This window comes from Hordeum vulgare, chromosome 3H, assembly GCF_904849725.1.
Source record: "Hordeum vulgare subsp. vulgare chromosome 3H, MorexV3_pseudomolecules_assembly, whole genome shotgun sequence".
Taxonomy (NCBI): domain Eukaryota; kingdom Viridiplantae; phylum Streptophyta; class Magnoliopsida; order Poales; family Poaceae; genus Hordeum; species Hordeum vulgare.
Window position 1 is genome coordinate 72,663,431 of NC_058520.1, and position 71,800 is coordinate 72,735,230.

At 44.2% G+C, this 71,800-nt stretch overlaps 4 protein-coding genes across 6 annotated transcripts; all 4 read right to left on the minus strand.

The window, feature by feature from the left end:
• Positions 1–25,306: 25,306 nt before the first annotated feature.
• LOC123443016 (prefoldin subunit 6) lies at positions 25,307–29,333 on the minus strand. Its single transcript, XM_045119231.1, has 6 exons — positions 29,119–29,333; positions 28,419–28,611; positions 28,247–28,317; positions 28,033–28,157; positions 27,891–27,951; positions 25,307–25,630 (listed from the first exon to the last, which is right to left on the minus strand). Exons 2-6 carry the CDS (start codon positions 28,510–28,512, stop codon positions 25,577–25,579), a joined length of 405 nt encoding a protein of 134 aa, XP_044975166.1. The 5' UTR covers positions 28,513–28,611; positions 29,119–29,333; the 3' UTR covers positions 25,307–25,576.
• A 19,368-nt stretch (positions 29,334–48,701) lies between these two features.
• Positions 48,702–51,306, minus strand: LOC123443018 (UDP-glycosyltransferase 73D1-like). Its single transcript, XM_045119233.1, has 2 exons — positions 50,806–51,306; positions 48,702–50,456 (listed from the first exon to the last, which is right to left on the minus strand). Exons 1-2 carry the CDS (start codon positions 51,297–51,299, stop codon positions 49,460–49,462), a joined length of 1,491 nt encoding a protein of 496 aa, XP_044975168.1. The 5' UTR covers positions 51,300–51,306; the 3' UTR covers positions 48,702–49,459.
• Positions 51,307–53,605: 2,299 nt separating this feature from the next.
• LOC123443017 (UDP-glycosyltransferase 73C10-like) lies at positions 53,606–56,289 on the minus strand. The gene is made up of 2 exons (XM_045119232.1): positions 55,148–56,289; positions 53,606–54,822 (listed from the first exon to the last, which is right to left on the minus strand). Exons 1-2 carry the CDS (start codon positions 55,639–55,641, stop codon positions 53,826–53,828), a joined length of 1,491 nt encoding a protein of 496 aa, XP_044975167.1. The 5' UTR covers positions 55,642–56,289; the 3' UTR covers positions 53,606–53,825.
• A 1,081-nt stretch (positions 56,290–57,370) lies between these two features.
• On the minus strand, positions 57,371–70,042 carry LOC123443019 (chloride channel protein CLC-c-like). Of its 3 annotated transcripts, none has more exons than XM_045119236.1 (8): positions 69,787–70,042; positions 62,207–62,488; positions 61,532–61,732; positions 61,073–61,250; positions 59,934–60,196; positions 59,299–59,568; positions 58,062–59,193; positions 57,371–57,887 (listed from the first exon to the last, which is right to left on the minus strand). In XM_045119236.1, exons 2-8 carry the CDS (start codon positions 62,464–62,466, stop codon positions 57,774–57,776), a joined length of 2,418 nt encoding a protein of 805 aa, XP_044975171.1. In that variant the 5' UTR covers positions 62,467–62,488; positions 69,787–70,042; the 3' UTR covers positions 57,371–57,773. The 3 variants fall into 3 exon arrangements, with proteins under 3 accessions (XP_044975171.1, XP_044975169.1, XP_044975170.1); XM_045119234.1 differs by lacking the exon at positions 69,787–70,042 and adding an exon at positions 63,603–63,814; XM_045119235.1 differs by lacking the exon at positions 69,787–70,042 and adding an exon at positions 63,544–63,775.
• Positions 70,043–71,800: the final 1,758 nt, after the last annotated feature.

Below are 71,800 nucleotides of genomic sequence, written 5' to 3' on the forward strand. Positions count from 1 at the left end.
ATCACACCCGATCATCGCGTGGTGTCTCGAAACAACAAACTGCCGCAACGGTGCACAGTCGGGAAGAACACAATTTTATCTTGAAATTTTAGTGAGGGATCACCTTATAATGCTACCGTCGTTCTAAGCAAGATAAGGTGCATAAAAGGATTAACATCACATGCAATTCATAAGTGACATGATATGGCCATAATCTTGCGCTTCTTGATCTCCATCTCCAAAGCACCGTCATGATCTTCATCGTCACCGGCGCCATACCATGATCTCCGTCATCATGATATCCATCAACGTGCCGCCATCGAGGTTGTCGTGCTATCTATGCAATATAGTAAACGCATCTGCAAGCACAAATGTTAGTTTAAAGACAACCCTATGGCTGCTGTCGGTTGTCGTAGCATCGACGTGCAAGTCGATATTCAACTATTACAACATGATCATCTCATACATCCAATATATCACATCATGTCTTTGGCCATATCACATCACATATATACCCTGCAAAAACAAGTTAGACGTCCTCTAATTTGTTGTTGCATGTTTTATGTGGCTGCTATGGGTATCTAGTATGATCGCATCTTACTTACGCAAAGCCACAACGGTGATGTGCAAATTGTTATTTAATCTTTCTCCAAGGACCGCCTCGGTCAAATCCGATTCAACTAAAGTTGACAAAACACACACCCTCCAGTCATCTTTATGCAACAAGTTGCATGTTAGTCGATGAAACCGGTCTCTCGTAAGCGTACGAGTAAGGTTGGTCCGGGCCGCTTCAATCCAACAATACCGCCGAATTGAGAAAAGACTAAGGAGGGCAGCAAATCAAACATCAACACCCACAAAAACTTTTCTGTTCTACTCGAGATTACATCTACACATGAACCTGGCTCTGATACCACTGTTGGGGAACGTTGCATGGGAAACAAAAAAAATTCTACGCACATGAAGACCTATCATGGTGATGTTCATCTATGAGAGGGATATCGGATCCACATACCCTTGTAGATCGCTAAGCGGGAAGCGTTAAGAAATGTGGTTGATGTAGTGGAACAGCTTCGTGATTCAAATCACCATCGTCCCACGATCCGTCCCGATCTAGCACCGAACGGACGGCACCTCCGCGTTCAGCACACGTACAGCTCGATGACGATCTCCGCCTTCTTGATCCAGCAAGACAGACGGGGAAGTAGATGAGTTCTCCAGAAGCGTGATGACGCGCCGGTTATGGTGATGATCTATTCCTGCAAGGCTCCGCCCGAGCTTCACAAAAAACCGATCTAGAGGAAGAACTACGAAGTAGAGGTTTAGGGTTGCACGTGGCAAAGTTGTGTCTCAAAAAGCCCTAAACCTCAAGTATATATAGGAGGATCCAAGGGGTGGGGCTTGCCCCTAGGGCGCTGGCCGAGAGGGAGGAGGGATCCTCCTCCAAGTCGGTTTGGAGGGAGGAGTCCCTTCCTTCCTTCCCACCTCCCCTTTTTTTCTCCTTTCATTTTCTCTCTTGGCCAAAATTGCCCTATTGGGCTGGCCTCGCCAGCCCACCAAGGGATGGTGCGCCACCCATGGGCCTATTAGCTTCTCTCCCGGGTGGGTGGCCCCTCCCGGTAAAAACCGGGAACCCATTCGTCACTCCCCGTACACTGCCGACAATGCCTGAAATATTTCTGGAAGCCAAATGAAACAATCCTATATATCAATCTTCGTTTCCAAACCACTCCGGAAACCCTTGTGATGTCCGTGATTTCATCCGGGACTCTGAATAAAACTTCGGTCACCAGCACCTATAACTCAACTATACCAAAACGTCACCGAACCTTAAGTGTGCAGACCCTGCGGGTTCGAGAACTATGCAGACATGACCTGAGACACTCCCTGGTCAATATCCAATAGCGGGACCTAGATGTCCATATTGGATCCTACATATTCTACGAAGATCTTATCGGTTGAACCTCTGTGCCAAGGATTCATATAATCCCGTATACCATTCCCTTTGTCCTTTGCTATGTTACTTGCCCGAGATTTGATCGTCGGTATCCCTATACCTATTTCGATATCATTATCGGCAAGTCTCTTTACTCGTTCCGTAATACAAGATCCCATGACTAACACTTTAGTCACATTGCTTGCAAGGCTTATGTGTGATGTTGTATTACCGAGTGGGCCCCGAGATACCCCTCCGTCACACGGAGTGAAAAATCTCAGTCTTGATCCATGCTAACTGAATGGACACCTTCGGAGATACTTGTAGAGCACCTTTATAGTCACCCAGTAACGTTGCGACGTTTGATACACACAAGGTATTCCTCCGGTGTCAGTGAGTTACATGATCTCATGGTCATAGGAATGAATACTTGACACGCAGAAAAACAAGAGCAACAAAATGACACGATCACATGCTACGTTTATAGTTTGGGCCTTGTCCATCACATCATTCTCCCAATGATGTGAACCAGTCATCAAGTGACAACACTTGTATATGGTCAGAAAACCTTAACCATCCTTGATCAACTGGCTAGTCAACTAGAGGATTACTAGGGACATAGTTTTGTCTATATATCCACACATGCATTTAAGTTTTCATTTAATACATTTATAGCATGGATAATAAACGATTATCTTGAAACGGGAAATATAATAATAACTATTTCATCATTGCCTCTAGGGCATATTTTCAACAATTTGCTCCCAACTAGTGCTTGATTGAATCAAGGTTTTACAGTGCGAGTTATGGGCTTCACTGAGGGAGCAAATATCATTTTTGTTAACTCGGAAGTTGCTGGCGTCTTTACAATTGAGCTGCAATCAGAGAAGGTGAGGAAGGCGTGTGATGATTCTGGCTTCGATCGTTTGGTTCCACTTGTCTCCTTATACACTCCTATGCCCCGAAGCTACGGCCATAATCTGCTGGTGTCGAAGCCTAGTGAGTAGGCAGGTGGCGAGGAGGGGGAGAAAACAATAGATCAGACACAACAACAGTTCGGCAAGGGGTCCAATGCTATCAATGAGGACTTTGTCAACACCTTCGAATGCATCAGCCACAACCACAATATCAGGTGAGAGTTCCATTCCCAAACGCTTCCCTTATTCCTTGCTATGCTGAAACATTTGTATGGATGTGATTGTGGAATAAAACTTTCCCTTATTTCAGTAGTGCTCTTTATGATTAGCACAATGTTCCCTTCATCGCTTTGGGCTTTGGGTCGTTTTGTTGGGAAGATGAGTTAAAAGCAGTTTTAGATGTCCTGGGACCATGTGGCTGCCAAGCGGTTTATTTTTTGATTGGCGAGGAGCCTAGCTGTGTTTGAGGGGTTCAGCGAGTCAAATTAACCTTAGTACTTATTTCCTTTGGCAGAGAGTTAGGACATGTCATCTTTTGTCATGCTATGTGTATTACGATGAACATTAAACTAAAGCAAATTTATTGGAAGGATAGCTTGTTATCTTATTCAAGAAGAGTTATATACCCCTGGTGCTGGCCAGTCTGTTGTTATAAACAGCAGAGAACAGAACATTGTCAGATCTCATGTCATCAAAATGGTTGATGGAATAATAGTTGTTGTGTTGTTCTACCTCAGATTGCAGTAACTTTCATGCCCTTGTGTTATCTGTAACTTCACAATTATAGACTGAAAATTTACATCTTTGTTTTCCCTTAGGGCTCCAGGCTACGGGGGAAGTTGCTCCGGCTTGTGCTAGCATGTTTGACAAATATGGATGTGCATACAAAGCTCAAGAGGTGAATGATTCTTTGGATTATGTCCACAAGAGTGCACCAAATGAAGAATTAATGAAGGGCACAACCAGGGAAGATGATGTCGGGGACTCAAAGACCTCTGGTAGCAGTGTTGAAGATGCTGCTCCATCTTTGGAGAAAGGTAATTCTCAAGAAGATATTGTATATCGTTGTTCCTTTATTTGGACCATTTACTCAATGTTGTTTTGCTAAAAAAATCTTATATAATAATAATATATAAGTTCAAGATATTATATACTCATATGGCTGGTGATAGCAGAAAATGCTTTCATTTCTCAAAATAAAAAAAACATGTGCCATGGGTTGACCATATCTTGAACTTGTGTTTGCTGCCATATGTGAGCCATTTTCTTTTTAAATTTAATATGTATAATTTTATCCTTCTTACATATAAGAATAGCAATGCGAGTGTGAAAAAAATATGGATTTATCCATATCATAATGTCAGGTCTCTGTCGAACATTATCCAAAAGCGATTAGCAACATATTATTCACGGTCTGAAATGTGATTCAGCTACATATAAAGTTCTGAAAATTGCCATGATATGCGTGAGATGCATGCGACATTATATGTTTCTGCTGCATGTGTTACTGATGTCATGTACTCCCTCTGCTCCTAAATACTCCCTCTGTCCAGAAATACTTGTCAGAAAAATGGATGTATCTAGAACTAAAATATTTCTAGATACATCCATTCCCCCAACAAGTATTTTTGGACGGAGGGAGTATTAAGTCTTTTTAGAGGTTCCACTAGGGGATTACATATGGATGTATATAGACATACTTTAGAGTGTAGATTCACTTATTTTGCTTTGTGTGTAGTCTCCTAGTGAAATCTTTAAAAATACTTATATTTAGGAACGAAGGGAGTATTACTCAAGTCATTCAGCATTACATGCCTTCTGAAGGAGTTTAGCTTTCCATATACTCCCTCCATTCCAGAATAAGTGTCGCACATTTATAACTAAATTAGTACAAATTTTATATTAAGTCAGCGGCACTTATTTTAGAATGGAGGGAGTATATCTGATGCTTTAGTACTAACCTGCCAATTTGTTGTTATGTGCTGCTAATGCTATGCTGATGGTTAGGCCGGACGTTTCATCAGTCAAGTCATTCAGCGCTTTCAGTAAGATATCTTTCATCTCTGCAGCTGGGAAGTATGGTCATTTTTCATGGTATTGTAGTTTAGGGTCCAGACGACATGTAGGCACCAGAAGTGGCACCTGAACAAACTAGTAAGCGAATGTTGCTGAAGACTTGCTACAAAGTGTCAGGATTAGTTCCCTAGCTAGGAGTTTAAAGACTATTTGAAGCTCCTAGGTGTAACTGATAGTATCTTCTTTGGAGTGGTGCAGATTCAGACTCTGTTTGTTAACATGATTCAGACTATGTTGGTTGACATGTTTCGTCATTGTTTCTACTCTTGCTGGAGGTTATGTGTCTTAATCATGTGTGTAAAAGTTTCATGGAACATCCCAAACTAGATAAATCTAAAACAAGTAATTCGGGATGGAGGGAATAGTACTGAAATGAATTTTCATTTACATGCTCTCTGGAGTGGTCCTGAAGACACTTACCCCTGATGTTGCTGATACAATGAGCTTGAGAGGGTTCAGCTATTATCTTATCTGGCGCACCAAATGTGGGTGTCTAAAAAGGGGAGGGGTGCGACGATGGCCGAGGGAAACAGGAAACACTTCAGTCCCTTATATGGCGCGTCAAATGTCGGTGTCTAAAAACGAAACATTAGGATGTTGTGCAAACAACCCTTTGATAGTTTGGTCAGGGTTGAAATCGCTAAGTTCTCGTGGTCATCGTCGGCGTTGTGGGTCAAGATGAATAAAAAGAAGTAGAGCACACGAGGAGTACCCAGGTTCAAGCCACCATTGTTATGTAACATCCTACTCAAGCTTACGGATGATATTTATGTGGTTGTGTTCTTCTTACAAGGTGTATTTGATCCACCTATTTATACTAATCCTAAAGACACTGACCCCTGATGAGGCCAACTCCAGTGCGCGACCCCATCATGTCCGTCCTAGTCCGTTTGGGGTTATACGGACGAATAGTGTGGCCGCAAACGAACAAATGTCCGGTTTTCCAAACATGTGTCGTGTTTGGGGTGAAAAGGATAGCGCGCGGATGGACGAGAAGCATGCCCTTGTCCTCCCTGTGGCCCGTGTGTCGGGGACACTAGCACTTCATTCACCTCTAACGCCTCCACCCGCCCTCCCCGCTGTTGGGTAACGTAGCATAAATTTGAAATTTTCCAACGCCATATTCAGATCTTCCTATGGAGAGACCAGCAAAGAGAGAGGGGTGAGTGCATCTTCATACCTTTGAAGATCGCTAAGCGGAAGCGTTGCAAGAACACGGTTGATGGAGTCGTACTCGCGGTGATTCAGATCGCGGTGTGATTCCGATCTAGTGCCGAACCACCGCACCTCCGCGTTCAACACACGTGCAGCCCGGTGACGTCTCCCGCACCTTGATCCAACGAGGAGGAGGGAGAGGTTGGGGAAGATCTCCGGCAGCACGACGGCGTGGTGACGATGGAGAGACGAGGTCTCCCGGCAGGGCTTCGCCAAGCACCGTGGGAGAGGAGGAAGGAGGGGAGCAGGGCTGCGCCGAGGGAGAGGGAAAATTGTGTGCAAAACAGCCCCAAAACCCTCTCTATATATAGGAAGAGCGGAGGGGGTGAGCCACCCCTAGGGTTCCCACCCTAGGTGGTGCGGCAGCCCAGATTTGAGAGGGGGCGGCGGCCAGGGCAGGGAGAGGGGGGCGCACCCCTAGGTGGGCCTTAGGCCCACCTGCGCCTAGGGTTTCCCGTGCCTCCCTCTTTGGTGTGCATGGGCTGGGTGTCGGGGGCACACCAGCCCACCTAGGGGCTGGTTCCCTCCCGCACTTGGCCCACGTAGCCCTCCGGAGCTTGTGGCCCCTCCCGGTGGGCCTCCGGAACCCTTCCGGTGGTCCCGACACTTTGGCGGTGGTGCCCGAAACATTTCCGACGTCCAAACCCATCCATCCTATATATCAATCTTTACCTCCCGACCATTCCAGAGCTCCTCGTGATGTTCGGGATCTCATCCAGGACACCGAACATCCTTCGGTAACCTCGTATAACAATTCCCTATAACCCTAGCGTCATCGAAGCTTAAGTGTGTAGACCCTACGGGTTCGGGAGGCATGCAGACATGACCGAGACACTCTCCGGCCAATAACCATCAGCGGGATCTAGATACCCATGGTGGCTCCCACATGTTCGACGATGATCTCATCGTATGAACCACGATGTCAAGGATTCAATCAATCCCGTATACAATTCCCTTTGTCTGTCGGTATAGAACTTGCCCGAGATTCGATCGTCGGTATGCCTATACCTTGTTCAATCTCGTTACCGGTAAGTCTCTTTACTCGTTCCGTAGCATGTCATCCTGTGACTAACTCCTTAGTCACATTGAGCTCATGATGATGTTCTACTGAGTGGGCCCAGAGATACCTCTCCGTCACACGGAGTGACAAATCCCGATATCGATTCGTACCAACCCAACAGACACTCTCGGAGGTACCCGTAGTGCACCTTTATAGTCACCCAGTTACGTTATGACGTTTGATACACCCAAAGCACTCCTACGGTATCCGGGAGTTGCACAATCTCACGGTCGAAGGAAAAGACACTTGACATTAGAAAAGCTTTAGCATACAAACAATACGATCTAGTGCTATGCTTAGGATTGGGTCTTGTCCATCACATCATTCTCCCAATGATGTGATCCCATTATCAATGACATCTAATGCCCATGATCAGGAAACCATGATCATCTATTGATTAACGAGCTAGCCAACTAGAGGCTTGCTAGGGACACATTGTGATCTATTTATTCACACATGTATTACCGTTTCCTGTTAATACAATTATAGCATGAAGAATAGACGATTATCATGAACAAGGAAATATGATAATAACCATTTTATTATTGCCTCTAGGGCATATTCCCAACAGTCTCCCACTTGCACTAGAGTCAATAATCTAGTTACATTTTGATGTATCGAACACCCATAGCATTATGGTGTTGATCATGTTTTGCTCGAGGAAGAGGTTTAGTCAACGGGTCTGCAACATTCAGATCCGTGTGTACTTTACAAATATCTATTACTCCACTCTGGACATGGTCCTGGATGGAGTTGTAGCGGCGTTTGATGTGCTTGGTTTTTCGGTGAAACCTGGGCTCCTTGGCTATGGCAATGGCCCCAGTGTCATCACAGAAGATTGTCATTGGACCCGACGCGCTTGGAACCACTCCAAGGTTGGTGATGAGCTCCTTCATCCAAATTCCTTCATGAGCCGCTTCTGAAGCAGCTATGTACTCCACTTCACATGTAGATGTTGCCACGACTTCTTGCTTGCTGCTACACTAGCTCACTGCCCCACTATTCAAAACATACACATATCCGGTCTGTGACTTAGAGTCATCCGGATCTGTGTCGAAGCTAGGATCGACGTAACCATTTACGACGAGCTATTCGTCACCTCCATAAATGAGAAACATCTCCTTAGTCCTCTTCAGGTACTTAAGGATATTCTTGACCGTTGTCCAGTGTTCCATACCGGGATCACTTTGGTACCTCCCTACCAAACTTATGGCAAGGTTTATATCAGGTCTGGTACACACTGCTACTGCAACAAAAGACCTTCCAACGGTGCCAGAAACAAGCGTGCTGACGGGAGACTATTCTTGTCTTGATACTCCTCAGCAACGGCACCAGGAATCCTTCTGCTACGGCTACGCCTTTAGGGACTTCCTTGGCAAATATGCAAAGGATTCCCCCATGGCCTTGGAGCCCTGCTTTGGTGTTCCCTCAAAGCGGAAAGGGTGATGTAGCACAGCGGCGGTAAGTATTTCCCTCAGTTCTGAGAACCAAGGTATCGATCTAGTGAAGGATAATCACAAGTACCTGCACAAACACAAAGAGCTTGCACCCAACGCTATGAAGTGGTTGTCAATCCCTTATAGATTGTTTGCCAAGTGAGAAATGAAAGCAAAAAAGAAACAAAGCAAAGTAAAAGCAAAAGTGGAAACGATAGGTGTGAATAGACCCGGGGGTCGTAGTGTTCACTAGTGGCTTCTCTCATGAAAGCAAGTAGACGGTGGGTGAACGAATTACTGTCGAGCAATTGATAGAACCGCGCAAAGTCGTGACGTTATCTATGGCAACGATTATATCTATAGGCATCACATCCAAAACAAGTAGACCGATACTTTCTGCATCTACTACTATTACTCCACACGTCGACCGCTATCCAGCATGCATCTAGTGTATTAAGTTCATGAGAACAGAGTAACGCCTTAAGCAAGATGACATGATGTAAATGGACAATCTCATATCTACGATAAAAGCCCATCTTGTTACCCTTGATGGCAACAACACGATGTGTGCCTTGCTGCCCCTTCTGTCACTGGAAAAGGTCACCACACGGTATGAACCCAAAACCAAGCACTTCTCCCATTGCAAGAATCATAGATCTAGTTGGCCAAACAAAACCCAAGACTCGGAGAGACTTACAAGGATATCAAATCATGTATAAAAGAAATCAGCAAAGACTCAAATATATATCATAGATAATGTGATCACAAATCCACAATTCATCGGATCTCGACAAACACACCGCCAAAGAGGATTACATCGGATAGATCTCCATGAAGATCATGGAGAACTTTGTATTGAAGATCCAAGAGAGAGAAGAAGCCATCTAGCTATTAACTACGGACCCGTAGGTCCGAAGTGAACTACTCACGAGTCATTGGAGGGGCAATGATGTTGATGAAGAAGCCCTCCAACTCCAAAGTCTCCTCCGGTAGGGCACCGGGAATGGTCTCCAGATGAGATCTCGCGGAAACGGAAGCTTGCGGCGGCGGAAAAGTGTTTTCGTGGATGCCCTGATTTTTTCTGGATTTTTAGGGAATTTATAGGCCAAAGACCTAGGGCAGGGGAGTGCCAGGGGGGCCACAAGCTTGGTTGCCGCGGCCTCCCCCCTGGCCGCGGCAATAGGGCTTGTGGGCCCCCTGTGGGCCCACTGCCTTGGCCCTCAAGCCACCCGATCTTCTTCCGTTCTGAAAAAAATTATTTCGGGGATTTTATTCCGTTTGGACTCCGTTCCAAAATCAGATGTGAAAAGAGTCAAAAACACAGAAAAAACAGGAACTGGCGCTTGGCACTGAATTAATAAGTTAGTCCCAAAAAAGATATAAAACGTAAACAAAACATCCAAAGTTGACAAGATAACAGCGTCAAACCATAAAAAATTATAGATACGTTTGAGACGTATCAAGCATCCCCAAGCTTAACTCCTGCTCGTCCTCGAGTAGGGAAGTGATAAAGAATGAATTTTTGATGCTTTCATGCTACCTAGTATAGATGTCCTTTGTAACTCCTCTTATGTGGCGTGAATGTTCAGATCCATTAGATTCAAAACAATAGTTTGCTATTGACGTGGAGACAATAATAATTCAAGCTAACTAGCAAGGTAATCATGAACTTTCAAAATAACAAGGCCAAAAGAAAGTTATCCCTACAAAATCATATAGTCTGGCTATGCTCTATCATCATTGCACAACGAACTTAAATCATGCACAACCCCGGTATTGGCCAAGTAATTGTTTTCACACCTTTACTTTCTCAAACTTTTTCGACTCTCACGCAATACATGAGCGTGAGCCATGGTTTTAGCACTATAAGTGGTGTGGAGTGTGGTCGAGGTTGCAAGGCAAACAAGGAAAAGATGATCACATTGACTAGGCATATCAATGAGCTATGGAGATGTTCATCAATAGATATCAACGTGAATGAGTAGGGATTGCCATACAAATAATGCACTAGAGCTAAGAGTATGTGAAAGCTCTTAAAGAAAACTAGTGGGGGTGCATCCAACTTGCTTGCTCACGAAGACCTAAGGCAATTTTGAGGAAGCCTATCATTGGAATATACAAGCCAAGTTATATAATGAAAATTTCCCACTAGCTATATGGTGGTGACAAAATGAGAGACTCTCAATCATGAAGATCATGGTGCTTAATATGCACGAGTGTGGAAAGGTGGTAGCATTGTCCCTTCTCTCTTTTTCTCTCTTTTTTTGGTGGGCTCTTTGGCCTCTTTTTTTATTATTATTATTATTTTGGTGGGCATCTTTTTGTATATGGGCTTCGCTGGCCTCTTTTATTTCCTCACATGGGACAATGCTCCATCAATGATGATCATCACACTTACAACTCAAAACTTAGAGCAACGATGACTCTATATGGAATGCCTTCGGTAGTGTACCGTGACAATGATCTAGCATGGCATAGACATCAATGGAAACATCATGTTAGCTATCTTACGATCATGCAATGGCAATGTAGAAGTGGTGGCACATGTCATGGTGGTAGTCGTATGGCAATATATCCGGAATAGCTTTGAAAAAGACATAGTAGTTAGGTATGGTGGCTGTTTTGAGGGAGGCTATATGGGTTGTTTTGTGCACCGGCGAAAGTTGCACGGCACTAAAGAAGATAGTGATGGTGGAAGGTGAAAGTGCATCTAAACCATGGACTCAACATTAGTCATGAGGAAATCATATACTTGTTGCAAAAGTTTTAGTAGTAATTGAAACAAAGAATTCAACGCGTACTCCTAGGGGAAGGGTTGGTAGGTATAAACCATCGCGCGATCCCGACCGCCACACAAAGGATGACAATCAATAGACTAATCATGCTCAGACTTCATCACATAGCGGTTCACCATACGTGCATGCTACGGGAATCACTAACTTCCACACAAGTATTTATAGATCCACAACACCTTACTAATATAACTTCAATATTACCACAACCACAACTCAAAACTAATTGAGATGAATCAAACTTCTCTAACTATTCAATGCACATGAAGGTGGAAGTTTTCATATCCCTTTGGATAACTACCCCTTTTGAGACTACTTTCATAGCATAGATCAACTACCAAGCCATGCACCGCCGTGCTCTAAAAGATATAAGTGAAGCACATAGAGCAAAATCAACTAGCTCAAAAGATATAAGTGAAGCACATGTGAGTTGAATTGTCTACCAAAGGATATAAGTGAAGCTCGACAAAATCACGGTGAGTGCATGTCTCTCTATCTAGGTGTGCAGCAAGGATGATTGTGACACAACAAAAATAAAAGACTCCTATGATACAAGACGCTCCAAGCAAAACACATAACATGTGGTGAATAAAAATATAGCCCCAAGTAACGTTACCGATGGATTGAAGACGAAAGAGGGGATGCTTTCCCGGGGCATCCCCAAGCTTAGGCTTTTATGGCATCCTTGAATCATCTTGGGTTGCCTTGGGCATCCCCAAGCTTGAGCTCTTGCCACTCTTTATCTTTTTGTCCATAAGAACTTCACCCAAAACTTGAAAACTTCACAACACGAAACTTAAACAGAAACTCGTGATAACATTAGTATAAGAAAGCAAACCACCACTTCCTTAGGTACTGTATCAAACTTAAATTTTACTTATGTTGATATTGGGTTACTGTATTTTCAATCTTCTATGGCTAATACCCCCCGATACTATCCATAGTTTCATCAAAATAAGCAACCAACACAACAAAAACAGAATATGTTAACAGCATACCAGTCTGTAGAAATCTGTATACTTCGTATACTTCTGGTACTTCAAAAATTCTGAACAATTACTATGGTCTGAAGAATTTGCGTAGCAATCAGTAGAAAAAAGAATCAACTCAAAATCTCTAACAGAAAAAAAATGAAAGTTCTTTTCGTGAGCAGAAAGTTTCTGTCTTTTCCAGCATGACCAAACGATCATCCCCAAGACTAATCATAACGGTTTTGCTTGGCACAAACGCAAAAAGAAACACAAAAAAACAATCATAACAGAATTATGAAAGTGTGGAAAACACAAAACAGAAAGAAAATGGATAGATTCGTTGGGTTGCCTCCCAACAAGCGCTATTGTTTAACGCCCTTAGCTAGGCAAAAGGTGACGGAATCACGTATAGTCATCTTTGGTGCTCAAACCATAAGTAGCCCTCATCATAGATTCATAAGGCAATCTTATTTTATTTCTAGGGAAGTGCTCCATGCTCTTCTTTAGAGGAAATTGAAATCTAATATTCCCTTCCTTCATATCGATGATAGCACCAATAGTCCTTAGGAAAGGTCTACCAAGAATAATGGGACATGAAGGATTGCAATCTATGTCAAGTACAATGAAATCCACGGGTACATAGTTCTTATTTGCAACAATAAGAACATCATCGATCCTTCCCATGGGTTTCTTGACAGTAGAATCCGCAAGATGCAAATTAAGAGAACACTCTTCAATCTCATGAAAACCAAGAATATCACATAAAGACTTTGGAATCGCGGAAACACTAGCGCCCAAATCACACAAAGCATTGCACTCATAGTTTTTTATCTTTATTTTGATAGTAGGTTCCCACTCATCATGAAGTTTTCTAGGTATAGAGACCTCTAGTTTGATCTTCTCTTCAAGAGATTTCATCATAGCATCTACGATATGCGCGGTAAAGGCTTTGCTTTGGCTATAAGCATGTGGAGAGTTTGCAATGGATTGCATCAAAGAAATGAATTCAAACAAGGAGCAACTATCATAATTGAATTCCTTGAAATCCAAAGTGGGAGTTTCATTACTACCCAAAATTTTGATTTCTTCTACTCCACTCTCCACACCTTTATCAACAAGATAGGTGGACTCTAAATCATTGGGGCGTTTTTCAACCAAAGTGGATTCATATCCAGCCCCTTCATCGATAGGTTTGACACGCGGAAACAAAGATTCAAGAGGAGTCACACCAAGCACTTTAAGATCTTCGTGATTTGCATCACTAGAACGTACCCTTTTAAACCATTCATGCCTAGCGCGAATTTGGGCGGTTCTTTCTTTGCTCTCATTCATGGAGACACGCATAGCTTTCAAAGTTTCATCCAAGTTGACCTTGGGAGGAGCACATCTAACTTCCAAAGCATCAATATCACAAGACATCCTATCAACGCTCTTAGCCAAATCGTCAATTTTGAGTAGTTTTTCCTCTATGGACGCATTGAAAATCTTTCGAGAGTTGATGAACTCTTTGATATTAGTCTCTAAATCAGAGGGTAATTTGTTGTGATTTCCATAAGTGTTGTTGTAGGAATTGCCATAATTGTTAGAGGAGTTACTAGGAAAAGGCCTAGGAACATAGTTTCCTCTAAAAGCATTGTTGTTGCCAAAATTGTTCCTACCAACAAAATTAACGTCCAAACTAGCGTTGCTACTCTCAATCAAGGAAGATAGTGGCATCTCATTAGGATCTAAAGGAGCGTTTCTACTAGCAACCAAATTCATCAACTCGTCCATCTTAGCACTAAGCGAGTTAATTTCTTCTATAGCGTGTACCTTTTTGCTAGCACGTGACCTTTCAGTGTGCCACTGAGAGTAGTTGGTCATGATATTGTCTAGGAGTTTTGTAGCGTCTCCTAACGTGATTTCCATGAACGTTTACCTGAGGCGGAGTCCAAGATATTGCGAGAAGCGAAATTTAAACCAGCATAAAAGATTTGTATAATCATCCACAAACTCAAGCCATGAGCGGGACAATTTCTAATCATTAACTTCATCCTCTCCCAAGATTGTGCAACGTGTTCATGATCAAGTTGCTTGAAATTCATGATATCGTTACGTAAGGAGATAATCTTAGCCGGCGGAAAATACTTGGATATGTAAGCATATTTGCACTTATCCCAAGAATTGATACTATTTTTAGGCAAAAAAGAAAGCCAATTTTTTGCGCAATCTCGCCATGAGAAAGGAAAAAAGCTTCAACTTAATCACGTCATTATCCACATCTCTTTTCTTTTGCATATCGCAAAGCTCAATGAAGGTATTGAGATGGGATGCGACATCTTCACTAGGAAGGCCAGAGAATTGCTCTTTCATAACAAGATTCAGCAAAGCTGCATTGATTTCATACGAATCCGCACTAGTGGCGGGAGCAATCAGAGTACTAATAAAATCATTATTATTGGTACTCGAAAAGTCGCAAAGTTTGGTGTTTTCAGCCATGATGACTTCAGCAAACAAACAAGCACACAAGCAAGCAAGAAAATCGGCAAAGGAAAACGGCAAAAAGGCAAAAGTCAAAATAAAACGGCAAAGGAGAAAGGCAAATGAAAACGGCAAATGTGAAATGGGCGAGAGGAAAACGAGAGGCAACTGGCAAAAAAAGTAAATGCAAGAGATGAGTTTGTGAGACCTACTTGGATAGATCTCTCCTTCCACGGCAACGGCGCCAGAAATACTTCTGCTACTGCAACAAAAGACCTTCCAACGGCGCCAGAAACAAGCGTGCTCATGGGAGACTATTCTTGTCTTGATACTCCTCAGCAACGGCACCAGGAATCCTTCTGCTACGGCTATGCCTTTAGGGACTTCCTTGGCAAATATGCAAAGGATTCCCCCGTGGCCTTGGAGCCTTGCATTGGTGTTCCCTTGAAGCGGAAAGGGTGATGTAGCATAGCGACAGTAAGTATTTCCCTCAGTTTTGAGAACCAAGGTATCGATCCAGTGAAGGATTATCACAAGTACCTGCACAAACACAAAGAGCTTGCACCCAACGCTATGAAGGGGTTGTAAATCCCTTATAGATTGTTTGCCAAGTGAGAACTGAAAGCAAAAAGAAACAAAGCAAAGTAAAAGCGAAAGTGGAAACGATAGGTGTGAATAGACCCGGGGGGCCGTAGTGTTCACTAGTGGCTTCTCTCATGAAAGCAAGTAGACGGTGGGTGAACGAATTACTGTCGAGCAATTGATAGAACCACGCAAAGTCGTGACGTTATCTATGGCAATGATTATATCTATAGGTGTCACGTCCAAAACAAGTAGACCGATATTTCTGCATCTACTACTATTACTCCACACGTCGACCGCTATCCAGCATGCATCTAGAGTATTAAGTTCATGAGAACAGAGTAACGCCTTAAGCAAGATGACATGATGTAGATGGACAATCTCATATCTACGATAAAAGCCAATCTTGTTACCCTTGATGGCAACAACACGATGTGTGCCTTGCTGCCCCTTCTGTCACTGGGAAAGGTCACCACACGGTATGAACCCAAAACCAAGCACTTCTCCCATTGCAAGAATCATAGATCTAGTTGGCCAAACAAAACCCAAGACTCAGAGAGACTTACAAGGATATCAAATCATGCATAAAAGAAATCAGCAAAGACTCAAATATATATCATAGATAATCTGATCACAAATCCACAATTCATCGGATCTCGACAAACACACCTCCAAAGAGGATTACATCGGATAGATCTCCATGAAGATCATGGAGAACTTTGTATTGAAGATCCAAGAGAGAGAAGAAACCATCTAGCTATTAACTACGGACCGTAGGTCTGAAGTGAACTACTCATGAGTCATTGGAGGGGCGATGATGTTGATGAAGAAGCCCTCCAACTCCAAAGTCCCCTCCGGCAGAGCACCGGGAAGGGTCTCCAGATGAGATCTCGCGGAAACGGAAGCTTGTGGCGGTGGAAAAGTGTTTTCGTGGATGCCCTGATTTTTTCTCGATCTTTAGGGAATTTATAGGCCAAAGACCTAGGGCACGGGAGTGCCATGGGGGCCACAAGCTTGGTTGTCGTGGCCTCCCCCCTGGCCGCGGCAACAGGGCTTGTGGGGCCCCTGTGGCCCCACTGCATTGGCCCTCAAGCCTCCCGATCTTCTTCCATTCTGGAAAAATTTATTTCGGGGATTTTATTCCGTTTGGACTCCGTTCCAAAATCAGATCTGAAAAGAGTCAAAAACACAGAAACAACAGGAACTGGCGCTTGGCACTGAATTAATAAGTTAGTCCCAAAAAAGATATAAAAGGTAAACAAAACATCCAAAGTTGACAAGATAACAATGTGAAACCATCAAAAATTATAGATACGTTTGAGACGTATCACACAGCATGGCATACATTAGAGAGCCTACGGCTGAAGCGTAGGGGACAGTACTCATCTTCTCTCTATCTGATGCCGTGGTCGGTGACTGAGTCTTACTCAATCTCATACCTTGCAAAACTGGCAAGAACCCCTTCTTTGAGTTTTCCAAATTAAACTTCTTCAATATCTTGTCAAGGTATGTACTTTGCAAAAGACCTATGAGGCGTCTCGATCTATCTCTATAGATCTTGATGCCTAATATGTATGCAGCTTCTCCAAGGTCCTTCATCGAAAAACTCTTGTTCAAATAGGCCTTTATGTTCTCCAACATCTCTATATTATTCCCCATCAATAATATGTCATCCACATACAGTATGAGGAAAGCTACAGAGCTTCCACTCACTTTCTTGTACAGACAGGCTTCTCCATAAACCTGTACGAACCCAAACGCTTTAATCGCCTCATTAAAGCGAATGTTCCAACTCCGAGATGCTTGCACCAGCCCATAGATGGAGCGCTGGAGCTTGCACGCTTTCTTAGCTCCCTTAGGGTTGACAAAATCTTCTGGTTGCATCATATACAACTCTTCCTTAAGATTCCCGTTAAGGAACGTTGTTTTGACGTCCATTTGCCAAATTTCATAATCATGAAAAGCGGCAATTTCTAACATGATTCGAACTGACTTCAGCTTCGCTACGGGAGAGAAAGTCTCTTCGTAGTCAACTCCTTGAATTTTTCGAAAACCCTTTGCGACAAGTCGAGCTTTATAAACGGTCACATTACCGTTTGCATCAGTCTTCTTCTTGAAGATCCATTTATTTTCTATGGCTCGCCGATCATCGGGCAAGTCCACCAAAGTCCATACTTTGTTCTCATACATGGATCCTATCTCGGATTTCATAGCCTCAAGCCATTTGTTGGAATCCGGGCCTGACATTGCTTCTTCATAGTTCGAAGGTTCACCGTTGTCTAACAACATGATTCCCATCACAAGGTTTCCGTACCACTCTGGTGCGGAGCGTACCTTTGTGGACCTTCGCGGTTCAGTGGCAACTTGATCCAAAGTTTCATGATCATCATCATTAACTTCCTCTTCAGTTGGTGTAGGCGCCACATGAACAATTTCTCGCGCCGCGCTACTCTCCGGTTCAAGAGGGGGTGTAATTACCTCATCAAGTTCTACTTTCCTCCCACTTACTTCTTTCGAGAGAAACTCTTTCTCTAGAAAGGATCCTTTCTTGGCAACAAAGGTTTTACCTTCGAATCTAAGATAGAAGGTATACCCAATAGTTTCCTTAGGGTATCCTATGAATACGCATTTCTCCGCTTTGGGTTTGAGCTTCTCTGGTTAAAGTTTCTTCACATAAGCATCACAGCCCCAAACTTTAAGAAACGACAGCTTAGGTTTCTTGCCAAACCATAGTTCATACGGTGTTGTCTCAACGGATTTAGACGGTGCCCTATTTAAAGTGAATGCTGCAGTTTCTAATGCGTATCCCCAAAATGATAGCGGTAAGTCGGTAAGAGACATCATAGATCATACCATATCTAATAAAGTGTGATTACGACGTTCAGACACTCTGTTGCGTTGCGGTGTGCCAGGCGGCGTCAGTTGTGAAACGATTCCACACTTCCTTAGGTGTGTGCCAAACTCGTGACTCAAATATTCTCCTCCACGATCATATCGTAGACACTTAATTTTCCTGTCATGTTGATTCTCAACCTCACTCTGAAATTCCTTGAACTTTTCAAACGTCTCAGGTTTGTGCTTCATCAAGTAGATATACCCATACCTACTCAAATCATCGATGAGAGTGAGAACATAACAGTAGCCACCGCGAGCTTCAACGTTCATTGGACCACACACATCAGTATGTATTATTTCCAATAAGTCGATCGCTCTCTCCATTATTCCTAAGAATGGAGTCTTAGTCATCTTGCCCATGAGGCACGGTTCGCATGTGTCAAATGATTCAAAGTCAAGAGACTCTAATAGTCCATCAGTATGGAGCTTCTTCATGCGCTTAACACCGATATGACCAAGGCGGCAGTGCCACAAGTATGTGGGACTATCATTATCAACTTTACATCTTTTGGTACTCACACTATGAATATGTGTAACATCACGATCGAGATTCATCAAGAATAAACCATTCACCAGCGGAGCATGACCATAAAACATATCACTCATATAAATAGAACAACCATTATTCTCTGACTTAAATGAGTAGCCGTCTCGCATTAAGCAAGACCCTAATACAATATTCATGCTCAAAGCTGGTACTAAATAACAATTTTAAGGTTTAAAACTAATCCTGACGGTAGATGTAGAGGCAGCGTGCCGACGGCGATCACATCGACCTTGGAGCCATTCCCGTCGCGCATCGTCACCTCGTCCTTGGCCAGTCTCCGCTTATTCCGCAGTTCCTGCTTTGAGTTGCAAATGTGAGCTACAGCACCGGTATCAAATACCCAGGAACTACTACGAGCGCTCGTAAGGTACACATCAATAACATGTATATCACATATACCTTTAACGTTGTCAGCCTTCTTGTCCGCTAAGTACTTGGGGCAGTTCCGCTTCCAGTGACCTTTTCCCTTGCAATAGAAGCACTCAGTCTCAGGCTTGGGTCCATTCTTTTTCTTCTTCCCGGCATCTTGCTTACCGGGTGCGGCAACGGCTTTGCCGTCTTTCTTGAAGTTCTTCTTACCCTTGTCTTTCTTGAAACTGGTGGTCTTATTGACCATCAACACTTGATGCTCTTTCTTGATTTCTACTTCTGCAGACTTGAGCATCGAGTACAACTCGGGAATGGTCTTTTCCATCCCTTGCATGTTGTAGTTCAGCACAAAACCTTTGTAGCTTGGTGGGAGAGACTGGAGGATTCTGTCAATTATAGCGTCATCCGAAAGTTCGACTCCAAGTGAAGTCAGACGACCGTGTAACCCAGACATTTTGAGTATGTGCTCACTGACAAAACTGTTCTCGTGCATCTTACAGCTAAAGAACTTGTCGGAGACTTCATATCTCATGGCACGGGCATGAGCTTGAAAAACTAGTTTCAGCTCTTGGAACATCTCATATGCATCGTGTTGCTCAAAACGCCTTTGGAGCCCCGTTTCCAAATTGTATAACATGCCACACCTAATCAGAGAGTAGTCATCACTCCGCGTTTGCCAGACGTTCAGAATGTCCTCGGCTGCTGCAGGAGCAGGAGGGTCACCTAGCGGCGCATCAAGGACATAAGCCTTTTTAGCTGCTTCAAGTATGAGCTTCAAGTTGCGGACCAAGTACGCATAGTTGCTACCATCATCTTTCAGCTTGTTTTTCTCTAGGAATGCGTTGAAATTGAGGTTGACGTTGGCCGTCTACAATATTTATAAAGACAACTTTTAGACTAAGTTCATGACAATTAAGTTCATTTAATCAAATTAAGTATGAACTCCCACTTAAATCGACATCCCTCTAGTCATCTAAGTGATACATGATCCATGTTGACTAACCCGTGTCCGATCGTCACGTGAGACGGACTAGTCGTCATGGTGAGCAACTTCATGCTGATCATATTCAACCATACAACTCATGTTCGACCTTTAGGTCTCTTGTATTCGAGGTCATGTATGTACATGCTAAGCTCGTCGAGTCAACCTAAGTGTTTCGCGTGTGTAAATCTGGCTTACACCCGTTGTATGCGAACATTAGAATCTATCACACCCGATCATCACGTGGTGCTTCGAGACAACGATCCTTCGCAACGGTGCACACTTAGGGGAATACGTTCTCGAAATTTTTAAGAGGGATCATCTTATTATGCTACCGTCGTTCTAACCAATAAGATGAAAAACATGATAAACATCACATGCAATCATATAGTGACATGATATGGCCATTATCATCTTTGCTCTTTCAATCTCCATCTTCAGGCATCGCATGATCATCATTGTCACCGGTGTGACACCATGATCTCCATCGTTGTGTCTCCGTGAAGTCGTCATGCCAACTACTACTACCACTACTACTATAGCTAACTGTTAGCAATGAAGTAAAAGTAGTAAACACATGGTGTTGCATCTCATACAATAAATTAAGACAACTCCTATGGCTCCTGCCGGTTGTCATACTCATCGACATGCAAGTCATGAATCCTATTACAATAGCATGATCATCTCATACATCACACATGCAACATCACAACTTTGTCCATATCACATCACATGTCAAACCCTGCAAAAACAAGTTAGACGTCCTCTAATTGTTGTTGCAAGTTTTACGTGGCTGATTTGGGTTTCTAGCAAGAACGCCTTCTTACCTACGTGACAGCCACAACGATGATATGCCAAAGCTATTTACCCTTCATAAGGACCCTTTTCATCAAATCCAATCCGACTAGAGTGGGAGAGACAGACACCCGCTAGCCACTTTTATGCACGGTGTGCATGTCTGTCGGTGGAACCTGTCTCACGTAAGTGTACGTGTAAGGTCGGTCCGGGCCGCTTCATCCCACAATACCGCCGGAAAAGAATAAGACTAATAGCGGCAAGCAATTGACAAATCATCGCCCACAACCTTTTGTGTTCTACTCGTGCATAGAATCTACGCATAGAAAACCTGGCTCGGATGCCACTGTTGGGTAACGTAGCATAAATTCAAAATTTTCCTACGCCATATTCAGATCTTCCTATGGAGAGACCAGCAATGAGAGAGGGGTGAGTGCATCTTCATACCTTTGAAGATCGCTAAGCGGAAGCGTTGCAAGAACGCGGTTGATGGAGTCGTACTCGCGGCGATTCAGATCGCGGTGTTATTCCGATCTAGTGCTGAACCACGACACCTCCGCGTTCAACACACGTGCAGCCCGGTGACGTCTCCCGCACCTTGATCCAACGAGGAGGAGGGAGAGGTTGGGGAAGATCTATGGCAGCACGATGGCGTGGTGTCGATGGAGAGACGAGGTCTCCCAGCAGGGCTTCGCCAAGCACCGTGGGAGAGGAGGAAGGAGGGGAGCAGGGCTGCGCCGAGGGAGAGGGAAAACTGTGTGCAAAACAGCCCCAAAACCCTCTCTATATATAGGAGGAGGGGAGGGGTGCGCCACCCCTAGGGTTCCCCCCCTAGGTGGTGTGGCAGCCCAGATTTGAGAGGGGGCGGCGGCCAGGGTAGGGAGAGGGGGGCGCACCCCTAGGTGGGCCTTAGGCCCACCAGCGCCTAGGGTTTCCCTTGCCTCCCTCTTTGGTGCGCATGGGCTGGGTGTCGGGGGCACACCAGCCCACCAAGGGGCTGGTTCCCTCCCGCACTTGGCCCACGTAGCCCTCCGGAGCTTGTGGCCCCTCCCGGTGGGCCTCTGGAACCCTTCCGGTGGTCCCAACACTTTGCCGGTGGTGCCCGAAACATTTCCGGCGTCCAAACCCATCCATCCTATATATCAATCTTTACCTCCGGACCATTGCGGAGCTCCTCGTGATGTTCGGGATCTCATCCAGGACTCCGAACATGTTGGCTCCCACATGTTCCACGATGATCTCATCGGATGAACCACGATGTCAAGGATTCAATCAATCCCATATACAATTCCCTTTGTCTGTCGGTATAGAACTTGCCCGAGATTCGATCGTCGGTATGCCTATACCTTGTTCAATCTCGTTACCGGTAAGTCTCTTTACTCGTTCCGTAGCACGTCATCCTGTGACTAACTCCTTAGTCACATTGAGCTCATGATGATGTTCTACCGAGTGGACCCAGAGATACCTCTCCGTCACACGGAGTGAAAAATCCCGATCTCGATTCGTACCAACCTAACAGACACTCTCGGAGGTACTCGTAGTGCACCTTTATAGTCACCCAATTACGTTGTGACGTTTGATACGCCCAAAGCACTCCTACGGTATCCGGGAGTTGCACAATCTCACGGTCGAAGGAAAAGACACTTGACATTAGAAAAGCTTTAGCATACAAACAATACGATCCAGTGCTATGCTTAGGATTGGATCTTGTCCATCACATCATTCTCCCAATGATGTGATCCCGTTATCAATGACATCTAATGCCCATGATCAGGAAACCATGACCATCTATTGATTAACGAGCTAGCCAACTAGAGGCTTGCTAGGGACACGTTGTGATCTATTTATTCACACATGTATTATTGTTTCCTGTTAATACAATTATAGCATGAACAATAGACGATTATCATGAACAAGGAAATATGATAATAACCATTTTATTATTGCCTCTAGGGCATATTTCCAACACCCGCCCCCACCGTGTCGTTGGCGCTGCCACTATTTTTCCGGCCGCCTCCTCACTACTCACCCCCCGACCGTCCATACCAAACCACGTCTCGCCATGGCCGCCATCATGCCCGCGCTTTCGTAGGAGTTTTGGATGTCGCGGTCGTATCCGGTGCCAGAGGGGATACGACCGCCGACGACGCGTGTCGACCACGACAGCTTCCGTCGGGTGCTCCAAAGCGACTTGTAGCCGGCCGCCAAACGCCCCTGCTGCATGAAGATGATCTTCCCGGCCTCTTTGCCACCACGACCGTAAGGTGTTTGACACTTTGCCCATAAAGGTATGGACAGTGAAGATGTTTTTTTCTTCAACCACTTCATGTGTTCATCGGATGATTCGTCCTCGGATGACGAAGATCTTGTGGTGGCTGCACTGGTCGTTCACGACCACATTGAAAGGCAGTGGCCTCCGTACAGGGGTCAGTCCCGGGTCGTGCTCCCAACTTGAACCGCAACAGAGAGAGAGGCCACGCCATGCTCTATGCCGATTACTTTGAGAATACCGCGCTCCTCAAACCAGAGAAATTTTGCCGCCGTTTCGTATGGCAAGGCATGTATTCAATCGTATCCGAGAGGGAGTGGTTCGTCATGACCCATTCTTCGAGTGCAAAACGGATGTCCTTGGCAAGCTTGGATTCTTCTCTTATCAGAAATGCACTGCGGCCATCTGCATGCTTGGCAGCATAGATTGTATGCACTGGGAGTGGAAGAACAGTTCATTTGCTTGGCAGGGCCAGTACAAGGGGCATGTGAAAGCGTGTGTTGTCATATTAGAAGCGGTGGCTTCGCAAGATCTTTGGATATGGCATCTTTCTTCTACATGACAGGTTCTCATAATGATATCAACGTGCTACATCTTTCTCCAGTCTTCGCAAGGCTTGCAGAAGGCCACTCCCCACCTATCAACTTTGAGGTCAATGGCCACCATTACAACAAGGGATACTACCTAGCTGATGGTATATATTCTCGATGGTCAACTTTTGTGAAGACAATCTCAAAACGCGAAGGTGAGAAGAGACAGAGATTTGCTCAAATGCAAGAGAGTGCTAGAAAGGATGTAGAGCGTGCTTTTGGTATGCTTCAATCCCGATGGGGTATCGTTCGAAACCCTGCACTGACATTGAATAAAGGGAAGCTTTGGGAGGTGATGACTACTTGTGTGATCATGCACAACATGATCGTCAAGGACGAGCGTGATAACAGCATCTTCGATCAAGGATTTGATTTTCAGGGTAAAAATATTGAGCCCCTGCACCAAGAACCGGCCACGTTGAATAGTTTATCCAATTTCATCATGAAGTGCGTGATTGGCACACTCATTTGGAGCTGTTAAATGACTTGGTTGAGCACATGTGGAATCATATTGGCAACCAATAGATATATTGGTTCATTATATTTATTCAAGACAATTTTGATTTGGTTGTAAAATTATTTTATTCGAGATAATTTTCGATTAGGTTGTAAAACTATTTTTATTTAAGACAATTTGAACGTGCAAACATTGATAAATATGAATATATAGGTATATTGACCGTGACGAACAGGATACGACCAAAGGATGCATCCACATGTTGGACACACGGTCACCCCAAAAAAAGACCCAAACACGCTCCCATTGCCCGTACCAAACAGACATCCGTTTAGAGTTGTGCTCTGAAGTTGGCCTAATGGACTCAGTCGATGCATGCACTCCCGTATCACCTCCTCCTCTGGGTTATCGGTTGATACCAAATTTCACAGGTTATGTGCGGGGGCGACTTGGAAGTGCAAACCACACGGTCAGTCGTAGAGTAGCCGATCAACTACATTTAGGTGGATAACAGGATTTTGATGTTCAATATTTGGTGTATATACGAGTCAAGTCGACCGATCAACTCCTCAAATTTTCTCGCAAAATAGCCAAATTTGCATCTCTTCTCATAGATAGAGATGTCTGTATCACATTCATACCTTGATCCACCCTCAAGTGCTCCCATGGTTGCCCAAAACTGCTCCCAAGAAACCACACGAAAGCACTTTATTGGGCCAGTCATGAGACCAAAACCCTTAAAGCAAGACGATGTTCCATCTCGCAATAGTCACCTTGCAGTAGGCGAGCCCTATTTAGCGCAGAATAGGAGCACTCCCTCCAAGACATTAGACAAAATTATCTCAAAAATATAAGATAACCGGCAAAATTCACATACTCAAATATCAATGTCTCCCACACAAAATTAAAAAAACTTTCCAACATCATTGCCAAAAATGAATCTATTAATCAACATAAGCAAAGATAGAAGAAATAAAATGGTGCATGAGAAAATTGATTCAATTCCTTCTCAAAACAAAAGTCAATTCAAGTATATCACACTGGAAACCAGCAAGAGGTACATCTTCAACCGAGCATCCATTCCCAAACAAAATCTCTCACTACACACACCTTGAACATCTCTCAATCTCTGAACACTAGAGATCTCTTTCACCTTTTTAGGGGATAGATAACACAAGGCAACTAACTTCTCCTTGTACAGACCCAACATATGGGAGGACAAAGGACCTAATGCAGGGATCCCTTCATTTACGCCTGCGCCTTCGCTTGTACGGCCTGCATCTTCTGTTGCAGCCTGATTATCTGCTTAGCAAAAATACATTAACAAAAAGAAGCTGGACAATTCTTCCAAGCATCACAGAGTTAACTGAATACAGTCATACGTTATTGCGGGTAGCTAATTTCATGGTACAGCAGTGAATGATCGTGATGAGGATGACCATCATGGAGGTAGAACTTAAGGGCCTCTTTTATTCAAAGCAATCTATTATATTGTCCCTATTTCAAAGCTTATTTGATTTATAGGATTAGAACCCATAAAATCTTGGGACTACTTTGCATGCAATTCCAAAGGAATATTTCTGTTGGATTCAACCTCATAGAGATTTTCTTTTGTTTCTATGACTACTATGGGGCACACCTAATCTTTCGAAGAAATAAAATTACTCCTATTCCGTATTCATCTATTTCCAGTAACCAACAGGCATATATACTTCAACATGTTATGCCATTTAATTCTAGATTTTTCATATTCCTGCGTTCTTGGATTCATGTGAACCGAATAGGGCCGAAGTGGTTTGTTTGGATACTGATAATTAGATGTGAGATTTTGGAAAACAAGTTTTCAGAGGATTTTTAGGAAAAGAAGTTTTGGTTAATTTTTCTGTTAAGGCAAGTATATGCTATTTGGATGGGGGAAATAGGAAAACGCGATTTGCATTTTCCAGATCTATCGCCTCCACACAACTTTTCTCCACTACCGCTCACATGAATAGGAAGCAGCTGTTCCATCCTACACAGCACCTCTTGGTCAGAACACCTCCGACATGTTTGTGTGGTCCTCCTCATACTGCATCAACAGCACCTCTTCATCAAGTGCTCTAAGTGCTCTTCCGGCGAGACCACTGTCGCATATCTCGGGCACATGATTTCATTCAAGGGTGTGGCTATAGATCAACAAAAGGTGCAGGCTGTAGCTGATTGGCCGGCACCCAAGTCTGTATGGGCAGTGTGTGGCTTCTTAGGATTAGCTGGCTACTAGTGTAAATTCAACCGTGACACTGGCACCATCGCTGCAAGCCCCACCACTCCACCAGGCTCCTCCAGAAGGAGGCATTTGCATGGACGACTGAGGCCACCACAACCTTTGCTTCCTTGCAGACCGCTCTCACCACAGGGCCCGTGCTGCACCCCCCTGATTTCGCCCTCAACTTTTGGTGGAATGTGATGCATCTGGCAGCAGGTTCGGGGTTATTTTGCATCAAGGTAAAGGGCCGCTGGCCACATGCCAAACTAGCAGCCTATGAGAGGGAGCTCATGGGCCTTGACATGTGTGGCACCGGCAACCATACCCATGGGGCGGACGTTTGTGGTACATATAGATCATTACAGTTTGAAATTTTTGCTTGAGCAGCGTTTGTGTACGATACCACAGCATCACTGGGGCAGCAAGCTGCTTGGGTTTGATTTCCAAGTTGAATTCAAGCCCGGGAACCAGAACCTTGTTGTTTTATGTATAAATCTGATTATTTTTCCCCTGGAATAGCGCACTGGATTAGCCTGCTACCAAACCATTCTATACCAAGAGTCAAACCGGAACTGCCGCCGGAATGGTACTGACATGGTGCGGATAACAGTCAGGCAAGCTTGACATTTGACGGAGTACAAAATTGATGTCACCTTAAGTAGTGCAGAGATTTGGTCATGTGATGGCTACTGCCAAATAATCCTAGCTAGCCGGATTAAGTTTAGAAATAGATAATGAAATAAGGAAACAAGGTAGCATGAGGTCACAGTATATATATACAAGTACTACCATGTTTTGTCACACCATTTGGTTCTCTGTCATGCACTAAATCCTCTCATAAATCTTAATAATGGTGGAATTATTTTAACCCTGTCTACTTCCTCCATAATTTCCTCTCCACTCAGGGCCATATGTAGTTTCCCTCTTTATTACCTCACATCATTATCATATTTCTCGAACAATGTCATTGTCATTTTTCAATTTCCATCAGTGTCACTGTACCCAGCTCAACTTAAAAAATTTCAAACTAATGCACTATACACTATACAGACAAAGTTTAGAAAATGCCACACATGTTAGCATTGTGCAGCTCTACAAATTCAATGACACCATAACTATGTTGTTCAAAAAAGTCAGAGAGATGACAGAACATATGGTTTACCAAGACAATTACAGTTGCTCCCGCACTCCAAACAAGTCCTAACGGTTTTCACATACCAAAAATTAATCTAGGCAAGTTCCACATATCATCTTCTAATGGTTTTCCTTATGTGGTCAAGTAGCCCAAACAAAATTGATAAGAAAACAGTAACATACTGATTCCTTCTTGCTATTCTGTTTCTCCTCCAAGTCCTTAAGTGCCCGATCCATCCTCTTTCTGCAAAGAAAGTAATTCCCCACCTTCATCACAGCATCAAAACAATTCAAAACCGATACAGATCAGTTCATAGCCACTCACAGCTCAGCCGAGATGTACTCGATGCGCTTCTTGATGTTGGCCTTCGCTTCCGCGACGTCCTGCTTGACCAACACTGGCCCGATCAGCTTGTACACGTTCGCCCCTTCATTCAGCAGCTCCAGCTCCTACGCACAAAGCCAAACTAGATCAAACCAGGTACTCACACAAATCACCAATCGGAACGGAGTTGAACCAAGGAAGCGCGGGTTCGTGCCTTGAGGACGAGTTCGTTCTCGCCGACCTGGATGGTGAACTGCTTGCGGACCTCGTGGTTCTTGGAGATGTCTGCGAGGGGAGCAGAAGAGATAGAGTTAGGGTTGCGAGGTGGGAGGGACGGGTTCCTCTCCCCTTTTCTCAGGATTTGCCGGCCAGGAAAGCGCACGTGCCTTTCTGGATCTTGCTGAGGACGTTGGCCTGGGACTCGAGGTCGCGCTGCATCTCACGTACTGCAGCCGGTGCCAGTGCCAACGACGACGACATGGTCTGCCGCTGCTTCCTCCACCACCGCCGGCTTCGCGCGTGGGAGTGTAAATGTAGATGTGGCGCTGTCTTCCTTGTTTCCGGGTTTGCGCTTTCTGCCTGAAACAGCATGGAGAGCGACAAAATAAAATTAGATCTCTGCATGTGACTCCTTTGAGCATAGCTAGCTCATGGATAAGAACATATTTCATTTGTATTCTCGACAAACTACACTGCAGTTTAGGAAAATGTTTGGCCCAAAAGATTGGGCGTATGAGATGGATACAGAAGGAGTAAATCTACATCACCAAAACTACAACAAAGCAACGGGCAGCACATTCCGGACAGCAAGATCAAATAATTCTCTGGCGCATCTCAAAATAAATAATACGTAAATAAACAAAAGGGATCTAGCGCCCAGTTCTACGCTCCAAATGAGAATCCTACAAGCTCCGAGATCCCAAGCATACAACCAGCGTATCGACACAAACGTCGACGGACGGAAGAACCCCCAAAGACACTGGCAACAGCAGGCTCCATACGGGGCGCGCGGAGTCCCTAGAAGAGCCTCGATTTTTCGCAGCACAGACGAAAGAAAAACAAAGATCAATTGAGACTAGGGTTTACCCAGAAAGACAAAGGTCGCTCGGGGCGGATCTCCAACGTGGGAGAGCAAGCGGAGCGGCAGTCCCGGCCGGTGGTTCAGGAGGAGATCGCGGTCTGTAGGGGTAGGGGATGGAGAAGCTCTAGCCGAGGATGGCGGCAGTGGCGGCGGCCGGCGGCTGAAGTAATCGGGAGCGGCGGTGAGAGGGCCTGTTTGGTTGGGTCACCTGGGCTCCATGCGGGAAAAATAGGTGACAGGTCTGGGCCTGAAAATCGAATGAAATTAGGCTGACCAGGCTGCCTGGGCTTATATGGTGTTTGTTGCTATCTGGGCCTGGACTAATACTGAGTACTGTGCTAATTTCTTACTCCTTCCCTTTCAGAATATAATGCATATGGTAACAAAAGACATGGAAAGGAGAGCTATCCAACACACATCATCACCTCACTTTTAGCTAGTCTCTGTTTATTCCGTAGCTTTTATTTTGAGTTACTAACACTTAGCAACTGAACCGGTATCTAATACCCCGGTGATACTAGGAGTACTGGTAAAGTACACATCAATATCATGTATATCCAATATACTTTTGTCGACTACGGCAGCCTTCTCATCTACCAAGTAACTAGGGTAGTTCCATTCCACTGATCGTTCCACTCATAATAGAAACACTTAGTCTCGGGTTTGGGTTTAACCATGGGTTTCTTCACTAGAGCGGCAACTGGTTTGCCTTTCATGAAGTATCCCTTCTTACCCTTGCCCTTCTCGAAACTAGTGATTTTACTAACCATCAACACTTGATGCTCCTACTTGATTTCTACCTTCGCGGTGTCAAACATCACGAATAACTCAAGGATCATCATCTCTATCCCTGATACGTTATAGTTCATCACGAAGCTCCAGTAGCTTGGTGGCAGTGACTTTGAAGAACCATCACTATCTCATCCGGAGGATTAACTCCCACTCGATTCAAGTGATTGTAGCACTCAGATAATCTGAGTACATGCTCAACGATTGAGATTTTCTCCCTTACTTTGTAGACAAAGAATCTTGTCGGAGGTCTCATACCTCTCAACAAGGGCACGAGCCTGAAATCCCAATTTCATCTCTTGGAACATCTCGTATGTCCCGCGACGTTCGAAACATCTTCAGCGCCTCAACTCTAAGCCGTTTAGCATTACACACTAAACTATCACGTAGTCATCAAAAACATGTATGTGAGATGTTCGCAACATCCACAGACGACGCTCGAGGTTCAGCACACCGTGCAGTGCATTAAGGACATAAGCCTTCTGCGCAGCAATGAGGACAATCCTTAGTTTATGGACCCAGTCCGCATAATTGCTACTATCTGTTAGAGCATATATCTCCATATGTGGTTTTGGTAATTGATGACAATTCCTATGGACTAATGGTTGCCTTAAGTTATATTTATAGGATTTGTCCATAGGCACTTCTTGAAGTTCATCTGTTGGGTTCAAGGAGTTTATATGATGATCAAGATGGTATTCAAGGTATTATCCAAAGAATGGTCATAGAGACACTAGGTTGATCAAGATCTCAGACAAAGAGTAAATCAAGATGATCAACACACAAAGCGTATAAGATGTACCGAGAGGGATCAAGTGATCCCATGGTATGGTAAGCATTGTCCACTACATGTTTGTGTACTAACCCATGGTCTTTGTGAGACTCCTATGTGGGGGTTAGGTGTGCTTCCATGGGCTTGCGTCAAAAGGAAGATCTCATACAACTCATGAAGGATGACATCAAGTGGTGATCGTCATCAAGATTGTGGTGTGCAAGTTCAAGTGGATCAGCACGAATATATCATTGAAACTATTGTTAATGATCATGTGTTGATAAGGACAAGCTCATGTGCTAACAAGGACAAGATCAAGATAAGCATTCCTCAGCACTACATGCTTGATTCTTGTGGATGTTCACATGGTGGACAAATGAAGATGAATACATAAGCTAGGCTTTCCACATTGTGTATGGGAGAGCTCCTTGAAGACTTCATCATGTCTTGCTTTCAACTTGAGCCAAGAAGGAACAACAACATCAAGCTCAAGTGAAAGGGCTAACTCAAAGGTATCAGTTCCTTTGACGTTAGTGGTGCGGAGTGATGATCAGCGAATAAAAGTATACACTCAAGTATGGATCGTCGGTACCCCTTTTATAATTCTTGAGTCTTTAGGGATCCCGCACTATTAAGAGGGGATCACAGGTTTTGTGATGAACTTGCTCAAACTAGATATCCACTGTTCTGCTCTTACCACATCTCCACTGCTCTGTTGTTATCAGAAAACACGACGAGTGCCTCGGACATCCGGCCTCCTCCGGACGTCCGAGGCCCGGACGTTCGACCAGCTTCGGAAATCCAGAACTATGCACTAGAGAAACTTGAGCCATATAACTCGGACTTCCGGCTCCCTCCAGACGTCCGACCAGCTTCGGAAATCCGGAGCTTTGCACCACAGAAACTTGAGCCATATAACTCGGACTTCCGGCTCCCTCCGGACGTCCGAGGGCCGGACGTCCGTCCCCTTTCGGAAATCCGGAATCTTGCACCAGAGAAGTTTGAGTCGAATAACTCGGACTTCCGGCCTTCTCCGGACGTCCGTCCATGTTCAACTCCACAGTGGTTCCAGATATATTTACAGCCCTCGGACGTCCGACCCCTGTCGGACGTCCGACCCCTTGTGGATGCCCGGACATCCGTGAACTGTCGTATGTCCGACCCCTGTGTGACTTAAAGTGTCCCCAACGGCTGTTTTTCTCTCCCCACTATAAATACCCCCCCTCCCACTTCGTGAGAGGGTGCCCCAACACAGCCTTATCCTCATAAGAACTCATTTCTACCTCACACACATTTGCTCACACCAAATCTTAGATCCCAAGAGCATTTGTGAGCCCCCTTGAGAGTTGTTCCAATCAAAAGGTAGATCGTCTCCCTCTCCTTCTCTCAACCCAAGCTATTTGAGATTTGAGCAAGTCTTGAGCATTCCCCGTGATCTTGTTACTCTTGGATGTTGGAGACTCCTAGGCGGTAGGATTTCTTCGGAGAGGAATCAATCCGTTTGATTACCCCCCCGGAAAAGTTTGTGAGGGTTTGGAAGCCACCTCAAAGGCTTACCACTAGTGGTTGAGAAACGCCTTCGTGGTGTTATCTCAAAGGGAGAATAGGGTGAGCCTTCGTGGCGTTGGTGTGCCTTCGTGGTAACATCCACCTCTCTAACGGTGACTAGCTTTCCTCCAAGGAAGTGAACATCGGGATACATCTTCGTCTCAGTGACCTTGGTTATCCTTAACCCTAACTCCTTACTTGTGGTTTACTTGTGTTACTTGAGCATACATACATTGCATATTGTTTGTGCTCATTATATTGTGTTGGCTATTTCTTGTACAAGATTAATCATTCAAGCATACCTTCTATATCCACACGTTCACACTTGCAGCTTTTGATATATCGTGTGCTAGTGTGATCTAGTATCTTGTGTCGTTCACCTACTTGTCGTGTGATATAGCTCAAGTAAGTTTGTGTAACTTACTTGTGCTTGTTAGTAACTATATTGTGTCCATCTTGGTAGATCGTGTTGTTGATACACGTTGCAGTGCCTAGTGCATTTCGGATTTGTGCTTGACAAGTATCTTCTTAGTTTATTTCCGCATTAGGTTTAAGCCAAATCCGAAGAAGTTTTTAAATAGCCTATTCACCCCCCCCCCCCCCCACTCTAGGCTTCATCGAGGTCTTTTCAATTGGTATCAGAGCTAGGTCTCTCTTTAATTAGGTTTCACAACCTAGAGAGTATCAATGTCGACTATTGGATTAGTGCACAATGGCACCTTTGACTTTGATGGCACAAATTATACCCTATGGAGAATCCATATGCTTCATCACTTTCGGGCCATGGGCCCAAATACTTTATGAATTGTTCTTGTAGGGATTGCCGACAAAAAGGATGATGCATCTTCATCTACTACTGAAATGTATCTTGATTGTGAGGCTTTTCTTGCCATTCATCGAACCATAAGTCCTGAAGCGTTTAAGTCTATCTCGTCTTGCAAGTCAGCTCATGAAGTTTGGACTAAACTTGAAGATATATATATGGTGGGTCCAATCTTGATGAAGACGATATTATGATGAAGGAGTTGGTGCATGAGCTCTTCACTCTTTTCGGTCATAAAGAGTCCACCACTACTTCCATACCCGATTGCTTGCACACCTCAGCATCTGCAATCTCACAAGGTAATGACATGGTGAGTGAAGAAATATATGTTGATGAAAATGTCATAGCCTCTATGGACATGAGCATATCTAGCACCACACATAGTGTAAATTATTGTGATGATAGGTCATGCATTTCACCTAAAGATCCCTCGACAAATGTCTGTGGTGATATGTCTACTCTCCCGTGTCCTCTTGATCAAAATATCTTGTTTCTACCTAGTTGTTCTATGACTAATCATTTAGGGGAAATCAAGAAATATGAAGTACTTTTGACTAATGAAGAATCTGATTCACCAAAAGAATCATCATCAACTCCTCCAGTTCACATGTGCCTCATGGCAAGAGGTAATATTGAGGTATCATCTTCCCTGTGCAATAACGATGATATTTGCGATGAGGATGATGATGATGACTTGACTGAAAATATCTATGTGATCAGTAAAATTCTTCATAAAGCTAAAAATAACGCTCTTCAAAGGTTCCAAGATGTTCTTGCTTACTTTGAAAATTGTAATGATTCACTTAATCATGAACAAGCTAAAAGTAAACAACTTGAACATGAATTTGAGAAGAGTCATCAAGCATGTAGAGACTTAAGATCTTCAAAAGGAGAGATTGAAGTTGCTCATGATAAACTTAAAAGGGATTTTGAGGTCCTTCTCCTTGAATGCAAGAATGTCAAGGGAGAGCTCGTCAAAACCTCTAAGATATATGAGGAACTTCAATCTACTCATGAGAAGTCTCTAATCGCTACTTACTCCTCTCATATTGTTGATGATACTTGTACATCTAACCCTATCTCTTTTGAAGTATCAACATTGAAGGAGAATGTTGAGCTACGTGCTCAACTTGATTTACTAACTAGCAATTATGGGAAGTTGGAAGAAAACCATGTAATTCTCACAAGCTCTCATGCCGTTCTTCTAACATCCCATAATGTGCAAAAGTTAGCTCATGAGGCTATCATCACCAAAGTAACATCAAGTGAGCCTCATGTGGACAATGGCACTACTTCTAGTCAAAGTACTATATTTCCATGTGCTAGTCCTCGTAATTTGTCTACTCATAATGTTGCTACCTCGTGTGATGAATTACTTTCCTTGCCTTGTTGCTCTAACATTGAAGCTTACACTTCCTCTAGTACTTGCATTGATACTAACCGTGCATAGGAAATCGAAGGGCTCAAGGCCCAAGTCACTTCTTTGAAGAAAGACTTGGAACAGTGTCATGAAGGGATGTCCACACTCAACAACGTCCTGTGTGAGCAAACCTCTCTGAATGAAAAAAATGATGTTGGAGTAAACTCAAACAAGAACAAGAGGGACCTAGAACAAGTCAATAATTCGGCCAAAATCATTTGCTTCAAGTGCAAAGTTAAAGGGCACCATGTTAGATCTTGCCCTCTGAAGACGAAGTCTCAAAGTCACAAGCAACAAGGGAAGCGGCCACAAACTCAATCACATATTCAGCTACAAGTTGAAGGAAGGCCTCTTCCCAATAAGACCCAAGCCAACACTCCCCGAGGTGAGAAATCAACTGGGAAGAAAGCAAAGGGTAGATGTTGCTACTTATGTCGTGAGAAGGGTCACGTCGCTTCGTCTTGCACAAGAGGTAACTTATCCAACCCAATCACTATTGATGATATCTATTCCCTTGGTAAGGATAAGGTTGGCAATGTGTTTGCCAAGTTTGTTGGTACTCAAAATGGTGTCAAGAAAAGAACCATTTGGGTTGCCAAGCCTATTGTGATTAACCTCTTAGGACCCAACGTAGTTGGGGACCAACAAGCTCAAACTTGATCAATAGGTGACTATGGAGGACATTAGAGACTTGGATACATAATGAAGAATTAAGGGGTCCTCATCATTCATATTATCTCAAGCCAAGTCATTTGGATTATTGAGTTTCTATCTTATATCCAATGTGCCTCCTTACGGTAACTTATACTTAAATTGTTTACATTGTTAGGTGCTTGCCCCTTTGCATGTTGTGGTTTTTTACCTTGCATGCGTTTGTATATGTTGTGCTTCTAACTTGCTTATCTTGAGTAATCGAGTATGTGTATGTTGGTTTGCATATCATGTACATGTGAGTCTTGTATTGAGCCTTTTTGCATCTTTTTTGTATTTTTGTTGGCTCTTGTGAGAGATTAATGGATTATCCCATTGTGGGGGAGTGATGTGCTTTGCACACCTCACAATCCTATAAATGTGTATACATGGGGAATACCACTTAGTTTTGATATTTCAAGATTATCTAGTTTCTATGTGGTATGTCTTACTCATGAGAAATTCAAATTCTATATGGTCCATTAAGTATCTCTTGTTGGTTTTAATTTGCCACTTGTTAATATTGTTGGTCTATCACATTATGGGGGAGTAATATGCTATGTGCATATTACAAAACTAGAAAATGTGTACATTTGAGGTGTTGCCACTTAGTATTGATATTGTAAAATTATCTTGTTCCTAGGTGGCATGTTAGCTCTACAAGTGTCATTTGCTTGCGTTTTATGGGTAAAGATGATCTTGGATATATTTGCGATCTACCAATGAGTATCACTTCCAAAATACTTCTTGTCCTTGACAATTGGTATTCCCATCATGTGATAGGAATTGCTAATCGTCTTTACATTGGATTTTGTGTTTCCTTTGTCTTCCTTGCCTCTTATGGATCTATTGTAACATGTCTAGTGTTTTTATAGATATAGAGAAAGTGATGATCCCATCGTGTGCATTTTGTATTTAAATGCAAATTCTATATAATGCACGTCCCTTGGGGGAGCTATCCTATTTTCTTTAGAACACTCTCTTTATTCACCCATCATAAAATCTTTTGATCCCCATCAAGTCTGTGTTGATGGGAGGCAAGTCTTGCTTTTTATGATGCTTTGTGCCATCATGAAAATTTGTCGAGGGCTTGGTTTGTTGGAACCTAGCTCTCTTTTGGAAATTAGATACCTCGTGTTTGTTTTCCTTCAATTGGTTTCTTGTTTCCTTTTATTTGGCATGTGTCAATGGATATCTCATTCCTTGAGGTATCTTTTAATTGATATCCTTCAAGTGATAGTTCCTTTTTTTGTTTAAGATCTTATTATCACTTGATACCTTGTCTTTTGGTGACTTATCAACTTTGTGTTGAGTTGATTCTTGAGAGTCTTGAGCATGCATATCTACTATATACAACTTCTTTTGCTTGCTTTCCTTCTTTGACCCAATATATAGGGGAAACTCCACCTTGTCATAAATTGGCTAAAGTGTGCAGGAAATTCAAATTCATATCTATATGCACATATGTATGTGGAGTTTGTCCTATGTATTGCTGGTTTTCTAACTCTTTGGTCCCAATGAGTTTGGGCACCATTTTGTTTGTTTTTGCTGTTCCAGGAACAACTGGAGATGCATTGGATGCTCGGCTCACCTATAAGGAAGGTGTTGAGACCATGTGATTATTGGAGCCAATTTAGGATGATCAAAGAACAACTATCTACTACATCAATCCAATGTTGTCTCGGTAACAAGTATCCACTTCATGCATTCTTTTCTTGCAAAGGCCCCAACCTGTCTTTTCTTTTCCAGGTTGCATCATGGAATGAATCTCTTGATTCGTTCTTGTAGTACTTGTTTGCTTTCTCAAAGCATCCGAACAATGATGTCTTACTACTAGTTGGGATGTCTTTGATGTTCGTATGTTGGAAGTTCATATTGTACAATAAGAAAATATTAGGCCATGTGCTATGCTTCCAAGCAAAAGATCTCATTGATATATTTATGACTTCCTTTTGGATATCTAGTTTGTTCCTTCTTGTAACCATTTCGTGTGTACATCCTTCCTTGTGGATATATATCATCATGATTGTCTTCTACTTAGAATCTTTTACACATGAGAGAAGTTACATCTCTAATTGATATCCTCTTTTCTTTCACGTCCATCGTTGCATTTCCATTTTCAGTTTTTGGTGGCTTCGTGAAAGGATTTGTTTTGAGTGCGTATCTTATTTCCCTACATCTTGATGCACTCTTTGGTTGTGAAGATTATTTTTCCTCATGCTTGTCTTGATGAGGGTTTTGCCATTTCAATTAGTATCCCTCCTCTTGACAAGGTTCTTACTTCCTAGCTTCACAATGGGTTGTCACAAGCGTTGGTTCTTATTTTGTTTATTAGTAAGCTTGTGAACCCATTTTCTAGTATGTGTGTGTGGGAATTATATGCCTTGCACTTTGTATCTCATTTCATGAAGACTATGTTGATGAGTAATTCTCATCCTTATCTTAGTCTTCTCAAGTGCTTTGCCATGACTCACACACATTACTTTGGTTGAGCCTATTCTTAAGTTGCTTCTTTTACATGTTGCTCAACCATTTGTTTTGTGCAATTGATATGCTTATTGTCTCATCTATATTCTCGCACTCGTTGTGTGTTTTTATTCATTTTGGGGGAGCAACGATCCTATTTTGTGCACCTGTATTAAATACAAAAATCTCATATTAGTGCACAAATCATGGGGAGCTTCTCTAGTTTTTGATAAAACACTCTGTTGCCTTTATCATAATATCTTTTATTCATGTGGTTCGAAGGACCATATGATTGTTTGTTCCATCTGGAATCTTTTGATTGCTTGCCTCTGTTTTTGTATGTCTTTGTGGCATACGATCCTTTTTATTTGCAATCTTTGGGTCCTCAAATATAGTTTGTTTTCCTCCAACTACTTATCATTGCAGAGAAATACACGCTTTTTGGAGGACCACCTACTATATTGGCTTTCTAAACTTTTCGTCCATTTTGGCAATCGATGCCAATGGGGGAGAAGTTTAGAGAGTTTACTTTGGATATGTTTAGAGGGTTTTGCTTTTATTGTGTAAGCATTTACATCTTGCACGCATGCATTATTACCTTGTATGTGTGCGCTTGGTTATGCTTATTTCCTTATATAAACTCTCTTGAAGTGGTTGTCTTCAGTTATCAAAATGGGGGGGATTGTTAGAGCATATATCGCCATATGTGGTTTTGGTAATTGATGACAATTCCTATGGAATAATGGTTGCCTTAAGTTATATTTATAGGATTTGTCCATAGGCACTTCTTGAAGTTCATCTGTTGGGTTCGAGGAGTTTATATGATGACCAAGATGGTATTCAAGGTATTATCCAAAGAATGGTCATAGAGACACTAGGTTGATCAAGATCTCAGACAAAGAGTAAATCAAGATGATCAACACACAAAGCGTATAAGATGTACCGAGAGGGATCAAGTGATCCCATGGTATGGTAAGCATTGTCCGCTACGTGTTTGTGTACTAACCCATGGTCTTTGTGAGACTCCTATGTGGGGGTTAAGTGTGCTTCCATGGGCTTGCGTCAAAAGGAAGATCTCATACAACTCATGAAGGATGACATCAAGTGGTGATTGTCATCAAGATTGTGGTGTGCAAGTTCAAGTGGATCAGCACGAATATATCATTGAAACTATTGTTAATGATCATGTGTTGATAAGGACAAGCTCATGTGCTAACAAGGACAAGATCAAGATAAGCATTCCTGAGCACTACATGCTTGATTCTTGTGGATGTTCACATGGTGGACAAATGAAGATGAATACATAAGCTAGGCTTTCCACATTGTGTATGGGAGAGCTGCTTGAAGACTTCATCATGTCTTGCTCTCAACTTGAGCAAAGAAGGAACAACAACATCAAGCTCAAGTGAAAGGGCTAACTCAAAGGTATCAGTTCCTTTGACGTTAGTGGTGCGGAGTGATGATCAGCGAATAAAAGTATACACTCAAGTATGGATCATCGGTACCCTTTTTACAATTCTTGAGTCTTTAGGGATCCTGCACTATTAAGAGGGGATCACAGGTTTTGCGATGAACTTGCTCAAACTACATCTCCACTGTTCTGCTCAGACCACATATTCTCTACTTTGTTCCTATCTCAAAACAGGTATATTTCCTCGGACTTCCGGCTCCCTCCGGACGTCCGAGGGCTGGACGACCGGCAGGCTTCGGAAATCCGGAGCCCTCCACCAGAAGTATTTGAGTCATATAACTCGGAATTCCGGCTCCCTCCGGACATCCGAGGGCCGGACGTCCGACCAGCTTCGGAAATCTGGAGCCCTGCACCAGAAGAACATGAGCTCTATAACTCGGATTTACGGCTCCCTCCGGACGTCCGAGGGCCGGACGTCCGTCCCCTTTCGGAAATCCGGAACCTCACACCAGAAGAAGTTGAGTCGAATAACTCGGATCTCCGGCCTTCTCCGGACATCCGGTCGCTGTTCAATTCATAGTGTTTCCAGTCATAGCTACAGCCCTCGGACGGCCGACCCCTTGCGAACGCCCGGACTTCCGAGAACTGCCGGATGTCCGGACCCTGTGTGACTTAAAGTGTCCCCAACGGCTGTTTTTCTCTCCCCACTATAAATACCCCCCTCCCACTTCGTGAGAGCTTGCCCCAACACAGCCTTATCCTCATATGAACATATTTCTACCTCACACACATTTGCTCACACCAAATCTTAGATCCCAAGAGCATTTGTGAGCCCCTTTGAGAGTTGTTCCAATCAAAAGATAGATCGTCTCCCTCTCCTCCTCTCAACCCAAGCTATTTGAGATTTGAGCAAGTTTTGAGCATTCCCCGTGATCTTGTTACTCTTGGAGGTTGGAGACTCCTAGGCGGTAGGAGTTCTTCGGAGAGGAATCAATCCGTGTGATTAGCCCCCGGAAAAGTTTGTGAGGGTTTGGAAGCCACCTCAAAGGCTTACTACTAGTGGTTGAGAAACGCCTTCGTGGTGTTATCTCAAAGGGAGAATAGGGTGAGCCTTCGTGGCGTTGGTGTGCCTTCGTGGTAACATCCACCTCTCTAATGGTGACTAGCTTCCCTCCAAGGAAGTGAACATCGGGATACATCTTCGTCTCAGTGACCTTGGTTATCCTTAACCCTAACTCCTTACTTGTGGTTTACTTGTGTTACTTGAGCATACATACATTGCATATTGTTTGTGCTCATTATATTGTGTTGGCTATTTCTTGTACAAGATTAATCATTCAAGCATACCTTCTATATCCACACGTTCACACTTGCAGCTTTTGATATATCGTGTGCTAGTGTGATCTAGTATATTGTGTCGTTCACCTACTTGTCGTGTGATATAGCTCAAGTAAGTTTGTGTAACTTACTTGTGCTTGTTAGTAACTATATTGTGTCCATCTTGGTAGATCGTGTTGTTGATACACGTTGCAGTGCCTAGTGCATTTAGGATTTGTGCATGACAAGCATCCTCTTAGTTTATTTCTGCATTAGGTTTAAGCCAAATCCGAAGAAGTTTTTAAATAGCCTATTCACCCCCCCCTCTAGGCGTCATCGAGGCCTTTTCACTATCAACTTTCAACTAAATTTTCTCTAGGAAGATATCTAAAACAGTAGAGCTACATCGAGGCTACAACATAATTTGCAAAGACCTTTTAACTATGTTCATGATAATGAGTTCAATTAATCATATTACTTAAGAACTTCCAGTCAAATTGACATCCCTCTAGTCATTCGAGTGTCTCATGATCCAAATTCACTAACTCAAGTCCAATCATCACATGAGTTGAGTTTAGCTTCAATGGTGACCATCTCCATGTTGATCATATCAACTATATGATTCATGCTCGACCTTTTGGTCTCTTGTGTTTCGAGGCCATGTCTGTACATGATAGGCTCGTCAAGTTTAACCCGAGTGTTCCGCATGTGCAATTGTTTTGCATCCGTTGTATGTGAACGTTGAGTCTATCACAACGGATCATCACGTGGTGTCTCGAAACGACGGACTGTCGCAACGGTGCATAGTCGGGGAGAACACAATTTTGTCTTGAAATTTTAGTGAGGGATCACCTTATAATGCTATCGTCGTCCTAAGAAAAATAAGGTGCATAAAAGGATTAACATCACATGCAAATCAAAAATGACATGATATGGCCATGAACTTGTGCTTCTTGATCTCCATCACCAAAGCACCGACATGATCTCCATCGTCAGCGGAGCCACACCATGATCTCCATCATCGTGCTGCCATCAAGGTTGTCGCGCTATCTATGTTGTTACTACTAAAGCTACTGCCTAGTGATATAGCAAGAGCATCTGCGAGCACAAAATAAATTTAAAGACAACCCTATGGCTCCTGCCGGTTGCCGTAGCATCGACGTGCAAGTCGATATTTAACTATTACAACATAATCATCTCATACATCCAATATATAATATCATGTCATTGGCCATATCACATCACAAGCATACCCTGCAAAAACAAGTTAGACGTCCTCTAATTTGTTGTTGCATGTTTTACGTGGCTGCTATGGGTATCTAGTATGATCGCATCGTACTTACGCAAAGCCACAACGATGATATGCAAATTGCTATTTAACCTTCTCCAAGGACCGCCTCGATCAAATCCAATTCAACTAAAATTGAAGAAACAGACACCCGTCAGTCATCTTTATGCAACAAGTTGCATGTCAGTCGATGAAACCGGTCTCCCGTAAGCGTACGAGTAAAGTTGGTTCGGGCCTTTTCAATCCAACAACACTGCAAACTCTTTTGTGTTCTACTCGAGATATCATCTACGCATGAACCTAGCTCATGATGCCACTGTTTTGGAACGTTGCATGGGAAACAAAATTTTCCTACGCACACGAATACCTATCCATGGTGATGATCATCTACGAGAGTGGAGAGTGAGTCTACATACCCTTGTAGATTGCTAAGCGGAAGCGTATATAACGCGGTTGATGTAGTGGAACATCTTCGTGATTCAAATCGCACCACGTCCCGCAATCTCATCACAATCCGTCCTGCGATCCCATCACGATCCATCCCGATCAAGTGTCGAACGGACGGCACCTCCGCGTTCAGCACACGTACATCTCGATGACGATCTCCGCTTTCTTGATCCAGCAAGAGGGGCAAATAGGTAGATGAGTTCTCCGCAGCGCGACAACGTGATGATGATGGTGGTGGATCTAGTCCAACAGGGCTTTGCCTAAGCACCGCTAAAAACTAGATTAGAGGAGAAACGAATCTAGAGAGAGGACATCATGTGGCTGATTATTGTGTCTCAAAACCCTCAAAACCTCTAGTATATATATAAGAGGAGAGGAGAGGAGGCAGCCTTAGCCCCCTACTCCAAGGAGAAGGGGTCGGCCGAACCAAGGAAGACTCCATCTTCCCTTGTGGGAAGGTGGACTACTTTGGGAGGACTCATCCCTCCCTTCCTTTTAAAGGTCTTTTAACTTTTATCTCTTCTGCTAGCTGCATGTGCCTTTGAGAGAGACTTTTCCCAACCCACCAGGGGATGGTCCACCTCTTCTCACAGCCCACAAGACTCTTGGATCGTCACACCCCTCCCGGTGGTCCCCCGACACCCTCCCGACACTCCCGGTACACTATCGATGAGCCCGAAACTTTTTCCGTGACCAATACAGGATTCCTATATATCAATCTTTACTCCAGACCATTTCGGAGCTCCTCGTGACGTCCAGGATCTCATCCGGGACTCCAAACAACCTTCGGTCACCAACACCTATAACTCAACTATACCGAAACGTCATCGAACCTTAAGTGTGCAGACCTTGCGGGTTTGAGAACTATGTAGGCATGACTGAGACACTCTCCGGTCAATATCCAATAGCGGGACCTGGACGTCCATATTGGATCCTACATATTCTACGAATATCTCTATCAGTTGAACCTCCATGTCAAGGATTCAGATAATCTCGTATGTTGTTCCCTTTGTCCTTCGGTATGTTATTTGCCCGAGATTCGATCGTCGGTATCTCCATACCTAGTTCAATCTCGTTACCGGCAAGTCTCTTTACTCGTTCCATAATACAAGATCCCGTGCCTAACTCCTTAGAAACATTGCTTGCACGGGTTGTTGTGATGTTGTATTACCGAGTGGGCCCCGAGATACCTCTCCGTCATACGGAGTGACAAATCCCAGTCTTGATCCATGCCAACCCAACAGACACCTTCAGAGACACCTGTAGAGCACATTTATAGTCATCCAATTACGTTGCAACATTTGATACACATAAGGTATTCCTCCAGTGTCCGGGAGTTGCATGATCTCATGGTAATAGGAACAGATACATTGACATGTAGAAAATAGTAGCAATAAACTGGCACGATCATATGCTATGTTTATAGTTTGGGTCTTTTCCATCACATCATTCTCCTAATGATGTGATCCCATTATCAAGTGACAACACTTGTCTATGGCCAGGAAACCTTGACCATCTTTGATCAACGAGCTACTCAACTAGAGGCTCACTAGGGACATTGTTTTGTCTATGTATCCACACATGTATATGAGTTTCCAATCAATACATTTATAGCATGGATAATAAAAGATTATCATGAACAAGGAAATATAATACTAACCAATTTATTATTGCCTCTAGGGAATATTTCCAACCCTACCCACCAGTTCGGATCCATGGTTTCCTGGGATGATCTACTCAGGAACTGGGATGGTCTACCCACCAGTTCTGAAGATGACTATGTGACAAGAAAGGTTAGTGATCTCCTTTGAACCAGCTACTATTAACTGCAAGCTAGGGTTTCCGTGGAAAAGGGGAAAAGGTTATAGTTTATCAGATCTGATATTGTTTTACTTTGTTAGCCACCTGCTACCATTTTCTGGGAGGAATGGAGTGGTCTCGTAACAGATCTTGATGCAAGATGTGACCATGGATCAGTTTGTGAGAAATTTGTGGCATTTGAAGATGTTGATAGTTGCACGAGGTTCTTGGCTTGCTCAGAGAAGTTAACTTAAAAGCTTAGAAATTCCAGTTAATTTATTTTTCTCTAAAATTAAGTTAACAGTTGGGATTCATAACTTGTCAATTTAATTGAATTTTAGTTAAAGTTCACATTTTTATTGAATTTTGTGAATTTAATTGAATACTGTGAAATGATAAGATGTTCCTAAGTGCAACTATGTGGAATGGGTTGACCCTGAGTGGCCTGATGCTTTGAAGATGACCCTAGCTAACATATGGAGCATGCATGCTGAGGAGACCAGGCAGATGCTCACATAAAATGTTTTGAATGCTGAAAAGAACTCAAAGATTCTGAGGGAGAGAGAAAAGATTGAAGATAATCTCAGACTGTATATAGGCTTGATTTTGCTAAGGTTGGGGCTGAGAAGGAGCATGCAATTGGCTAATTAGGCAACACACAACTTTCTATGATGGATCTCAAGGAAGAGCTTGAGAAGAAGAAAATGGCTGACAAGTCAAGTACAAACATCCATCACGTATTTAGGGCAAAGGCAGAAAAAGAGAGGAACCAAGCCATGCAACAAAGGGACCAAGCCATGCAAGAGAGGGACAATTTTAGTAGAAGAGAGAGAGATCATCTAAAGCAAGAGAAAAGGAGGCTTGAGTACATGATTGGTGTTTTGTTCAAACACAAATAGGAGACAAAGGACAAGATTAGGAAGCTTAAGGGGATCCTTGATGAAATAGATTAATGTTATATCTTTATATTGTAGTGATATTCTGTTGTAATGATATTGGCAAATTGAGCTGAGCTATATTGGTGACTTTTTTATGAGTGTTGCTGCTTTTCAAGATTTGCCACTTCCAGATAATGATTTGAAGCCATCTACATTGCTCCATTTTAAGTCAAAAACACACAAAGAATATTGACAACTACAATTATGTGACAATATGTAGGCATGAAGCTACATGCTTCATATTACTTCATAGATATCCATTACAACCACAACAAAATCCACCATTACACTACAACTTAGATTAACTTTGGACAAGTTCACTTAAGAACTACTACAACTTCATAGACCAACAGCTTTCTTGTCTACTAACTTATAAACTACAACAACTAAGATACCTACCCAGCTAAATTAACCAGTTCTTCATAATTAGGATGAAACAAAGCACACAAAGCACCATGACACTAGCCAGCACCAACTTCATCACCATTAGGATTTCTCTACCTAGTCCAAGCAACATAGCATCTTGGTGCTTGGTGGCAAAGTTCTTCTCACTAGGGCTGCCAAAATTGACTTTGCATGCATTGCCTCTTCCAGCAATGCCCCTTCTTCCTGCATTTGCTTCATTCCTCTTCATCTCAAGCTTTTTCCTTCTATCCTGAGCTGCACCAAATGTATCAACACCATTATTACCAACAAAAACCCTAGTTTCAATGAGATCCTGCACATATTCTAGCTCTCAGCGCGAGAAATCACAGGTCACCTACATTTTCAGACCAAATAAACCATATTCGCAAATCATGCATTATGAGATGAAACAGCAAATAAAGCATTAGCAAATCATATAAGAAAATCAAGCATTATCAGATTGGTGTCAAAATTCCTTAACTCTCAAAATTCAGTTTAACTGTGAAAATTCAGTTTAACCGTCAAAATTTAGTTATCTGTCAAAATTCAGTTACCTGTCAAAATTTAGTAAACATGTTGAGTTAAATAATTCAGATCAAGCATTAACAAACAAAATCATTAGTACAAATGCAACAATGATCAGATCAAGCAGGGGTAGTGAAAACAGGAAGCTCAGAGTGTGTTTCTTGCACTTGTAGAACACCCAGCCATCATGGTAATTAGTGGTTGAGCGGTAGAAGGTCACGGGGTCGCCACAGTCGGGGCAACCGACCAATGGGACAACGACGGCGCGGCTACGCAGTCCACAGCGGACAGAGCTTGAAGATGACATGACGACGACGACCCTTGCGCGACGGCAGTGGAGGACGGGGGGTGGATGTGACGGCGGGAAGCACGACGACAGTGGATGCGATGACGGTCGGTAGCGACGCCGGCGGCGTTGGTTAGGGTTGAGCGAGAGGGAGAGGAGAAGCAACGGGGAGAGGAGAAACGACTGAGGTGAGGTCCGACCAGGTGGTGTGGCTGCGGTCCGACCAGGTGGGGTGTGGAGCGTAACTGCGTGTCAATTTGCGAAGTCCTTGGCTTACCAACGTATAGCAGCCAAGCGACGACTCTGAGGTGAGTTGTGAGTCAAATCACACGTGACGAGGCCAGTCAAACACCAACTAAGCAAATACGTATACAAATCATATATTGGATCGTAAGTGAATCCATAACAACTATAAAGACCGCATTTCAGGTATTTACAACTACAATGACTAAAGTGGTCATCAAGACAAATACGAGAACATTTGATGAATTATTCTTGGGGAAATCTAATCCGCAGCGTGTGCACGGACGTCGTCCCGTGCAGCGGCTCACATGACACTATATTCCTTCCAACTTCTGGACATACCGCACACATATATGGGTAGCTGATGCAGTTTGCTACAGTAGTAGATAGTGACAACGGTTACTCTAGTGAGCAGCCTTTTCTCAGTATAGCTGACTTCAGCTCACTATCATGCATGCACATTTACACATGGTGACCGGATTTCTACAGAAAGGACCAGTGGGTAGATGTTGCCAGGAGGGGTGCAGGTACCAGGGCCAACTGTCGTCATGCTTTCCACTAGCACTACTCATCATTTCAGTCTACTACAGCCTACAACACATAATCACGTGATCTATTGTGCGTAATCAAGGTATTTTCAAACAACATGCCTATAGATATAATTTAAGTGGCGAGCTTTGTAAACTAACGCGAGAACTAGTTTTATAACGACTTACAAGCTTATATAAGACAACCGAGTATAATTAAACTGATAAACATAACAAAACAACACGTAGGGTTTAGAGTACTCGACAAGATTTTTATGAGACAACACTGACAACTGGATAGAATTCAAATTGATAAATCCATCAAAACACCGCAACAACTAGTTTTTTACAACAACTCACAAGCATTATGAGACAATATGACAACTAGGTAGAATTAAAATAACAAGTACAACAAATCATTTCTGGCAAGTGGACTTTATAAAGCATTGACAAGCTTTATGAGACAATATGACAACTAGTTAGTATTAAAATGACAATTACAACAAAGGGGCGACAAGTGGATTTTATAAGCAATGAAAAGCTGTATGAGACAACATGGCAACTGTGTAGCATTAAAATGACAAGCACATCAAAAACATTATGGCAATTGGATTTATAAGCATTGACAAACTTTATAAGACTACATGGCAACTAGGTAGCATTAAAAATGACAAGCACATTTTTTGTGGCAAATGGATTTAAAAGAACCAACATTGAAATATGGCAATTAAGTCATTTCTCTCTGACAAGTGATTAATAATATGAAAAGTGGGTTAAACAATGTGGCAAGTACGAAAGAGAAAAAAGTTGTCGAAACATGTCGATATAGGATCTAGTTTTAAAGAACTCGTCGCGAGAAAATCAACGATGAAAACGGATCATCGATGGAATTAACGATTTTATATATAAAACTTTTTAAATTTCAAACATTAAAAATAATCTTGATGACATGTTGCATGCATGAATGCTGAAGTGAGGAAGAATTAACAATACATATTACAAGTACATGCATGTGCATGCACTCTGCCGCCTTTTTTTTTTGCAAGTGTGTATGCGTGCAATAGTGGATAAAGTAGCCGCCGCATGGGAGTTTTTGGGTGCGGCGCTACCTAGTTGAGTCCATTATTTTTTTGACAAAACCGGCCGTCTTACTCTGCTGTGAATGCTCTATCAGTTCTTCCGCCTTCCAAACGGAAAACGGGGGACGAATGAGAGCGAAGCCTCCCTGCCGTCCCGTGACCAAGAAAGCTGCCGGCCGACCTGCCGCAGCGCAGCCTCCAGCGACCGATTTCACTCCTGCTCCACCGCGCCGGCATTGTCCGCACTCCGCGACAGATATTCCCCTCTCTCCTTCCTTGGCCATTCTCCTGTGGCTGCTGCCGCTGTAGCCGTGAACCAAACGCGAGCCGCCGCTTCGACCCTCGTTACCTCGTGCGCCCGTGGCCTGTTCGACAGAATTCCCCACCGGCGCGCCTCGCTGCGGTGGTTCGGCTTCCGGCGCCGAGGATGCTCTTGCGGGTGTACATGGGCATCCTGGCACGCGGAGCCAGGCCCGACGCGTATACGTTCCTGCCATAATGCCGTTGCTCAACGCGGGGGAGCAGCGCGGTGTGGAGCCGGCTGTCGGGGACGTCGTTCACGCGCACGTCGTGGCTAAGTTTGGGCTAGAGCTCAACGCCCACTTGCCAAAGCTCTCTGGTCCAGGTGGTCCTCACGGTGAGGAAGCTATCCATCTGTTCTACAGGATGCTCCAGATGAAGTGGACAGTCGTCGGTGCATAGTGAAACCAGGTTTGTCCTATTTCCTCCAGTCTACAACTTTCCCGTTGCCTAGTTCATATTTGAATATAGAATATTTTACCATGCCTGTTCATAATTCCTCAGTAAATTAAATCTTGACTCTTTCTATGGAAGTCATCTTTCTATATGCTTTTATTACAAAATGGTTTCTTTGAACTTATTCAGACCTCTTTGTGCCTCTGGTTGCTAGATTGATTTTGGGAACTAGGAGCATCAATCAGCACGTTCAAAATAATAGATTTGCTCTCCGGTCTTGCGCTTGACCATTTAGCTACTTTTCATATAAACAGTACAAGAAAACCTTGTTTTCGGTGATTCTTACCTCTTTTAATTTCCTTGGAGAGATCCTTGAAATTTCATGTTTTCCACACTACTAAGTCGAACATAAAATTCTGATGTCATATGCGCGTTATTTGAGTTCCATTTCCTTCTCTTTCTTTGATTATTCACCTCGAAGCATCTCTTACTTTTAGTTTCAGTTTGATAATGTGCATACAGTGTATTTCATTTTTTTTGCTCTCCTTTCGAACCCTTATTTAGCTCTGAGGAGCAAGTGGTAGCAAAATGCAAAGGAGAGCATAACATCTGGAGAAGAAGACAATCATTATGTTGACTAACATGAAACCACACAGCAGCGTAAACAATTGATATTGCTGTCATTCGGATCCTCGTTTAATCTCTAAACAATCGCGACCCCAACAGCGAGCCTAATACAAGCAGCGGGCTATTTGTAAAATAATTAAAATTATTTCCAATGACATATAGGCTCTTTATAATGACAACATGTTATTTGTACTACAGGCTCTTTTATTTTTTGTTTACACCAAAAAAGAGAACTTACTACCATCTGTATCAACCACATGCATTCGTCCTGCTTCCCATTTCTTGAATTAGTAGCCTTATGTTGTCATATGAAGAACCTCCCTCATCAAAGGCCTTCCTTGCCTTAATCGCGCAGTCTTTTGCTCTCACCCTCGTCTCTTCTGCAGCCGCCCCCTCATCCATCAGGGTGCTCACAGCTTTCTCCACCTCATCTCTTGTAACCACAATCTCCTGTTTTTCATTTCCCCACCATGTAACTCCTTTCACTCCAACCTCCACACCGATTCTCAGCACATCCACCACCAGCTTCTCATTCAAAAATTGCTCCCCAAAGTGCGGCCATGTGATCATGGGCACACCTGCACAAATGGCCTCTATTGTTGAGTTCCACCCACAGTGCGTCACGAATCCTCCAACGGCTTGGTGCCGCAAGATCATGAGCTGTGGTGCCCAACCCCTTATGACCATGCCTCTGTTTTTTACACGCTCCTCGAACCCGTCTGCGAGCCATTCCTCGACTTCGGGAAGCTTAGCTCCTGCTTTGATCACCCAAATAAATGGTTTCCTGGAGGCTTCAAGTCCCAGTCCCAGCTCAACAAGCTGTTGAGGTGTAGTGCAAGCGAGGCTGCCAAAGCTGACAAAGACCACCGAGCCTGGCTTCATTGAATCAAGCCATTGCAAGTACTGTGCCTCATCCATTGACGCCTTGTTTCCTCTTGTGGCCATAGTGTTGTTGTCTCGGTGGCAGAGGCACATTGGTCCGATTGCCCAGGCCTTCTTCTTTGTTGTCTGCTCAAAGGATTCAATGTATAATGCCTCCAGCTCTTGATAGCTGTTAGTGACCTCGCCATCACTTTTCAGCTCCTCTTCAAGGAACTTCTTACGGGTTTGCTCCATACCAGGAATGGAAAAACCTCCCGGGCATTTAGCCTTCGTTATCTCTAGTGGTGTAGGGAACCCCGTGATCGTGATGAGCTCATTTTCGTCTTTGACATTTTCAAATACATTGTTGTGAAAAGTGATATACCTGCAAGATGGTCGTAGTTGTTTCAAATACGTATAAGTGCAGATTTCTTCGACAAACGTCAACCAGATATGTTGATATAGCTGGCCTAGAAACTTACTCATGAAAACCTTTGGTGTCTGGGATTTCTTATGCAGTGTAAATTACACGTTTCTTTACATAAAGCAGTACTCAGATCATTTTTTTTGTCTTTTCAGGTGCAGCCTTTTATATGTTCAATGCTTTCTTCTCTCTGGAAGCAATTTGCACTAGTTTCCCATCCACTGTTGAAGTAAAGCACTTTACCTGTAGCAGCAATAATAGGTCTAGTACAAAATTAATTACTCACGAGATTTTCCTCTTTTGGTTGTACCTGATGAGGGACGAGAAGCCACAAAAGCCACTGAAGGTCAGTCTTGGGATACGAAGTTCCCTTGCGATGTCACCAGTCCACCAGTGAATCAGGTCAGATATGACGCAGCTTGGAGGCGAGCACTGCTGCTCACGGAGGTATGCCTTGAGCGGCTCCTGAAGCGCAGCGATGGCATCCATGAAGTTGGAGAGCAGATCCGTGGAGTGGATCATGTCTAGGTTCTCACACCCATCCGGTAGGCCGAATTCGGTGCTCGGGAAATAGAGCTCCACGAGCCGAACTGCCAGGCCTGCCGCCTCCACATCGGCTGCAAAGCCTGCCAACCTGGCGGCGTTCACTGGTGTGGTGATGAAGCTAACCTGAGCGCCGTGCTCTGCCAGCAGGCGCGCCATGTCGGTCATGGGGATTGTGTGCCCCTGCGCCAACATCGGTACCAGCACAAAGTGCGCCCTCATGGAACCACTCTGGCCATCGCCGCTGCTGGTGAAGGTCATGGCTGATCGGCTATTGTAGCAGAAGTACTGGTGGTGGAGTCAGTTAAACTGGGAGTAAACTGGGAGCACAGTGACACCGGCAAGATGGCACGATCTGTTGGACACAATCTGATGATGGTCGCAATGGCTACTATAGTGTATATATAGCACCTGATGCTATATCTTTCTAAGGAAAATTTGATGAGCTGACGATGCAACAGCGTATCAAATTGTTCACCTCTTGCTAGTGACGCATGCTCTCACGTTAGTCATGGACTCCTGGAGTCAGCCATGTGGATGAATCTTCTTAAGTTCTGAATCGTCAGAATCCAGGCCATCAGATCAGACATCGTATGGCTCAGATTAACCACCGCTAACGCCTGTCATGCTCAAAGAAGTGTCATTTTTACATGATTTGGATGATCCTCATGTCTGATGCTGACTTGTTGTATATGCATACTACTTAACTCCCAAGGCTGTGGAAGGCCGAGCCAGCCGATTCTGCATATATATGATGGTGCATTATTTGCTGTGTGGAGATTCAGTCATTCAGTGTACTGTGACAGTGGGTGGAAGATCAAGCATGGCTCTTGTCGGTTTCCCGACCGTCTTATTCTTAGTCAAAGATCAAGCTAAAAAAAAAGTTGCAGGCCACCATCCGTCGGGCCAACCACCGCGCCACCATGGACGCCGGTCTTCCCCGCGCCGCCGACGAGCGTGCAACCACTCTGCCGACCCTGCGACGGCCCAGATCTGGAAAATATGAGTCCATTTTTGGAGCGACGCAATGCATCCTAATCAACACAGTGACTTCCTGACTCAGAGGTACGACCGAGCCTCCTTCTTTTCCCAAAAAATTATATATCTAAAAATAATTTGATACTACAGTACAAGATAACCCGCGGCAACTAGCAATCAAACAAGGTCTGTTATTAGGCCATGTACAGTGCCTGGTGCTTATAGACCATTGCTAAGAGAGACATTGCGTCTCCAAAAAACTACTCACTCCGTTATAAGTCGAGCTTTCACTAGGGAACTACGTATTAATGTATATAGACATACTTTAGAATGTACATTCACTTATTTTTGCTTCGTATATAGTCTTATAGTAAAATTTCTAAAAAGACTTATATTTAGAAACGGAGGGAGTAGACGATACCTCGCACACGAGATTTGAGAATAGATATGATTATCATAATAGTTTCCCCATGCATGATTACATGTTGAGGTGGCCATTTTTACCATTCATGGTTGCATGTTGAGGATCGAGGAAAAACAGGTTAGTCGGGATCACCTATTTAGTTATACTCCCTTCATTTGTAAATATAAGTCTTTTAAAAGATTCAACTATGGTCTACATCAACGACGGAGCTTTGTAGTGTCCTGGGGGGCTGTGCCCCCCAACATCGAACCAATTTGTGAAGAAAAAAAAATATGTGAGGGCTTAGATGATATTTTTTTTAGCTTTTGCCCCCCCCCCAAACCCTTGTATTTTACATTTCGCCCCCCATCCATTTTTGTCTAGCTCCGCCACTGGTCTTCATACAGAGAAAATGAATGAATCTACACTTATGTCTATATACATCCGTATGTAGTTCATAGCGTAATCTTTAAAAAGACTTATATTTAGAACGGAGGGAGTATTATATAGGCTTGCAAAGTGCTTCATATGGGTGCTTAAGTTGCTTTAACAGTCGTGTAGCACCAACCCTGGCACCTGTTGTCTCCAATACAGGGCAGCTTGACAACCGCACGGAGCTAAAATAACCGCTCATATTCTTAGCTCACCTACCTCCATGTCTCGTCCCAGAGCCAAATCGATCGACAAACCTAGCGACGAGTTGCGCTTCCACGTCCCGTCCAGCATCTGCTCGCCGGCTCCGCAAAAACAGTGTCCGGCGCACAGTGGCGGCCCTCCCCAGTTGCTCCTACGGCACGACTCCTTCCTTGAGCTGCCTGGCGCCTGTGGCATCGTTGTGGGAGTCATTGTCCTATGCCTGACGAACCATGGCTACTCGCGCAGCGCTAGCAAAATGCAAGGGAGAACATAACCATCCAGAAGAGCAGACTGTGTAGTCACCATCCTATGGAAGATTGAGGACTCCAGGAATGCCAAGGTCTTCAGAGACCTAAACCTAAGAACTAATGGTGTAATCAATAACATTCTAGATGACCTTTCTCTTTGGTCTAATCGGCTTCGGAAGCCAGAACTACAGGACCACGCCGGACTGTGGCACGATCATCTTCCCGTTAAGCGCGTTAAGCGCGACCTTTGAAATATATTTAGGTGGGGATCCTCTGCCGCCAGTTGAAAATTTTCAAAATTAAAAAATTATGTTGATTGCCACGAAAGAGCATACCAGAGAGGACAATTGATATTGCTGTCTTCCAGATCATCTATAATCTCTAAATAATTAGGGCTCACCTGTGAGCCTGGTACAAGCTAGTGGTTATTTGTAAAATAAAATTCTTTATGATGATATATATGTATTCTAGGATCTTTCACTTAATGTTTACACCAAAAAAGTGAGCTTATTACCATCTGTATCAATCACATGGATTCGTCTTGTTTTCCATTTCTTGAATTAACAGCCTTACGTTGTTATAAGAAGAACCTTCCTCATCAAAAGCCCTCCTTGCCTTAATGGCGCAGTCTTTTGCTCTCATCCTCAGCTCCTCTGCAGCCTCCCCCTCACCCATCAGGGTGTTCACAGCCGTCTCCACGGCATCTCTTGTAACCATAACCTCTTGTTTTTCACTTCCCCACTGTGTAACTCCTTTCACTCCGACCTCCACCCCGATTTTCAGCACATCCACCACCAGCTTCTCATTCACAAACTGCTCCGAAAAGTGCGGCCAAGTGATCATGGGCACACCTGCACAGATGCCCTCTATTGTTGAGTTCCACCCACAGTGCGTAACAAATCCTCCAATGGCTTGGTGCCACAGGATCATCACTTGTGGCGCCCAGCCTCTTAGGATCATGCCTCTATCTTTGACGCGTGCCTCGAACCCATCCGCGAGCCATTCCTCGACTTCTGGAAACTTAGGACCTGCTTTTATCACCCAAATAAACGGTTTCTGCGAGGCTTCAAGTCCCAGTCCCAGCTCAACAAGCTGTTGAGGTGTAGTGCAAGCGAGGCTACCAAAGCTCACAAAGATCACTGAGCCTGGCTTCCTTGAATCAAGCCATTGCAAGCACTGTGTCTCATCCATTGACGCCTTGTTTCCTCTTGCAGCCGTTGTGTTGCTGTTTCGGTGGCAGAGGCACATTGGCCCGACCGTCCAGATCTTCTTCTTCCTTATCTGCTCATAGAATTCAACATACAATGCCTCGAGCTCTCTGAAGCTATTAGTGATCTCACCATCGCATCTCAGCTCCTCCTCAAACATCTTCTCACGGATTTTCTCCATACCGGGAACAGAAAGGGTTCCAGGTAACTTAGCCTTCATCAACTCTAGAGGTGTAGGAAACCCCGGGATCGTGATGAGCTCATTTTCGTCTGTGGCATGCTCCAATACATTGTTGTGAAAAATGATGTACCTGTAAGATGGTCTTAGTTGTTTAAAATACGTTGAAGTGCAAACATCTTTGATACAGCAACCAGCTGTAACTGGTGTAACAAATATGTGATGAACATGCTTATTCTCTGTACTTATGCATTTTGAATTACATGTTTCATTACGTAAGGAGTGCACACTTCGATTTTATTCCCGTATCTTGTTTAGTCTGTTATATGTGTGTGGTTTCTTCTTTTCTGGAAGGAATTTACTGTAATATGTCCTCTACTACTGAAGTAAAATACTTATGTTATCTTTAAAAATATGTCCAGTGCTCACAAAGGTTTGCCTCTCATGTTTGTACGTACCTGACAAGGGACGAGAAGCCACAAAAGCCAATGAAGGTGAGCCTCGGGATGCCGAGCTCCCTTGCGATGTCACCGGTCCACCAGTGCATCACGTCAGATATGATGCAGCTAGGAGGCGAGCGCTGCTGCTGACGAAGGTACGCCATGAGCGGCTCCTGAAGCGCGGCACATGCCTCCACGAAGTTCAAGAACAAGTTCTTTGATTGGATCATGTCTAGGTTCTCGCACCCGTCCGGTAGACCGAACTCTGCAGCCGGGAAATGGAGCTCTACGAGCTGAACCGCCAGGCCGGCCGCCTTCACGTCAGCGGCGAAGCCCTCCAACCTTGCGGCGTTGACCGGCGTGGTGATGAAGCTGACCTGCGCGCCATGCTCTGCCAGCAGGCGTGCCATGTCGGTCATGGGGATGGTATGGCCCTGAGCCATCATCGGTACCAGCACGAAGTGTGCCCTTGCGGAGCCACTCCGGCCATCGCCGCTGCCGGCGAAGTTCATGGCTGATCGGCTGTGGCACTTAGACGTGAAGCTGGGGGGATTTGGTGGTGGCGATGCAATGTGTATATAGCACTTGGTGCTATTGCTATATATATCTTCCGCAGTTCAGTTGAGGAGCTGACGTTGGAACGAGTGCAGCGTATCAACTTGGTCACCTCTTGCTAGTGACGCATGCTCTAACGTCAGCCATGGACTCGTGGAGTCGGCAACGTGGATGAATGAATCTTCTAAAGTTCTGAACCTCCAGAAAGGCGGCGTCCAGGCGGTCCGATGAGATTTTTCTTGTCTGTTTTTCGACCAATTATTAGTCTAGTCAAAGGTTACTCTCTATGGTCTGTATCCTTTCGGATCTTTGTAAAGTGATAAGCTCCTCCAGAGAAAGAAAACTCCATCGATTTGGAAAGTACGAGTCCGTTTTTGGAGCGATGCCGGTGGAGGCAGCGCATCTTGTTCTACACTGGTATGGACTTCCTGCACTCGTTCCAAGTTGAGGAGCTGACGTTGGAACGAGTGCAGCGCATCTTGTTCTACACTGGTATGGACTTCCTGCAGCAAAGAGGTAGGACGGCAATGCCTCCTCCTTTTCCGTCTTGTTTCACTGTCTGTCCGAGAGCAGAGTTTTGGCCCCCAGGATGAGCCCGGGAGTGAATAAATTTTTTGTTAAAAAAATTAAAAAATATTAAATACCACGGCAATGCCTCCTCCTTTTGTGTGGAGAAAGATGACTGGGTGCAGTCCTATAACTTCAAAACTATAATTTTGGGTCCTAAAACTATGTAAGTTTGTTCATCTCAGGTCCTAAACTTGCACGGTCAAAATTATAGTTGGGACCCAAAATTATAGTTTTAAAGTCGTAGGATTAAAGTGACACATCTCCAATAGTTTTGGAACCTACAACTACAGCTTTAAAGTTATATGACTAAACCGACACACCTTCAATAGTTTATAGTTGTAGGACTTATGATGCATTTTACTCTAACAAAATCGATGGGAGTTCCGTCAACAACGACGATCACACACACGGTATAAAAGAAACCAAGTGGAACCCGACCCACATAGAATCTGGGAAGGGAGGGAGAGATGGCGGCCGCGACGGGTGACCCGCTGCCCTTCCCACTCCTCTCCGCTGGTGGTGGCAACGGCGTGCATGATCCTCTATGATGACGTTGACGATGACAACGTATATTTTGTGTAGTTAGGTCTTGAAAACAATCTTATGGTTTGTATATTTTGGTGAGGTGGTATATACCAACTCCTCACGGTGATCCGCACGGTGATCACGAACTTGCGGTGGTAGGATTACACAGTCTTCTGAATGTGGTGGTAGGATGACACCACCATAGTGGTAGGTTGAACTTGGTATGTGGTATGATCATGACACAATCTTCTGAATGTGGTGGTAGGATGACACCACCATAGTGGTAGGTTGAACTCTACCTTCACAATTTGCATGTTGACATTTCTCAAAATTCTACGGTAGTAAAAAGTTGTATCATGTTCAATCTTCTGGCTTGCTTTTTTCATGTTTGATAAGCAGGAGGAGATTCCACACTCTTCGGGCTTTGCATATTTGCAGTATGTTAATATATTTTCACTATTGACAAATGATACGTGGATCCGATGAAAGGCAGATGGCACTCACAATAAATCACACTACACTACATTGAGATGCGAATGTGATTGGGGGAAGAACAATTGAAAGGAAAATACAGTCAAGAGGCCAAGCAAATACTTGCAAATGAGAATGAGACTTGTTTAAATATTTTTAGAAGTTCTTAACTAAACCCTTAGACTCTTCGCAAACACACACACGCGCGCGCACACACACACACACACACAAACCTCGGACTCAAACATGCTTTGTAGGAAATGTATCATGTATGTTCATCTTTCCAGTTCCAGACTTTGAATGTTTACTCTACAGTTGTACAGTAATTCCTCTCATATGATTACAACAGACAACTAGGGTCACCGGCTTCCTTGTCTTTAGTTCACGAACTTCTTTGACCTTCTGACACTGGGCAGGCGTCCAACCATGTGGCCAAATTATTATCACACAAGAGCAATCTAATTGATGTACATAAGACTTGTATGATTTCTGTAGATGGGAAGAAACACAAAACTTTTCACAGTCAACCTCCCATCGAGGTTGAATGGAAGTTGTGAGGATTGAAACTTGGGAATAGGCCGTGGATATGCTCCTCCACAAAATCATGCCTTGTGAGAATTCCAACAATGGGAGGCCTCTGCATTCAACATATGAAATATGTCATCAGCGGTGGGCACCTTTACAAATAAAAGGAAACCATCCATAGTTGAAACAGTTGGTACAATTCATATTATATTGAATGAGAAAATGCATCACGAGTGGGGACACACACACACACACACAGAGAGAGAAAGAGAGAGAGAACCCTTACGTATGGAGTCTTTGGAACAACCAAGAGATGCCTCAATCCTAGTTCTCGAAATAGGAGAGCAGCTTTTGCTAGTGACATTGTCTCAACCACCGTATATGGTGACGTGTTTGCAATCGTATGGAGATCAATATACATTTGCATCTCCTCATCAGTGAAATGTAGATCCTCAATTTTCAAACCCTTCCCTGACCCCGGCTTAGCAAAGTCAAAGGCACCGAACCTTTCCATAACAAAGCTACCGCTGGTTTTTACCCGCTCCTTCATAAACATCTTGCCTTTCAGCAAAACCAATAGATGAGACCTGATCACAAGCCCAACCAACTCAGGCACTTCTGTTAGAGGTGGCTCATCAACCACTGGAAATCCATTGTGGCCAGTGATCCTCAACGCAGTAACAATGTCCGCTACCTTCTCGATACCTGAAAATGTGATTAGTGGGCCCGACACAACATCACCAGCAACCAAATGTCTCATGTACGGTTCAGCATGAGCCTCCATGTACGGCAAACCTTTCATTACCACTATCTGGTCATAAACCCCCTTGTTAAAGCTGTCCGCGATGGTCTTCGATATTAGAAGAACAAGCATGACCAAAGGGAGCATTTGCAGATCATTGGTGAGTTCTAGAAGGATCACGCAGACTGACACCGTCATTCTCATTGTCCCACCGAGAAAAGAGGCCGCACCAAGAAGTGCAAAAAGTCCAGGGTCAAGATTTGATATGGATCCCAAAAGCGTACCCACTATTCGACCGTATGTGGCTCCAGCAAGGATAACTGGGATAAAGAGACCAGATGGGACAGCAATCCCATAAGTTACAAGGCCAAGGCAATAAATTGCGACGAAGAAGATGAAGAGACTAGACATATGGTACTCAGTCGCAGTTCCAGTGCTGAAAAGATTGCGGATGGCATCGTCGTTTGTGTTAAAGAACAGTGATGCCATACCATTGTAATACCCCGGTGGGCACTGAAAGTTCTTATAGTTTCCAGAGCGACCAACGGTGGGACATTGCTCCATGGCATCCACGGGGCATTGTGTGCACGAAGCTAGCCAAGGGAGGCCATAGGAGCACATTGATGTGATAACCGATACTATCATAGTGAGAAGGATCTTGGACGGGGCACCTCTCCTGCAGGCAGATAACGAATGTCAGATGATATCACATCATAAAATAGGTATAGAAAACAGAAAAATTATGCAATCACATTTATTACAATTCATCATCCTCACTTACTCATTGATAATACTGTAAATACGAAGAATTTTATCCAATAGAAAGTTAAAGAGGCCTCCGAATATACCACCAATTATTCCAAGGATAATTATTGCAAGTAGATCCGGAGTACTATAAGTTGCAACAGTTGAACTGAGATCAAACATAATCAATCCACCTTGCCCAAAGAGACCACACTTTCCACTGCGACAGAACTCAATCAGAGTCCTCAACACGACAGCAACAACAGCAGTTGTAAAGAATGCTCTCCATAAAAGAGCACTTCGCCACCTGTAAAATGAAGTTGGAAAAATAAAACACATTAACATGCATTCTCATGGCTAGCAATTTATTTATTTTCAAAAATAAACTAACATTTTGAAGATAAGCACGTAGGTTAACAGTACATAACTATGGTGGTACACTGGTACTAGTTTGTTTCTGCATATTTATCAGTTGGACCAATCATTGTAACTACATATCCAACTAATGATTCTTGTCAAACACTATATATGAAACACACTTCATGTCAATATTAGACAAGGACATACAAATCCTAGAACCTCATGGATAATGTAGTTGTGATTTGTAGAAGCCTGCAAAAGATAATGAACACCCCAAAGTAACAGATAACTTTCCAAGAAAAGGTTATATACCATGATGCTGCTTCCTCAAGAGCAAACAGGACGCCACCAACAGGTGCGCGGAAGGCAGCGGCCACTCCAGCTGCGCACCCACATGTAATCAAATCCCGCCTATCCCTGTCGTTCTTGAAATATCTTAGCCAATTGCATGTAAGATGGTACTTGCGTGACCCTCCCTGACCAAGTAAGTTTGCAATGCACGCCCCCGTATGTACCATTGGACCTTCCTTTCCAAGTACAAATCCGGCTGAAACTCCAAGTATTGAACCAAATATCTACAAATCAGTACAAGATTTCAGGAGAAAAAAAGGTTATGCGATAACATAGAAGAATATAATGCACAACGTGGCTATAGTAGAACATGTTTTCAACTCTCGGTGCAGAATGATATGCCAAAGGAAGATAAGTTATCCAAAAAAAATTTAAAATATATTCTATATTCTTTTACAAAAGGTGTCGAGGTAATGTGTTGTTATTTACTAGCATAAGAAATCTTAAGTACATTCAAGTGTAGGCATTACTAATAGTAGTTAGTACTACCAGCAGTGTAAAAGTTTGCACACCTACAAAATGTCAAATTATGTCTCAATTGTTTGTCTTAAGGGCATCACACCTCATGGATTTGTTAAGTCCCGAATTTTGGAGAATATATTATTATTTTGAATAGAACATAGTTAATAAGATTGCCTTGTTGTATAAGAAGCTTTAACTTTGTTCATAAGTATTACTCCCTCGTTCCAAAATACAGGATGTATTAGTTCTTTTAAAAGTCAAATGCATGCATGTTTGACCAAGTTTTTAGAAAACTGTTAATATCTACAATACCAAATTTGTATCATTACATCAATTATGGAAAGTAGTTTCTTAATCTATTTATTTTGTATTCGCATGCTCACATTTTATTCTATAATATTGGTCAAACATACATATGTTTGGCATTCACGAAGGTTGATGCACCTTATATTGTGGAGCAGAGGGAGCAATTTTTTTTCAAAAGAAGCCCAGACTATTACTGAAAGATTCTTTAGCTTGTAGTTCACAAGTCATAATGATGGACAAGATAACACATAGTTCAGCTTAGCGATGAAGAATGCACAAAAAGTAATAGAGAACATATTTGTGTGCTAATGTGTTTGTAAGTTAGGGCTCACCTTCACAAAAAGTGTACTAGGAGCCAGTATAGAATAAGCATCGACTCCGTTAAGATATGCTTTAACTTCGGGAATACCAGATCCAGCAGCTGCAGGTGCAATGTAAGCACATATTGCTGCAGCTGCTGCTGCCAAGACTAGATTGGAACCTCCATACGCCAAAAATGCAGTAAAATACCTGCACTGGAAGCACAACACTATTGATCATTTCAAATAATCTAGCAAGTGTAAGCCAATATAACTTTTCTACTGAATTACCTCTCTTGTTAAAGCTTGTAGAAATAGAAACCTAACTATTGCTTTCGTGAACTTAGCACCATTCCAGGAATTATGACATGAAAATGTGCAGAGATCTAATCATTAACCTAATCTCACTCGATGGAAGGCATGGGCCAATGGCCAGCAAAAGCTAATGGCAAAGGATGGAAAATTAACAAATGACAGAAAGTAAAACTTCACCTTTGGTTGAGCATAAGATCACTTGTGATTAGCAATTTTAGTCCAGCAATATTTTCGACTGCAAGGTTATTGAAGAAGCCAACAAGTCCGGTCAACAGGCCGATCAGAAGCACCAAAGTCCACTTCATAACAATGTACTGAAATATCTGCTTCTTCTTTCTTGACCGCCAGTCTTGCTTGAAAAGGTTATTCTCCACAACTCTGGAACAAGCAAATATTCAGTATTGCAATAAAACTGACTGTAATGTCCAGTGTGGATGTATGAAGGTCACAAAATATTTACATGTACAAATCAAATCTCTCTAGAACTCGGAAATAGATCCAGGCAGACCGTTTTCTGTGAAAATTAGCCATACTCAGAATTAACATTTCACTTCGAGTTATAATCTTAGTGGTAGCAGGTTTTCGCCCTGTAGTGAGATTTTCTATAGCGAGCTCACACAACTGGTATGCATTATCTCTTTCCCTTCCCCTCTGATTTTGCTTTGTGAACTGAACTGATTATTTCTGTGGAGCAATTAATGGAAAGGGGTTTGCTAGACTGAAAAAAGAAAAGAACACTTCACTTTGAATTCTAAGATACGAAGATGTGTCCATCTAAGAACTAAAAATAAGTCTGTCTGACATGCCAACAACACCAAACAAGAAGACAGAAGGATTGCAGGGGGTGCGTACTCGTAATCGAGGCTCTCGATGGGGCAAATGTTGGCACCAACAATAGCGATCTGGGAGGCGGTGTTAATGGTGCGTTTCCGCATGAGCGGCTCGTGTACGCTCTGGCGGTCGTCGTACCGAAGCAGCGCGTCAGAAGAACCATTCTGCCACCGCTCCCCTTCTCGTGCACCGTCCATGCGCTCGATGTCGTAGTTGTTGTTCCCCTCTCGCTCCGGCGTGCGGTGGTGCTGCTGAGGCCGTGGCGACTGGCCTCCATCCATTTGCCTGCCGTCCTCTTGACAACTGCAACATACAAGTATTAATAGATTATGGTTTCATTTTGCCCAAAAAAAAAATGGTTGCAACAATCATTCGTTAGAATTTTGAACTAAATTTTCACAGGGTCAAGGTGTTTACCAACAAAAGAAAATTCGAAATAGTTTAACAAAAATAATTTGGTTCTTTTTTGCGAAAGAAAATATTTTGGTTCCAACTCTATGATTTTGTTGAACATGCTCAGATGAAATCTTATTAGATATCCAGAAGAAACAATGTCTGGGTATGAACAGTTAGGTATTTTAAACCAACAATTAACAAAAAGTTAAATATCCGGAACCGGTGAAAAAAATGAACGGACAAATGAGGCTCAGGAGTCAAGAGGATACCACCCGAGACTGCTCTCGTGGATTTTAATAGTCACGTGGACAAGTCTACCATGCTCTTGAGCTCCAAATGAATATTCGCAACTAGTGGCTTCCCAAACTACCATGTGCGCAAGATATTTCCTATCGGCTATTCCGGCATGCCAGAAAAATTTGATAAATACAATAGCAGTTTGCTGAAAAACTAAGTGGTTGTTGCTCAAAATAATAATAATACTACAAGCTGTACCAAAACATAAAGTAATTTTGATACGGAGGGAGTCGAAAGCAGGCTTGGAATGTAAATTATGTAATGCATGAGCGCATCTATAGCCGCGTCCAGCTAATTCGGCGCCTCGCTTTCACCCCTACTCTCTCTCTCTCTCTAAAACAATCACATCCCCTGGTTTCCCTCGCTTTCTCTTTGTATGGGACATTTCATCAAACACATCGTGTACATGTCATGCGCACCGACGAGTCGACTGCACGCCATAGCTCATAGGTGGAGGCGGCGGGTAGGTGGGCCGGCGGCCAGCCGTCGTGCAAGCAGCCAGCAGCCCGACTCGCCCGCGGCGGCCGAAGCGCGCGCACGCGGGAGCTCGGGCAGCCACATGCGCGCACGCGCACCAGGGGCCTCACAGTGGAGCGAGCTAGCTAGCACTTGACGCGCGTGTATGTATGTGTGCTACGGAGGCCAGTTCGCTGCAGCCAGCGTACATGAGGAGGCCAGCACATGCGGCGCCCTGGGCGGCCAGCGCACCGGCGAAGGGCAGCACCTGCGGCGTCCTCGCAGGCCAGCGCACCCGCGGAGGGCAGCTTGGCCCACGGAAGCCAGCACGCGCGGCCGCCAGGGCCTCCGGCGAGCCCTCCTTTCCAGTGTCAGTCGCCTCCTCTGTCGACATCGTAGCCGTCGTGAGGCGCTGCCTCCTTCGCCTGCGTCGTGGCCAGCATAGCCGGTTGCTCTCGTGTCCATCCAGCCAAGAGATGAGGATTGAGTGGATGCGGGTGGGGTCGGATGCGCTGACTATAACATGGAGACAACGGGCCGGGCCAACCAGGCCAGCCCGCAAGCATGCCGCACGGCACGACCTAAACGGGTCAGGCCCGGCAAACGGCATGCATAGGGCGATGCCTGGGCTTGAAGGCAGGGCACGCGGGTCATCACGCCACGATCCGTTTAATTTTTTTATAAACATTTTTAAATTTTTAAATATATATATACATAAAATACAGCCCAATAAACCTAAAAACGAGCCCAACATGTTGGAAATATAGAGCCCAACGTGCTAAACGGGCCAACATATCGATCAGTTTCGTAATCGGGCCGTGTTAGGGCCTGAAGTCACAACCCACAGGCTGGCACGGTATGACTCGATTACTAAACGTGTCCCTGCGGGCCAGTCATGTTTAGCACAAACCGTGCTCGTGCCGTGCCAGGCCGCCCGTTTTGGCCAGGACTGTTCAGGCGTGACTAGGCACAATCATATTGCCCTGAGCCCTCAGATTTGGCATGGATTTAAGATACGTCGATCAGTCCCGATGTTCAATAAAAAAAGATTCGATTGAGTTTTTTTGATCGAGCAGTGATCAGGCGGACATTATGAACATTTGACGAAGAAATAAAGGATGTGGATGTACATGATCTAACATGACACTTCTTATTCAAGATTAGACATGTTTAGAAGTGTTTGGAAGGCTTCACCCTTGATGCCTTTTCTGTTCTTTTGTATGAAAAAATGGCAAACATACATTGAGAAAAGGACATTGAAGTGTTTGATGGATTGCATTTTTGGTGGTGCCCCCAGAGTTTGATTTTCAGGGTAGAAACCCAAGGTCTATCCTTTATTGGTTTTATCTAGCAATGATCTTGTTGAAGGCATTGTTTTTTTGGTGAACTCGAACTTTTTCCAGGGTGAAAACCTAAGATTTTTGATCAGGCAATGACAACGCTTGTGCATTATTTACTTCTTGAAGGTGTTGCTTTTGAAGAACGTCTTTTGTAATCTGGGTATTGTCATCGGGGATGGTTAGAGCATCTACAGCCGGAATTGGCAAATTTTACCCCTCAAACGGCCGTGGACGCGCCCGGGCGTGTCCGCGGACGACCGGTCACGCCTCAAATAATGAAACCGGACACGTGAAACTAGTAACCTCAAATTCATATTATTACATGCAACGTAAATGTAATACAAGCGAAGCTCGTCCAGCTCCATTGTGCCCATGTGAGGCGGACGGCTACGCCCCTCATAGTGTCGGTTCGGTCCCCTATTAGGCAGAGTAGGACAAGGGACACTAGCCGACTCACGGGTGTCGACCTCCAGTCGTCTCCCATACCCTACTCTTACTCCCTGGAGCCCGTAACCCGAACAGTGTCGGTGGACGTCAGGTTGTTCACGGATCCTTCCTCAGAGGAGACGATGTCCACCACAACACGGTTGCAGCGCCGCACCCGTGCATTATATGGGGCACCAGAGGGTCTGACTCCGCCTCCCCAACGTCCACCATCGTGAGGGCCTCTGCCGCCTCCCACGCCTACTGCATCGCACGGCGGGCACGCCGCTATTGTAAATATGCCCTAGAGGTAATAATAAAGTGGTTATTATCATATTTCCTTATTCATAATAATCGTTTATTATCCATGTTGTAATTGTATTGATTGGAAACTCGGATACATGTGTGGATACACAGACAACACCATGTCCCTAGTAAGCCTCTACTAGACTAGCTCGTTGATAAAAGATGGTTAAGGTTTCCTAGCCATAGACATGAGTTGTCATTTGATAATGGGATCACATCATTAGGAGAATGATGTGATGGACAAGACCCAACCATAAGCATAGCACGAGATCGTATCATTAAGTTTATTGCTATTGCTTTCTGCATGTCAAGTACTACAACAAAAGTGATAATTTGTGACGCGCATTCCGTGACGATTCAATGAAAAAAGGTCATGGTTTGTGAATTTAAGATGATTCCCTGACGTTTTTTCACTGAATCGTCACAGAAAGTGCATCACAGATTATCACATTTGTTGTAGATCATGTAACTCCCTGGCACCGGAGCAACGCCTTGTGTGTATCAAAAGTAATAACATAACTAGGTGATTATAAAGATACCCTATAGGTATCTCCGAGGGTGTCTCTTGAGTTGGCAGGGATCGAGGCTAGGATTTGTCACTCCGTATGACAGAGAGGTATCTCTGGGCCAACTCTGTAATACATCATCACAAGTAGCTTGCAAGAAATGTGACTAAGGAGTTAGGCACGGAATCTTGTATTACAAGAACGAGTAAAGAGACTTGCGAGTGATGAGATTGAACTAGGTATGGAGATACCAATGATTGAATTTCGAGAAAGTAACATACAATTGGACAACTGAAACTGCATACAGGATTGATTCAATCCTTGGGATCGTGGTTCGACTAATAAAGATCTCCGTGGAATATGTAGGAACCAATATGGGCATCCAAGTCCCGCTATTGGTAGACCGTAGAGGTGTCTCGGTCATGTCTGCATAGTTCTCGAGCCCGCAAGGTCCGCACACTTAATGTTTGATGACGAGATAGTATTGTTGAGTTGCATATGTTGGTAACTGTCTAACCGAAGGTTGTTCGAAGTCTCGAATGAGATCCCGGACATGACGAGGAGCTTCGGAATGGTCCGGAGGTAAAGATTGATATATGGAAAGTTGGTATTCAAGTTACGGAAAAGTTTTGGGACTTACTAGTTTTGGCTAGGAGTTGCCGGAATTGTTCCAGGGTCCACCTGCCTCGGAGGGTCCCATGAGCTGAGAGAGGTAGCGCATCGGCCCCTGGTGGGCTAGCCGACCCTCCCACCAAAGGCCCATGCGGGTGGCCGCCACCCCCTCTCCTTGGGGGCCAAGGCAGCCCCTTGGCCGCCCCTAACCCTAGGGGAAACCCTAGGGCAGCCACACCTACACCATCCCCCTATATATATGAGAGGAGAGGGAGGCAGCCAACACATCAATCCTTGGCGGCGCCCTCCCTCTCTCTTTAGTAGTTCTTCTCCTTCGTCGGTGAAGCCATGTCGAGATCGCACCACCACCAGCGTCACCACGCCGTCGTGCTGCTGAAGAACTCAGCTACTACTTTACCTACGCTTGCTCGATCGAGGAGGTGAAGACGTCGTCGAGCCGTACGTGTACTGAACACGGAGGTGTCGTCTGTTCGGCGCTGGACCGAGACGGATCGTGATTGGATCGCGAAGATGTTGGACTACATCAACCACGTTTCTTAACGCTTTCGCTTATTGATCTACAAGGGTATGTAGATGCATTCCCCCTCTCGTAGCTATACATCCCCATAGATAAATCTTGGGTGCGCGTAGGAAAATGTTTGTTTCCCATGGAACGTCCCCAACAGCCGCACCATGTTAGCGTCAGAGGACGCCCATGATGTGTCTTCGGCTTGCCAACGGAGAGGTTACGCGTCCGCCACGACATTCAGATGCCAGATGGATCGCACCACCTTCAGTGAGGCAGTGACGCCGGATCCAAGCACCGGCTGTGCCGACGCAATGGATTCCGTCGGATCAAGAGGAGGAGGGGAGGTAGGCATGAGCGGCCTGCTTCTCTCCGCCCCGACCATTGCATGGCGGTGCTAGGCTCTCGCTCTATCCAGAAGAAGGAGACGGGTCCCAAGAATAGACCCGCATCCACCTCAGCAGGTCAAACATTGAGTAGGACTTGTCTTCGGCATATCAGCTCGAACATACATGTCCCACCCATCAGTTTTGTTGTTAGGCACGCTCAGTTTCAAATCAATGTGATTTGTTACTCACTTGTCATATTATTGATGGTTTTTTATGTTTTTTGATAAAAATGATAGTTTTGTAAGAGCAACTCCAATGGGGCGACCCATTTTGTCCGCCTGCGTCCGTTTGGGTCGGCGCGGAAAAAAGTGGAGGCCCAACGCGTCGACCCAAATGCAAATCGCGTCCGCCTCACGTCCGCGCCGACCCATTTCCGTTCCAAAATTGCGCCTGGAATGCATCGGCACAGACGCGAAGCGGACGCGTCGCGTGTCTCCTCGGCGTCCGCCGCGTCCCCACCTGTAGGCCACCCAACCGCCACCGGTCGTCTTATTTATGATGACCACCGACAGCGGGCCCACTTGTCAGTCTCAGGAAGCGTCCATTTTTAAGCACGCGTGCGGCGGGGGGGCGGCCTCATCCACTTCTCCCGTCCACATCTGGCCCCCCACCACTCCCTTTGCTTCCTCGCTGGCGAAAGGAAACCCTAGCCCGCCATGGGCATCTTCGGCAGCAACAATGGCAAGGGCAAGGGCAAGGGCACCCCCGACGCCTCGTCCTCCCGTGCTCCCCTTCCCCCTCCTCCTCCATCGCCGGCACGTTTCCGCGCTGAACGTCGGCGCCTGGACATCCCGGTGCACTGGGAGTACAAGCAACCCCTCCCCTACCCCGACGTCACGCTGCCGCACCATTGGCACCTGGATCGAGGAGGAGGAGCGCGCGCGGCTAGTCGCAATGCCGCCGCCCCAGCAGACGTCGGAGGAGGCTGCCCTGGCAGCGTACCAGGCGGCGTTCGGGAGGGCTGGCCCTGCTCCCGCCTTCATCGACCTCACTGGCGATGGCGACGGCGGCGCCGGCGCCAAGGGCAAGGGCAAGGCCGACGACGTCTAGGGCAGCGTGCGGGGCGGTAGAAGGCGGGCACAGACTTTTTTTAATGTTTTAATTATGTCTAAGTGGACTTTGGCCGGCCACTTATGTTTAATTATGTTTATTTTAAGTTTATTTCGTGCGAGCATTTTTTTGCATGTCGGCATATTCGGGTCAGCCTCCCCGTTGGGCGGTCAAGCCGAGCCATTTCAGAATGCGGACGCGCACATCCACCTGGCTGACCCAAACGAACGAAATGCGGACAAAGCACACGTCCGTTTGGGTTCACCCATTGGAGTTGCTCTAATATCCTAGTTATAAATATGATGGTTTTGAGCAATTTACTTCGGCGATGATGTAAGGACGTTTATCCTTTTTGAAGGCGATAGTTGACTTAGTCGTGGGTATTTATTTCATATTTTGGTAATTGTGATCACCGTTGTCTTGTTGAGAGGGTGCTTGGGTACGTTTTAGTCTCATGACTAAAAATAGTGGGACTAAAACTTGCTAGCCTCACCCATGCTTGGATCCAAATACTAAAGAGACTAAAATTAAGTTAATGAGCATTTCTTATCCTCCAAACCCTCCAATCCAGAACTCGCCTGTGTTAAAGGAGAGGAGTTAAATGAGGAGAGAGAGGACTAATCCACATTTTAGTAGGGGTACCCCTGACTAATTTTTTTTAGTCTTAAGACTAGTTTTAGCCCCTCTTTAATCGGAGGTGTTTGAAACTTTAGCCTTTTAAAGAGATTATTTTTAGTGAGATTAAAATAAGTCCCTTGGATCCAAGCGAATGTTGATGTTTATCATAACGGTGCCGAGGCTGTGGTAGTTTGAACTTCTTTTCTGAAAAATAAATCAAGTTTGCTACTCAGAAGAAGCTGACATATCTACCCTGGACTTTGAACTACAGCGCATAAGAAAAATTTAGCCACTATGGTGTCCCGCGTTATCGTTCTCCTGGGTCAAAGACACACCGCGGACCAAACGCTAGATGGCCATTTCACCCAATAACGTGCAGACACAACAGATCGAGTTTGGCTCTCTCTCTCTCTCCCCCAGCCATTTCCGAGATTCAGATCAAGATGTATGTTGGAGCAGCGACATAATACAGAAAGATCTGGATCGCGGAACACAAATCAAAACCCACACACACATATACTCCGTGGGGAAGAGCTGAACAGTACTGCATGATACTACTAGTTCAGCCAGGAATCTGCAGCAGGGCGTATGACAAGGAGAGTTTCTAAAGAAAGAAAAGCAAGCATAGCCCGACAAGCTCGAGCTTAACTGCAAAGGATTGCTGGAAGGACGGATCGTTTACCTTAGCTATGAAGAAAACTCGAGCTTGAGCCGGCGACGAGGCCAAGGACTCGTGGTGATCATCCAGAGCACGTACCGCTCATCGCCGATCGGTGTGTGCTTGTCCCTACCCGACCGAATGCCCCCTTCCCCTCTGTATCTCTGCTCATATTTATATACACAGCTGCGCCGCGGAGCCGGAGCAACCTGGGCGTGATGTACAAGCTGCGGATGAGCAACATGGGTGTGGTGTTACAGGTTGTGCGAGGGACGGTTCGGATACGGGAAAAGCCGTAGTCTCTGCAGTCCTCTTGTGTAGCTTCACTCCATTGCACTAGACCTGTCGTTACGTACTTAGGGATATGTTTAATACGCCGATCCAACGTACGTATACGTGTGTAAGTCGTACACTCGAACTCGATCATGTGGCGTGAGTTGCGTGCTTTCCTGGACGAAAGCCACTTGGATAAATTAAGCTGAAAGACCATCTGGCTCCTTTCTATTCGCGTGATCCAGGCCAGAAGAGGCTTAATTTGCAGCCCGTCTCCCTCCGTCGATCGTACGTCAAGACTTAATTTGCAGCCCGATCGAGTCCAACCGACCTCTCCCTGTCTGGATTAATGGGATGGAGGCCATCGGTGCGAGTCGTGGAGGATTCAGCACCCCACTGCTGCTACTCCCTGCTGGCCTAGCTCGCTAGAGCCACGATGGCCATGCATGGCCTGTCGATCGAGCTGGCCGGTCCAAATGGACGTCCCTCTTCAGCTCGGCACGGCACCTACCCTGCGTTCCGCATCGGCGCATCGCGCAAGGGAGAGGAGGGGAGATGACTGTTCGTTGGCACGTGCCCCGGGCCGGGCTCCCCGGCCAGCCTATTAACTGAATCGAGGGTACCACCAACAAACAGATCGATGGAGTTTGTTGCCTCCTTGGCACGTGATCCTAGTCACACAGGCCCACGCGGCCATGATTCGACGAGAAATTTCATTCTCATTTATCCTCTTGCAATCCTTTCCACCGCCTTATCCTTTGTGTTCAATATAGATGACCCGTTGCCACAGATGTCGCGTGAGGCTGATTGTGACCGCGATGTGTATGCTCAATATAATATTTACAATAATTCATATTTACAAATAGTCATTATATGTTACATCATTATCTTTTTGTTACTTTCCCATCGGGTTTAAAGAAGTCTTATCAACATAATCTATACTATTTTTCTCATGTTTTTCCCACATGGCTTTTAGGGGAAACTCTCAAGATTATACAAAGGCTTTCATAAGATGAAGATGATGAACATTCTCAAACGTATACAAAAAGAAGCCTTTATCAAGATGATATATATTGGTAGAGAAGCATTGATTAGGAGGAGTGTTAGGTATTAATTAATTGTGTTAACTAAAGGATTAATCAGTGCTTATGTCGGTTCCATTTTTAACAACCGTTCTTTTGTAACCAAATTCCTCAATGAAAGCAATCGTTCCATCATTTGCTTTTCCTCTCTCTTTTACTCTTCACAACAACCACGCTTTTAAGTTATCTATGTCATATTCGAGCCAGACGTCTTAGCTGTTTACGTCTGATTGTCTCGCAAAAACTTTTCTTAATAGAAAAACATGTGATTTTGATGAGAGACGGGTCGAACAGTTTTTACGTGCCATGCCAAATTATTTGTATGAAACTTTATTTATTTGTAACGCTGTATCTCTTAAATCTTCATCGTTAATATACAAAATTAACAATCGATATAATTTAATATATGTGAACGAAAGTAATAATTTGTTTGCCTCTTGTTTTAATTAACTCTTTTACTCTTCACAGCAACCATGCTTTTAAGTTGTCCAGGTCATATGCGAGCCAGACGTCTTAACTGTTCACGTCTGATTGTCTCGCAAAAACTATTCTTAATAAAAAACATGTGATTTTGATGAGAGACGTGTCAAACGGTTTGTATGTTCCACGCCAAATTGTTTGTATGAAACTTTATCAATTTATAACGCTATATCTCTTAAATCTTCACCGTTAATATATCAAAT

What these genes read in the sequence shown, in the direction of transcription:
- LOC123443019 (XM_045119234.1), bottom strand. Translation starts at nt 63,799, where the DNA reads ATGGACACGAGAGCAACCGGCTATGCTGGCCACGACGCAGGCGAAGGA. An exon ending in GGCCTGCGAGGACGCCGCAG is followed by an intron (nt 62,489 to 63,602) that starts GTGCTGCCCTTC and finishes TGTATGTTGCAG; the next exon opens with TTGTCAAGAGGACGGCAGGC. An exon ending in CTTGAGGAAGCAGCATCATG is followed by an intron (nt 59,569 to 59,933) that starts GTATATAACCTT and finishes TTCATTTTACAG; the next exon opens with GTGGCGAAGTGCTCTTTTAT.
- LOC123443018 (XM_045119233.1), bottom strand. Translation starts at nt 51,299, where the DNA reads ATGACCTTCACCAGCAGCGGCGATGGCCAGAGTGGTTCCATGAGGGCG. An exon ending in GGCTTCTCGTCCCTCATCAG is followed by an intron (nt 50,457 to 50,805) that starts GTACAACCAAAA and finishes ACCATCTTGCAG; the next exon opens with GTATATCACTTTTCACAACA.
- LOC123443017 (XM_045119232.1), bottom strand. Translation starts at nt 55,641, where the DNA reads ATGAACTTCGCCGGCAGCGGCGATGGCCGGAGTGGCTCCGCAAGGGCA. An exon ending in GGCTTCTCGTCCCTTGTCAG is followed by an intron (nt 54,823 to 55,147) that starts GTACGTACAAAC and finishes ACCATCTTACAG; the next exon opens with GTACATCATTTTTCACAACA.
- LOC123443016 (XM_045119231.1), bottom strand. Translation starts at nt 28,512, where the DNA reads ATGTCGTCGTCGTTGGCACTGGCACCGGCTGCAGTACGTGAGATGCAG. An exon ending in CCTCAGCAAGATCCAGAAAG is followed by an intron (nt 28,318 to 28,418) that starts GCACGTGCGCTT and finishes CTCCCCTCGCAG; the next exon opens with ACATCTCCAAGAACCACGAG. An exon ending in GAGTACATCTCGGCTGAGCT is followed by an intron (nt 27,952 to 28,032) that starts GTGAGTGGCTAT and finishes CTTTCTTTGCAG; the next exon opens with AAAGAGGATGGATCGGGCAC.